The sequence below is a fragment of the Thamnophis sirtalis genome, unplaced genomic scaffold (genome assembly GCF_051295495.1).
Source record: "Thamnophis sirtalis isolate CommonGarterSnake01/CBP01778 unplaced genomic scaffold, rThaSir2_p1.2 scaffold_5, whole genome shotgun sequence".
Taxonomy (NCBI): domain Eukaryota; kingdom Metazoa; phylum Chordata; class Lepidosauria; order Squamata; family Natricidae; genus Thamnophis; species Thamnophis sirtalis.
Genome location: NW_028261385.1, coordinates 138,146,048 through 138,218,136, shown reverse-complemented (window position 1 = coordinate 138,218,136; position 72,089 = coordinate 138,146,048). Strand labels below are relative to the sequence as shown.

At 42.7% G+C, this 72,089-nt stretch overlaps 1 protein-coding gene across 2 annotated transcripts; it reads left to right on the top strand.

Annotated features, from left to right (window-relative positions):
- Window positions 1-14,903: 14,903 nt before the first annotated feature.
- Window positions 14,904-44,788, top strand: KCNS3 (potassium voltage-gated channel modifier subfamily S member 3). 2 transcript variants are annotated; one of them, XM_087715171.1, is made up of 3 exons: window positions 14,904-15,046; window positions 17,807-19,329; window positions 44,381-44,788. In XM_087715171.1, exons 2-3 carry the CDS (start codon window positions 17,856-17,858, stop codon window positions 44,416-44,418), a joined length of 1,512 nt encoding a protein of 503 aa, XP_087571297.1. In that variant the 5' UTR covers window positions 14,904-15,046; window positions 17,807-17,855; the 3' UTR covers window positions 44,419-44,788. The 2 variants fall into 2 exon arrangements, with proteins under 2 accessions (XP_087571297.1, XP_087571298.1); XM_087715172.1 differs by lacking the exon at window positions 44,381-44,788 and having other exon boundaries at window positions 17,807-19,343.
- The last annotated feature ends 27,301 nt before the right edge of the window (window positions 44,789-72,089 follow it).

The window sequence follows — 72,089 nt, the reverse complement described above, 5'->3', positions numbered from 1 at the left end:
ATCGCGTATGTGACGTCATCACAACGCGACGAAAAAGATCGAAAAATTGCAATAAAAATTAAATTACAGCAAGCCGATTCACATAAAGGTAAGGGTTAGGTTAAGGATTAGGGTTAGGGTTAGGTTAAGGGTTAGGGTTAGGGTTAGAGCGTTAGCGTTACGTTTAGCGTTAGGTTAAGGGTTAGCGTTAGGTTTTTCGTTACGTTAAGGGTTAGGTTTAGGGTTAGGTTAAGGGTTAGATTTAGGGTTAGGTTTAGGGTTAGGTTTGGGGGGGGTTAGGGTAAGGTTTTCGCTTTATTTTTACATTTTTCGATCTTTTTCGTCGCGCTGTGATGACGTCACAGACGCGCTTTCGTCGACCGCGATTTTGTCGTCCGCGGTTTTGTGGTAGAACTGAACTTTTAAGTATACACTTACTACTTTAAAAAGAAAAACATACATTGAACATCCACCACCAGGTGTAAGTGATTTAACAACAACCACAAAATGTGTGTAATGCTGGGCTGGAATTATTTCCTAAAATGAAAAGTAATATAATGCTATAGTGCTGCTGTATGTATGGGGAGGAAGCTTCGTTCAACTCCACAGATTTCTTAGTGATAAGAAATAAGAGCTTCATTACAAACTTTGTAAAGAAAAAGAAAATCAACAATAGTGATCTGGTGTCAGGAAGAAATTTTACCGGAAGGAGAAAAAGGAAAAAGGGAAAGGACAGTGAATGAATGAGCTGACAGATGTTTAAAGAATTCCTTTCTGACTCTTTATTTCTTACTGTACTTTTCACTGTATAAGAATTTGAAATTGGTAGTAATAACAAGAATGCTAATGGACTATAAAACCAGGACTTCTCTTATAAATAGAAGATGACCTTTAGAAAAGATGAGAACATCTGATTTGAATAATTCTTTAGAGACAAAAAGTACAGAGGGTAGGTCAGTTTTCACCCTGTTTTGACCCCCTGAGAAACACAATATTGTATCAGGAAACATTCCCACAATTACAGTTCAAAACACAAGCCAGCATGGTCCAGTTGAGGAAGATGAGATGGGGGGAACTGAATGAATAACTGGCATTTGGCCCTCAGGGTAATCCTAATTATTTAATACACTCTCCCAGAGCAGTGAAAAGTCTTAATGGCCAAATCAATGTCACCTGGGAAGTGTAATCATGTGAAAGCTTTTGGCTCCAATTCAGCTTTTGCTGAATCACTTTGCTCAAAGAGAGTCTCACTGCAGCGATCTGGAGGATTAGCTGGGTGACTGATGATATATAGTAATGGCTTTGCAAGTCCTCACAATACTCCAAAGTGAAAGCTGGGCTGGATTAGACATTTTACCTCCCCTCCACCAAGGATCGCCCCTCTTCCCCCAGTCCGTAATGTGTGGGTTCCACTGAGTCAGAAAGGCTGAATGAAGCTGTGTGTATAACATCACCCATCACCCAACATCAAATCGCCGAGTAGCCAGATTAGGAAGGGCTTATTACCAAAGCTACATATATTTTCAATTGCTCTTTGGCTGCAAAGCATCTGTAGAGAGATTGATACCATTCAGGCTTCTACCTAGATGGGTCTGTTTGCTTTTGCTATAGGTTCTTTCAGCAATTTAAAACAGCCTGCAGGAATGCTTTCTCCAGCCCGGCGGGATTGAACCTGTACAAACGACCTCCTTATTGTGTTGCTGCAAATGTGATCTACAAGATGGAAATTCCTTAAGCAATATCATTCCGTCTTCTGTCTTTGATTTTGTAAGGCAGGGCAATAAAACTGGCTGAAGCAAACGTAAAATGTTTTTTTCCCCCTTCCTTTCTGAAAGGGAAAAACAATCATGCTCACATTTGAAAAGGAAATATTTTGCACCGTTTCCTCGCTGGGCTGCATAAACTGTTATTCTTAGGTAAGAATAAGCAATTGCACTTAGACTTATATACCCCTTCACAGTGATTTACAGCCCTCTCTAAGCGGTTTACAGAGTCAGCATATTTTCCCCGACAACCTGAGTCCTCATTTCACCCACCTCGGAAGGATGGAAGGCTGAGTCAACCTTGAGCCTGGTGAGATTCGAACTGCCAAATTGCAGGCAGCTGGCAGGCAGGCAGCAGAAATAGCCTGCAGTTCTATACTCTAACCACTGCGTCACCACAGCAAGAATAAGAAACATTTCTAAATTGGAGAAAAAATACATTTAGGATGGTGATGAACTTAGAGACCAGTTTATTTAAGGTTTCATTATGGCTGGGTGACACTTGTGGGACAATTTCCCAAACCATCTTCCTTTTGCATTGTTTTTTCCCCCCTCTAAAACTGAGTTTATTATTATATTCCTTGTTGATTGAGCTTCGTAAATTCTAATTAGAGTGGTATTCTTCCAACTGTATGTCAGCTCTCACTTGTAGGGATTTTGAAGTCTGGCCTTCTGGAAATTTGGTGGACTGAGAGGAATAAGGATGGGGCCTGCCAGAATTTCTGCAAGGCAAAGACAGTGACCCATCATTTAAATAGCAGAGCAATGCTGATAAAGAAGATTAAAGGAAAAACAAATAACATATCTTCTGGATCACAGCCAATAGGAAAAAAATATTAGCTTCAGCCTGAGGTCCAGAATGGGAGCAAAGAAGATGGGGGTTAAAGGAGGGAATAGGTATTTGCAAAATGATCTGTGTGTAGAACTGCTCATGTACAAACTGGGCAATCAAGCATGGATTGAAGTATACCCTATGGAACAATCTCCCCGTGGAGATTCGTACCCTCACCACTCTCCAGACCTTCCGCACAGCCATCAGAACCTGGCTATCCCGCCAGGCCTGGGGCTAAGATTGTACCCTCCCGAATGGAATGAATGTTGTGTTTTCTTTTAATTATGTGTTGTCGTATATGTAAAAGTCTGTTTCCCCTTTCCCTTTCGGATGTGAGCCGCCCTGAGTCCCCCCAGGGAAAAGGGCGGCATACAAATAAACTCCTGAATCCTGAAACTCCTGACTTGGTTTATGCATGGATTTGGAACACAGGCATCTGGTTCATAGGCAAACCTGGTGTAGAGATATTCTGATGTGTTTCGAGTTTCGAGTTTCGAGTTTCATTTTATTTATATGCCGCCCTATTCCCAGCGGGACTCAGGGCGGCACACAAACCCAAGGAGGGGAAGGGAAACACAAAAACTACACAAAAAGTACAGGGCATGTAAAACAACCAACAGCCACACGATTCGAGAGGGGAAGGGAACTCATGGACCCCAGGCCTGCCGACACAGCCAGGTTTTAACGGCTTTTCAGAAGGCCTGGAGAGAGGTGAGGGTCCGAATCTCTGCGGGGAGCTCGTTCCAAAGAGCCGGAGCCGCCACAGAGAAGGCCCTCCCCCGGGTAGTGGCCAGATGACATTGGCTAGTAGACGGAACCCGGAGGAGGCCTAATCTGTGTGATCTAATGGGTCTTCGGGAGGTAATTGGCAGCAGGTGGTCTCTCAAGTTTCATGTGGAAACAAATGGGGGGGGGGAATGCTTGGCAAATGAGGGGCAGAGAGTTTAGGTGGGGTTAGGGTTAGCTTGTAGGTTGTGGGGATGAGGGCAGAGAAAGGAGAAGGTAAGGAGAGTGTCCCTTGGATTAAGCAAATATATTGTAATCTTTTTATTCTAATTCTCAATTCATTAGAACCTTCTAAGTTATTAAAACATAGTGTTTTAAGAATCTTTAGCCATGGGAGGGAGGATCCACCGTCACGACGATACGGATGTGTGATCTCGATGCTCCGAGACCACAGCCGATACTTTTGCCCCTGGGTGGTCCAATCAGACCTAAACAGTCCTGCAGAGACGGTGAACAGGAAGAATACGTCTTGCTGATCTCAGGGACATCGCAAAGTCCCTGACAGATGCAAGAGAAGTTCTTCAAGCCGGCGACAAAAAATCCAGCCAATGCTGACGAAGTCAGGGCGGCTCCAAAACAGAAGGATATGGAAAGAGAAAGTGTTTCCAGCTGGGGAGGAACTTTTACTGTTTTAAAAAGGGACTGTCTAAAAAAACTTAAAATTAATCTAAATTGGAGAACAGAAGAATCAAGCAGTGGAATTAAATTTGGAATGGTTTTGGACAGTGGTTATTTTACTTTTTAAATGCTATCTTCATGGATGGAATTTATGCAAGCCTTTTGAAACGGATGGATTAAGTTTTCTTCTTCTATTTTTTTCTTTTATTATTCTTTGTAACCTGTGGACTAAAATTCTCCTCTTTCATTACTGTGGGTGTTCTTCTAACTCATTCAAGACTCAGACTTTTTTTAAAACTTGAAATACAAAAAAGATACAAAAAGAAACAAAGAAAATTGCAACAATAACACTGCTACTCGGGGTCTGGAAGGTTTGTGTACTGGAAACGAAACACTCTTGTTTTTCTCACTGATTATCCTGGCTTGGCACTCCAAGGTCTTGCTGCTTGTTTATAGAGAGTGATAAGAAGAAAAGCATACAGATGTCCCTTTGAAGTATATCTTTAACCAGAGAAAAGTGAAAATAAAACGTTATTGTGAATCTATGCTTAATCTTATTAACCTCCCAAGCTAGAGCAGCAGTGTTTGTTACCTGGAGATAATGGCACAATTTCAACAGCAGAAAGAAACTTTAAGCCTGCAAAAGATATTCTCAGAAATACAGAAATTATCAAATCCATATGAGAGGATAGAGAAGAAGCTGGAAGACTTAGAGCATCTAACAGCAAAATATGATGAAGAAGTTGAGGATGTTTATCAAATGGAAAAAGTGGTGGGTAAAACCCTAAAAATCAAAGAGGAAAATGAATTTAAAAAAATTAAATTTGCTGATATTTATGGTGATTGTCTCTGAAAATGGAAAGAGTGGAATACTGAAAGAGGAACTAAATGGAGGGGAAATCTACCCCAGATGGCAAGATTCAGAAGAAGAAAAAACAAAATAATTTATGGAGTTAAATGTTAGTCACCTATGTTGCAGAAATCTTACCAAATTCACTAATTCCCTTAGAAATGTTCAGTTAAGGCTTAAGGATTCTGGGGAGAGATAAGGCCTGCGTCACGTTCTGCAATGCAAGGCCTCTAAGCTTAGTACCTTCTTAACACCTCCCTCTAGTCTAGCTGGATATTCCACCACTGTTGGTAATGGAATATAACTGAGAATTCCTTTAATGATGCTAAATGTATATCAGTTTTTTTTTTTAATATAGCTTAGAAATCAGCTAGTTTTTCTTATGTATTTGTGTGTAGTATTTTGCAGTCTGGAGACTTTTCCTTTGCCATGAGTATAGGTGTGAAACTGTACTGCAAGTCTCCTTGGGTGAAATTGCTGGTTAGGTGATACTATATTTTTAAAATGTCTTTTGACTTCAAGTTGTTGTTACAGTACAGTTATAGTTTAGATGAATATTGGAGGCCTCTGGTGGAAACAACAATTAGAAGCTCGCCTCTTTTGTATTAGAAAACCCACTAGAAGTCTGGCATGGAATATTTTTACCACGTTTGAAATGCTAATCGCAAGCAAAAATGATTTTCAAAAGCCCTTGGTATTGGAGAAGGCAAATTAACTCCAAGAGGTTCAATGAGCTAATTTTCTCCATCCAAAATATTGAATAGAATTAGAAATACTTGGAATGGAATGGACTTTGTGTATTAATTTGATGCCTGTTAATGTATTGGAAATGTGTTAGAATTCACTTAATATTAAATATTTTTATTGCCATGGAAATTTGGGGACGGAGATGCATTGTTACTCATGACTCTGGAATCATTCTTGAGAAAGAGTAGTAACTATTATACATTCATATTGAATAGTGGGGAGAGGTTAAAAGGGACTTTATATGAAAAATTATACAGAAGTTATATTATATTTAAAAGATTTTGATGGCTACCCATTTTGAAACACAACTCTGGCTAGCTCACAACAACAGTAGAATCTCAAACTATAACAATTAAATAAAACCACAAAGCGCCATAAAACATCTGGTGATATTGTGTTCCTCATTAGTTTGTTCCATAATGATAATTTTAGACTTTTTTTATTAAAAAGAAGACAAATTAGTTATCCTACATCTTTGCTGGCATATCACCTGTGCAAGCTACTTGATCATGTTCTACACAGTTGAATTATGAGAGGATTGAGCACCCATGCTGAATGGCGTTTCAAGCCAAATGCAATGCAGTGCCTTTTGCTAGAATTTATTGCGTGTACATTTCCGCACGTGGCTGAGAATAGGGGCAAAACTGATTTTTTGGGACAAGTGGTCCCGGTTAACTGAATCTTTTCTATTATTTAATGGTCCCAGCTTGCACTTTTCTAAAATGCCTGATCTATAACTTGCAGATCTCCCAACCAATCAAAGCATTTGATCATAGTGTCTGTCTTGAAGGCAACGGATGGAGAGGAATCTAGCATTAACCTTCTAATTAGATGCACTATGTTTTATTCAAGTGATATAAACTGTCAGGATTTATCTTTATTTAGATCAGAGTGCCTAAAGCTGTGTTGATTAACTTGGCCCAAATAAAGCCAGGCTGTAGTTGAAGCAATACCTTAGGGGAATGAGCTTCATACAAAGAATCATAGTGAATATTTGTTTATGGTACATTCTAATGTCCCCTTTTTAAATGGACCAATTCATGCCTTGCAAATTCTCACGTTTCATATTTTGTGGAATCAGCGTTCTACTGGTGGAGGTTGAACAAAATGGAGCTAATGATCCATATATAAATATAGTGAACTGTCTTAAACAAGCTATTCCCACTACATTTTTCTTTTACTGCTTAGCAGTCCATTAACCTTAATTAACCTTTTATTTTTTTTAAAAAAAACCCTCTTTTTTTGCTATACCAAAGTCACTGCAATGTGATGTTAATTTTTTTTTGTAGGAGCAGCCCTCTCTTGAGTGCTCACTAATATCTATAGTATAGGTCAATGTTTCTCAACCTTGGCAACTTGAAGATGTCCGGACTTCAACTCCCAGAATTCCCCAGCCAGCATTCGCTGGCTGGGGAATTCTGGGAGTTGAAGTCCAGACATCTTCAAGTTGCCAAGGTTGAGAAACACTGGTATAGGTCAGTGATTGCTAACCTTTTTTGGCTTGTGTTCCAAAAGCGGGGGGAGTGCAGGGGAGTCGTGCGCAGGCGTGCCACACACCCATAATGCTATGTGTGCGACCCAGTGTGCATGGACGTGCGCCCCCCACGCACAAACATCCGCGCGACCAGCGCTCCCTTCCAGAAAATTCCTAGGAGCCTGGGGAGGGTGAAAACAGCCTTTCCCGCCCCCCCTCATAGGCCTTCCTCCAGTTTGTCCGTAGGGCTGTTTTTCGCCCTCTGAAGCCTTCGGGAAAACTTCCTGAAGGCTCCGGAGGGTGAAAAACAGCCCTATGAACAAACCAGAAGTCCGTTCCTGAATTTCCGGTTTGCCCATATGGCCAGTTTTTCGCGCTCCGGAGGCTTCAAGGAAACCTTCGGGGAGCAAAAACCGCCTCAAAAGAAGGCCAAAGTCAGCTGGCCAGCGCGCACATGCGCTGGAGCTGACAGGGCAACGCCTTGCGTGCCGTAACAACAGTGATGGGTTTCAAAAAAATTTCGAACCTACTCTGTGGGTGTGGCCTTCTTTGTGGGAGTGGCTTGCCACCCATGTGACCTAGTGGGAGTGGCTTGCCGGCCATGTGTTTTCTTTCTTCCCCTCCCCCCTCTCTCTCCTTCCTTTTGTCTCTCTGTCCCTTTTTCCTTTTTTCTTTCATCTCTCTCTCACTTTTTTTTCTTTCTTTCTTTTTTTTTTCTTCCTTTCTTTTTCTTTCTCTTTTTCTGTGTGAGTCAGTCTGTCTTTCTCTCTCTGTGTGTGTGTGTGTGTGTGTGTGTCAGTGGTGGGTTTCAAAATTTTTGGAACCTCTTCCGTAGGTGTGGCCTGCTTTCTGGTGGAACCTCTTCTAACTGGTTCGGTAGATTTGACGAACTGTTTCTACCGAACTGGTGCGAACTGGTAGGAACCCATCTCTGCGTAACAAATAGCTCTGCGTGCCACATAGGTTCACCATCACGGGTATAGGTAGTCCTTGTCATATGGCCACAGTTGGAACTTGAATCTTGGGCATTTGATGAGTAGTCATTAAGCGAGACATCCATGTATCGTTTTCAGGATTTTATTATTAACATCAAAATAAAACACTTTGGATCATTTTGGAAATGCCATAATACATTTCTATACGATTATTTGTTTAGTGTATGGCATATCATACATGGACTAGCAATATACGTATATATTAACATTTCATCTAGAGGAGTAGAACACAATGGAATACAAATGTTAAAAAGATCTATGTTCAAATTCCAAGGTCCAGGCCATCTAACCATTGAAGCGAAGCATCGTTTATATTTAAAAAATCAGATACTGGAGTGATATATGCCCTCAGCTTACAGCCGGTCATGATGTGATCTACAGTTTGACGTGGCATGCTGCAGTCACATTAAGAGGAGGCTACCATGTCCCATTTATAGGTGTGAATTCTGTTCAGGATTGTCCACTGCTGATGTGGTAGTTCGGAGCCTGGCACCTTTATAGTGGGGTCATTTATGTTGCTTTTATTGTTTCAGATGATACAGTTTTTGACAAGTCAATGTTCTCTATCACTCCAACATACAGACACAAAATAATAATAATAATAATAATAATAATAATAATAATAATAATAATAATAATAATGGTGACACCAAAAGTGAAAAACCAGAAAAGCAGGCCACAGTTGAATTCTGGAAAGAATTGTGGGAAAATGCAAAGGACTACAACAAGGAAGCAAAGTGGATACATGACTTTGAGAAAAGCATTGGCAACAAACAAATGCAAGTATTAGAAATAACAACTGAGATGATCAAAAATCGAGTTAAAAAGGTAAAGAATTGGACATCACCTGGAAAGGACCAATTACATGGTTTCTGGCTCAAATATCTGACCAGTTTACATGCAATATTGGCCAGGCAACTGAATGAAATTTTACAAAAGGGCCAAATTGATGAATGGTTGACAACTGGAAAAACATACTTGATTCAGAAAGATCCAACTAAAGGAACAACACCTGAAAACTATAGACCAATAACATGCTTACCAACAACCTTCAAATTACTCACAGGCATTATTGCAGATAACATGATGGATTATTTGGAAACAAACAACATCTTGCCAGTAGAGCAAAAAGGCAACAAAAGAAGGAGCAGGGACACAAAAGATCAGCTTCTAATTGATAAAATGATATTAGAAAATTGTAAGAACAGAAAAACGAACTTGAATATGGTCTGGATTGATTACAAAAAGGCATTTGACTCACTGCCACATAGTTGGATCATAAAATGCTTAGAAACAACTGGCATTAGCAAAAATATTACATCCTTTACTGAAAAGGCAATGAAACAATGGAGAACTGAGTTGGCAATAGGGAATGAGAGCTACGGAATGGTTAATATCAAGCGAGGAATTTTCCAGGGTGATTCACTTTCACCTCTTCTCTTCATCATCGCAATGATCCCACTATCAGTAATCTTAAAAAAAATGAAATTAGGCTACCAAACAGCCAAAAAAGCTGAAAAAATTTCGCATTTACTATATATGGATGATTTGAAACTCTATGGAAAGTCAGAAATAGAAATCCAATCATTGACAAATACAGTCCGAGTATTCACCACCGATATTTCAATGCAGTTTGGCATGGAAAAATGCGCCACTGTATCCATAAAAAGGGGCAAAATCACTGCATGTGAGGGAATTGAAATGCCCAATGGCCAACTAATTAAATGCAAAGAAAATGAAGCCTACAAATACTTAGGCATTCTGCAGTTGGATAACATCAAGCATGGAGAAGTAAAAACTATTGTCAGGCGAGAGTACACCAACAGAGTTAGGAAAATTTTGAAATCTAAATTGAATGGTGGAAATACAATCAAGGCCATAAATACCTGGGCAATACCAGTTATAAGATACACAGCTGGCATAGTTAACTGGACACAAGCTGATTTGGACCTTTTGGACCGAAAAACCAGGAAACTAATGACAATGCACTACAGTTTACATCCACGTGGTGATACTGATAGACTATATCTGCCCCGAAAATCAGGTGGCAGAGGATTATTACAAGTGAAGCAAACAGTTGAAGAAGAAAAACATGCACTGGTTGATTATTTAAAAGAAAGTCAAGAACATCTATTAATCGAAGTAAAGAACAAAAATCTACTGAAGGCCCAACAGACAAAACAAGAATACAGAAAAGATGTGATAAAATCAAGAATGGAGAGTTGGCAGAACAAAGCACTGCATGGTCAATTTCTGGAAAAAATAAAAGATAAAGTGGACAGTGAACAAACTTGGTTATGGTTAAAAACAGGTACATTAAAGAAAGAAACAGAGTCACTAATCCTGGCTGCGCAAGAACAAGCTATCCGCACAAATGCCATTAAGGCCAAAATCGAAAAATCCTCTGATGATGCCAAATGCAGACTTTGCAAAGAAGCTGATGAAACTGTTGATCACATACTCAGCTGCTGTAAAAAAATCGCGCAGACTGATTATAAATTGCGGCACAATTCAGTAGCACAAATGATCCATTGGAATTTGTGCAAAAATTATAATATTAAAACAGCAACAAACTGGTGGGAACATCAGCCTGAAAAAGTCACCGAAAATCAGATGGTCAAGATCTTGTGGGATTTCCGTATACAAACCGACAAAATACTGGTGCATAATACACCAGACATCACACTGGTTGAGAAAAATAAGGTCACAATCATAGACATCGCAATACCAGGTGATAGCAGGGTCGCCGAGAAGGAACATGAAAAAATCGCAAGATACCAGGACTTAAAAATCGAAATTCAACGACTATGGCACAAACCAGCAGTGGTAATTCCAGTGGTAATTGGCACACTGGGTGCTATTCCAAAAGCACTGGAATTACATTTAAAACAGTTAAAAATTGACAAAATCACCATCAGTCAAATGCAAAAAGCCGCACTGCTTGGATCTGCATGCATATTACGAAAATACGTTACGACGTCCTAGGCCCCTGGGTGGGGCCCGACTAGTAACCAATGCCAAATCCGGCGAAACAACTGGCCGCTGTGATACAATTGTACAACAACAACAACAATAATAATAATAATAATAATAATAATCCATTGGAATTTGTGCAAAAATTATAATATTAAAACAGCAACAAACTGGTGGGAACATCAGCCTGAAAAAGTCACCAAAAATCAGATGGTCAAGATCTTGTGGGATTTTCAACAGACAAAATACTGGCACATAATACACCAGACATCACATTGGTTGAGAAAAATAAGGTCACAATCATAGACATCGCAATACCAGGTGATAGCAGGGTCGCCGAGAAGGAACATGAAAAAATCGCAAAATACCAGGACTTAAAAATCAAAATTCAACGACTATGGCACAAACCAGCAGTGGTAATTCCAGTGGTAATTGGCACACTGGGTGCTATTCCAAAAGCACTGGAATTACATTTAAAACAGTTAAAAATTGACAAAATCACCATCAGTCAAATGCAAAAAGCCGCACTACTTGGATCTGCACGCATATTACGAAAATACGTTACGACGTCCTAGGCCCCTGGGTGGGGCCCGACTAGTAACCAATGCCAAATCCGGCGAAACAACTGGCCGCTGTGATACAATTGTATAATAATAATAATAATAATAATAATAATAATAATAATAATAATAATAATAATAATAATAATAATAATAATAAGAAGAAGAAGAAGAAGAAGAAGAAGAAGAAGAAGAAGATTCTCTCCTCCTCCCTTATTACTTTTATAAGGAACTCAAGATGGCAAACATATATGATATTCCTTTAAGTCACAGGAAGACAAATTTCACTGAATGGCAAGGCCATTTTCCTAATAGTAACACCATTTGGAAGAGAAAGTCAGTTACTCAAGAGAAATAGTGTTTGCGGAACGTGACCAAGCAAACCTTAAATAGTCATATATCACAAATACTTTAAACTGAATGACTGCATTGAGAAGAAAATTGGATTTAATAACCTCAGTGGCCCCTGCCAACACTCAGAATTTATGATGACTATCAACGTCTTTATTTTTGTGGAGAGTCCTAGGTTGTAGCATCAACTGCTATTGGTATTTTATTTGTGTATCATTTATGTCACAATAAATTAGAATTACAGAGTAATAAAATTAAGAACAAGCTGCTACTGAAATTGAAACTCCCATCATTGTTAAAATTTAGAAAGGAACTTAAAACATATTCACCCAGAACTTTTAATGTTCCACTTTTATTTCAAGTTTCTTTTAAGCTTTCAATGTTATCGTCATCTATGTTTTAGTGATTGTAAGGCTTCCAAAGCCAATGAGAGATTGGACAGAATGTAAATTTTCTAAATAATACTTAATTGCAGTGATTATCCTGATATTTTGTGGCGCCTGTCATTTCGCAGTTCAAATCTCACCAGGCTCAAGGTTGACTCAGCCTTCCATCCTTCCGAGGTGGGTAAAATGAGAACCCAGATTGTTGGGGGAAATAGGCTGACTCTGTAAATCTCTTAGAGAGGGCTGTGAAAGCACTGTAAAGCAGTATATAAGTTTAAGTGCTATTGCTAAGTGCTATTTTGAAGGTACAATAAGTAAGATCCAGATCAGAGGTGAGTTGCAAATCCAGGGGCCACTGGTTTACTCGTGCTCATGTGTGATGCTTCTGCACATGTGCAGAAACGTCTGTGAGTGGGCGGAGCCTTCTGCCGCTGCCACTATCAGTTCGCCTGATCCTGGCCGAATTGGGAGCCACCCATCTCTGATCTATGAGCCGAGATGGCGCAGTGGTTAGAGTGCAGTACTGCAGGCTACATCAGCTGACTGCTAGTTCGGCAGTTCGGCTGTTCAAATGTCACTGGCTCAGGGTTGACTCAGCCTTCCATCCTTCCGAGGTGGGTAAAATGAGGACATGGATTGTTGGGGGCAATATGCTGACTCTGTAAACCGCTTAGAGAGGGCTGAACGCCCTATGAAGCGGTATATAAGTCTAACTGCTATTGCTATTGCTATCTAGATGTGGCTGTAGGAAATGTGACTCCTATATTAGTCAATAGCATATATATGTGTAAATGTATATATGTGGGGGTTGCGTATGTGTGTTTGTGTATGCAAACATACACATATACACACACAATCACCACAGGGGTTACTTGGTGCTTTGTGCCTATGAAAAATCTTTATAATCCTAGCTGTTTATTTAAAAAGAATGTCCAGAGACATCATAATTTCAAGCTTATTAAAATATAGCAATGTACAAAATTTACCTGTAAATGAATAAAATAATTTTAAATTTTTAAACGTGAAGGGTTTTCTAGTCCCTAGGTAGGAATTAGGATTTTTGAGCCTTAAGTAAGGATTATGCTATGCAGAGAAAGAGCATATGGAAGTCTGAGTCAGCTAGTAAAACCACAGATTGCACGAGGAAACCCGGAAGTAGAGAGAAAACGCTTCTCACTCGCTCCATTTGGACCACAAAACCTCAACCATCAAATCACGGCTTCCAGAGGATCTGCACTGCAGATACATAGAAGTGAGAACCTGTGGTTGAACTTGGATTTAGGGATTATTTGGGTTTGTTATGGCTGTACTGCAGAGGTGGGTTGCTACTGGCATTAATGCCAGTTCGGCGCATGCGCATTTACATCTAAAAAGGTCTGTGTATGCGCAGAATGTAAGAAAAAGGGAAAAATACATTTCTGCAAAGGAGATTGTTCTGCGCATGCGCAGAAGCAAAAATAAAGATGGCGCCGCCTAAATAGAATCGGTTCGAGTGCGTGGGCAGCCGAGTTACTACCTACTCGGCCAAACCGGGCCAAACTGATAGGAACCCACCTCTGCTGTACTGGTTTCCCTGCTGTGCTGTGACATTCCTGCCCGATTTGGTGCCGGATCTTGTGATTGATAATCTTAAGTAATTTCGGCTTGGCCCAGGGGTGGGTTCCTGCCAGTTCTAACCTCTTCTATAGAAGAGGTTCCACAAATCTACTGTGCCATTTAGAACCGGTTCCAGCTCCCACTCCCCATCCGTCTGCACCATGCTTGCCCTGCCCGCCGCTCACTGATTGGCTAGCTCACCAATCGCCCCACCCACCTCTAAGAGTCCTATCTAAATCTTAAAATCTTAAAGCTGTCAAGTTTGAACACCCCTGGGGTTTTTTTTCTAAAGGGTTAGGGGTGCAAGGGTCTTGTAACTTGACAGCTTTAAGACTTGCACACTTCAATGCCAGAGTTCCTGAGCCAACATGACTGGAGGAGGAATTCTGGGAGCTGAAGTCCACAAGTCTTAAAGCTGTCAAGTTTGAACACCCCTGGTTTTTTTTCTAAAGGGTTAGGGGTGCAAGGGTCTTCTAACTTGACAGCTTTAAGACTTGCGTGCTTCAAATGCCAGAGTTTCTGAGCCCACAATTTGGTTGCTAAGCAAGAGCATTGTTAAGTGAGCTTCACCACATTTTACAAGTTGGCCGCGCCCACCCAGTCGCATGACTGACAAGCCACTCCTACTCGGTCACATGGCTGGCAAGCCACTCCTACTCGGTCACATGGCCAGCAAGCCACTCCCACAAAGCAGGCCACACCCACAGAAGAGGTTCTAAAAAAAATTGAAACCCACCACTGGCTTGGCCTTATGTGGGAATTGAGTGTTGGAAGCAGCTCAACAGTTTATGGCCCCGATGGCAACCATGGATCAATTCAGAGGTCATGAAAACCTCTAACAAAAATCTTTTGTAACCACATTTCTTATATCTCTCTTTTTTCTGATCAACATTGCTTTCATCACCACTTGTCTTAAAAGCTGCGTGGATAATAAAATAATCATGACCTGTTTGTTTTGTTTTTTTGCCTTTAGGTATCTTTGAATGTTTTGGAACGTGCAGAATTTTGGCAGCTTGAAAGCCATTTCAGTTCTGGTTTAGTTGCAGCACCTGAATGCTTGTAGATACAATCTGCTGCAGTAGGAAATGCTTCTGGAACTGGCAAATGCTTTAAGAAGAGACTTTTTATCTTTCCTGGTAAGTAGCAAAATGAGGATTGTCAGAAAACGGAGGGGAAAAAGGAGAGATAAATGAGAGAGAGATATTAAACTGGACATGATCACATAACCAGTTTCATATCAAAAACAAATAATAGGAGAGATAAATGGATGCTAAAAACAAGCCTTTGCAGATTATAAAATCATATCTATCAATCATATAAGAGCCGAGGTGGCGCATTGGTTAGAGTGCTGTACTGCAGCCACTTCAGCTGACTGTTATCTGCAGTTCAGCTGTTCAAATCTCATCGGCTCAGGGTTGATTCAGCCTTCCATCCTTCTGAGGTGGGTAAAATGAGGACCCGGGTTGTTGTTGGGGGCAGTAGGCTGACTCTGTAAACGGCTTAGAGGGGGCTGAAAGCCCTATGAAGCGGTATATAAGTCTTAACTGCTATTGCTAAGTGCTATTGCTATATCTATTATTCATACACCCACACAAGTCATTGATGACGTTACCTAATTGGGTAATGAAACATCTGTAAGCGAACAACCAATCTCAGAGGACACCGAGGACTCCACAGTTCAACCCCGAACTGCATATTTATATATTCTCTTCTTTGGAACCCAAAGAGCCAAGGTGGCGCAGTGGTTAAATGCAGCACTGCAGGCTACTGCTAGATCAGCAGTTCAGCGGTTCAAATCTCACTGGCTCAGGGTTGACTCAGCCTTCCATCCTTCCGAGGTGGGTAAAATGAGGACCCAGATTGTTGGGGGCAATATGCTGACTCTCTGTAAACCGCTTAGAGAGGGCTGAAAGCCCTATGAAGCGGTATATAAGTCTACTGCTATTGCTATTGCTAAATCCTAAGCATGTTCATATGGGACAAACCAGTTTCATGTGGGGGAGGCAGTCCTGAAGATACCTGAGAGCCAAGCCTTCTAGCTTTTAAAGGTTACCTTTGGCCTTTTGGATTCTCCCTGAAATCCTACATGAAACTCATCCAGTGCCCACAACACAAGCATTATATGGTTCTCACCCACCACATGTGGGTATCTGCACTGGGCAGCAGCAGCAGTTTCCAGATGGATTTCCAAACAACCTCACATTCCAATTTCATTGTATACATGACGTACAATGACAATAAAGGCAACACTATACTTAGAACATGTTGCAGTAATGCGTTCTAGGTGTGGCGAGTGTGAGTTATTAAGGCCTCTTGCTCCAGATATCCTGGCCATGGCATCCACCTGTCAATCTAGCAATAACTGGGAATCGTCCAAATTGCAGATCTGTTCTTTCAAATAAAATGACAAGAGTTAGAACTAGAACAGATCAGGAACCAAAATCCATTCTGGGCTTTTTTTCCTCGTGAGAAAAGGAAAAATAAGTTTGCCTGGAAAAAAAAGGTTTTAATTATCCGAAAGATTAATTCAAGTGAAACAACTGTGAGAGCAATAAAGCTACTATTTTGTATTTTTAGATAGCTGGGTTGATGGAAAAGGAAAGAAAGTGTGAGGCATTCTTTATTGTATACAGATTTGTGAGGCATTCTTTATTGTATACAGATTTGCTACTTCTGATCTAATTAACTGTCTTTTAAGTAATTTAAAGCACTTCATTGAAAACATTTAGTACTGCAAGATCCAATATGGTTCGGTCAACAGAACCAGAAATTGAGTCTTTTGAGTTTTCAAACTCATGATGGAGCCCATTCCTGGGGGAACTTCTCTCTACCGGAATATGTTCTGCTAGAGAGAAGTTCCTTGAGGATGGGTCCAGCACAGTGGTGGGATTCAAATAATTTAACAACCGGTTCTCTGCCCTAATGACCAGAGGGGTAGGTAGGGCTTGGTGGTCATGTTACTGGGTAGGCATGGTCAACTCAACGTCACTCAGGTTGATGGGCGCTTTGCCTTAGCTGTTACAATGTAATAAGGGCTAACCGGAGAGGCAGTTTCTGTAAGCAGGGAAATAAAGATTAAGCTAGAAACAACACCAGAATGTTTCCTTCCTGCCTTCCTTACAGGATTAGACCTGTAAAGTGGGAAAAAAAAGATTTATTCCAACAACCAGTTCTCTGAACTACTTAGAAAGCGTGACCTGACAAAAGGGCGAACGACAAAACCACGCCCGACTAAACCGCGTCACTGATGTCATCAACGCGGTGACAACAGCCAGTGCGGAGAAAGAAGGGCGCTTTAAATAGCTCGTCGAAAGAAAGTCGATTTAACTTAAGGTAAGGGTTAAGTTTAGGGTTAGGTTAAGGGTTAGGGTTAGGTTTAGGTTTAGGATTAGGTTAAGGGTTAGGTTTAGGGTTAGGTTAAGGGTTAGGGTTAGGGTTAGATTAATAGTTAGGTTTAGGATTAGGTTTAGGGTTAGGTTTAGGATTAGGTTTAGGGTTACGTTTAGGGTTAGGGGTTAAGTTTAGGTTTAGGGTTTACAGCGTGCTTCTGTCTCCACGCTGTTGTCGCCCTGTTGATAACGTCAGTGACACGGTTTAGTCGGGCGCGGTTTTGGCGTTCGCCCTTTTGTCGGTGAACCCTTAGAAAGTTACCAACCGGTTCTCCCGAATAGCTGCGAACTGGCTGAATCCCACCACTGGTCCAGCATGAATCCAAAAACTCTGAAGACAAAACTGCTAGTTCCAGTGACTGACCTAGCTTGGAACCTGCAACATCGTTTGCCTTCATTCATGATATTTAGTATTGTTCATAATTTTCCTCCTCCTGTTTTAAACCGTTGTAATGAACACTAGACTAGATTGGGTCACCAGCCTGTGTTTTTGTGTTGCCTTTTTAGGTGCAGTGTAATATTATGTGCCTTGCAAGCAGAGCTCACAGTGATCAAAATGGTGTATGGTGAATTCTTCCACAGACCAGGACAAGATGAGGAGCTGGTCAACTTGAATGTTGGTGGTTTTAAACAGTCCATTGGTCAAAGCACACTGCTCAAATTTCCTCACACAAGGCTCGGGAAGCTACTCAGGTGCCATTCAGAAGAGGCAATTCTGGAACTTTGTGATGACTACAGTGTGGCAGACAAGGAATATTACTTTGATAGGAACCCTTCTTTGTTCAGATACGTGCTGAATTTTTATTACACAGGTAAACTCCATGTTATGGAAGAACTTTGTGTCTTCTCCTTTTGCCAGGAAATAGAGTACTGGGGGATTAACGAACTCTTCATTGATGCGTGTTGCAGCGGTTGGTACCAAGAGAGAAAAGAAGAATGTCCTGATAGAGAATGGGATCAGAGAAGCCCAGGTGGGAGTCTAGATTCTTCTGATGATGAGACCTCTTCCATCTTTGAGAAGGAGCTCGAGAAGTTTGATCAACAGTGGCTTGGAGAGTTGCGCAAGAAAATATGGATCCGAATGGAGAACCCTGCGTCTTGTTTATCAGCCAAACTGATTGCCGTGTCTTCCTTAAGTGTGGTCCTAGCATCTATTGTGACTATGTGCATTCACAGCATGCCAGAGTTCCAGAAGGTGGGTGTCAATGACAAAGAGGTTGAAAACCCAATCCTGGATGTTGTGGAGCTGATATGCATCATCTGGTTCACCTCTGAGCTTATAATCAGGTTAGCTGCTGCTCCAAGTCAGAAGAAGTTCTGGAAGAACCCGCTGAACATCATTGACTTTGTATCGATCATTCCATTTTATGCCACTTTGGCTGTCGACACCAAAGACGAGGAAAGCGAAGATATTGAAAACATGGGGAAGGTGGTTCAAATCCTGCGCTTAATGAGGATATTCCGAATATTGAAACTAGCACGGCATTCTGTTGGATTGAGGTCTTTGGGGGCAACCTTAAGGCACAGCTATCATGAAGTTGGACTCCTGCTTTTGTTCTTGGCCGTTGGGATCTCTATTTTTTCTGTTCTGGTCTACTCAGTGGAAAAAGATAGTGACAGTTCAGAGCTGAGTAATATCCCTATTTGCTGGTGGTGGGCCACAATCAGCATGACTACCGTTGGCTATGGGGATACCTTCCCAGTCACCCTTGGGGGAAAGATCATTGGCACAAGCTGCATTATCTGTGGAATATTGGTGGTCGCTCTTCCCATCACTATCATTTTCAACAAGTTTTCGAAATACTATCAGAAGCAGAAGGATATTGATACAGATCAGTGCGACAACACTCCCAAGGAAAAGACAAACGATCTCCCTTATTTTAACATTAGGGATATTTATGCAAAAAGGATGCACTCCTTTATTTCTAGCCTTTCTTCCATAGGAATTGTAGCCAACGATCAAGATTCAACCGATGCTTCCAGTATCCAAGATCTTGATGATGTTTATAACGCAACATCTTTGCAGAATGGTACAGGAAAATGAGTTGAATCTCTCTCTCTCTCTATTTCTTTTACGGTTTCCTTCTAATATCAGCACAGCTTTTTTATAAAGACCACTTAAATCTCAGGGTGTTTAACTCTCTGCCATATTAGGGCATTCTTTGCTCTGAAGATGTCGCACATTCTTTACTGTTTAGATGAGGCTTAAGGATAGACAGATGGTGGTTTAGCTTTTGACATGACATAGGAAAAAGGGGTTGAATGCTTGTTTCTGGACTTAAAATCAGTGGTGGGTTGCTAACCCGTTTACTACCAGTTCGCTCGTGCACACGAGCGCAATGTTTCTGTGCATGCACAGAAGCGTGGGCAGGTGGGTGGAGCCTCCCGCCGCCCCCACTACCAGTTTGGCCAAACCGGGCCGAACTGGCAGCAACCCACCTCTGACTTACATGTATTAAATTGAGGTCTCCAGAGAAAGGGAGAATTGTGTGCAAGTAGGAATTGTGTGCCCCAGTGAGGTGGAATTCTAAGATGCAGATATTCTTGGGAAAGTAGAGATGAAAACCTGCTAATGTGGGTTACAGTTGCTCTTAACGTCAATCATGGGTGCCTGCTAGCACAGAAACTCCTGTTCCATAGAGAGGCTTCAGCCATACTTCTGTTAGTCCCAAAGGCGCTTTTCCAAGAGGCACCGTCCATTCTGGAAGGATTTCTTCCCTACCATCCAGCCAGAGCTGAAGAAGCTTCTTGGATGAGAAGCCAAAAATCTTTAAAGAAAAACCAGAAAGTCCAGTTGCCTCTTGAAAAATGCACCTTTGGGACAACCATGACCTGGATGGCTGAGAACCTCCATAGGGATACCTTTGTTAGGTTTCCTTAAACTTACAAAAGCGTCAGGTGTTAATCAGCAACCCCAACTGAAGAGATAGGTTTCATCTCTGCTTCCCATTTATCAGTGGTGGGTTTCAAAATTTTCTCAAACCTACTCTGTGGGTGTGGTCTCCTTTGTGGGAGTGGCTTGCCGGCCATGTGACCTTGTGGGAGTGGCTTGCTGGCCATGTGTTTTCTTTCTTTCTTTCTTTCTTTCTTTCTTTCTTTCTTTCTTTCTTTCTTTCTTTCTTTCTTTCTTTCTCTCTCTCTCTCTTTCTCTCTCTCTCTCTCTCTCTCTCTCTCCTTCCTTTTGTCTCCCTGTCCCTTTTTCCTTTTTTCTTTCATCTCTCTCTCACTTTTTCTTTCTTTTTTTCTTTCATTCTTACTTTCTTTCTCTTTCTCTCTCTGTGTGAGTCTGTCTGTCTGTCTCTGTGTGTGTGTGTGTGTCAGTGGTGGGTTTCAAAATGTTTTGGAACCTCTTCTGTAGGTGTGGCCTGCTTTCTGGTGGAACCTTTTCTAACTGGTTCGGTTTTCTAACCGAACTGGTGCAAACTGGCAGGAACCCACCTTTGCCATTTATAAAATGCAGTGTATAGCTTCACATTTATCTTGCGAGATGTGGACATCAAACTTGCATGCCTGACCATGAGAGATTAATACATTATACCTCCTAAGCAGCCCCTTAGGCTTCTGTTATGCTGTTTGAATCTGCTTTCTTGCGCATCAGATTGTGGTAACGATGGGAGCGTCAGGTTGTCATTTCACTGACCTGGAAATTTTTACATAAGGTCGCTATGAGGATCCTCAAAGCCATAGTTTGTTTACCAAAAAGTAGGATCCAAATCAAAGTCTCATGATTACTGAGAATAAACCACATAGTGTCCTTTGAATCAGCAGAGCAGAACTATGTAACTATGTTCTTGACCTCTCCTTAAAACCTCACCTTTCCATCCATTCACGTGAATCTGGTCTTCCATGGCTATTTCTGCCTTGGCTACTGGGGAGAATAGAATAATCCTTGGCAACCAAGAGCCGAGGTGGCGCAGTGGTTAAATGCAGCACTGCAGGCTACTGCTAGATCAGCAGTTCAGCGGTTCAAATCTCACCGGCTCAGGGTTGACTCAGCCTTCCATCCTTCCGAGGTGGGTAAAATGAGGACCCGGATTGTTGGGGGCAATATGCTGACTCTGTAAACCGCTTAGAGAGGGCTGAAAGCCCTATGAAGCGGTATATAAGTCTAACTGCTATTGCTATTGCTATTGTTTGGCTTTGGTTGCTCAGGAAGAATAATGAGCTCATGGAAGAGCTCCCATGAAGTCAATATTTACATTTCTACGCAATAATGACCAATTCCACCATTGGTCCAGGTTCTGGTCTCCATGTTTGCATCCTTCCTACTTCCTCCTAGTAATAGAGCAGCTGCTGTTGTCACTACTGTATGTCACAACGCAGCCCATAAAGGCAGAGTTGCTTGTCAGATTCTAGGTAGCCCATTGCCTACTGTTGACCAGGTATCGCAAGTTGCCAGCTGTGGCTCCAGGACCAGAAAAGAATGGAATGGTAGCAGCGGTATTTGCAGTACAATAGTGCCAATTACATGGGTAGTGGAAAGGCAGTTCATCCAGACAGCCTTACTGAGAGTCCCAGTGGCTACCTAGCAGGGGTGGGTTTCAACCGGTTCGCAGCGGTCCCTGCGAACCGGTTGGTCGGTGAACCCGGAAGTAAGTAACTTCCGGGAACGGCGAAGGGCCCACCCGCGCGCCTGCGCTCCTTACCCAGTTTTGACGAGTTCTGCGCTTCCACGCATGCGCAGGACGCATACAGCGCCTGCGTGATCCTCCTCCAACCGGTTGGAACGGGGCGAGAAACCCACCCCTGCTACCTAGCCACATAGAATAGCTGCCCAACCTGACCTTCTTATGTGATAAGAAGAACCTGGGGAGAGAACAGGAGACTATAGGAGTTTTGAGGCTGACCTCTTTCTTTTATTGATGAAGCTCAGTTGTGCCTCTTTTACTACTCTGGATCCAGAGGTGGTATTCAGCCGGGTCGGACTGGTTCAGGTGAACCGGTAGTGGCGCTCTGCGGGTGGTCCCATTCACCCCTGCCGGCTCTGTGCCATCCTATTTAGCCACATTTTCTAAGCGCACAGCTGGCTGGGGAATTCTGGAAGTTGAAGTCCACAGGACTTAAAGTCGCCAAGGTTGAGAAACACTGATATAGAGCCTAGACACAGAACTCACTTCTCACTTACAAAGGAGTAAGTCTTAGTCAACCCTTAATATTAGAAGCAAGATTGAGAACCAAGGTAGATGGCTTTTGAGGCCCCTTCCAAATTATGCCTTTATCCCTTTTTGTACTTTAGATTGTAATAATCATCTGCTGCAGGGATCTTTCCTGCTATTTTAGAGGCAAGCCTTGCTTTTGAAATGCAGATGAAATACGGGTTTCATTATATTTATTTTGTGGATGCAACTTTTAAGGTTGTTTTGTACAGCACGAACAGATGGAAGTTGTAAATGGTTCACTGGAAGTGGTTCAGTTTATGAAAGCAGTTCGTCGTTTCCCTGCTTTTTGTTCACTCGGCTGGTCTGTCAGTCTGAAAATGCAAAAAACCCTTTCGGTTTTTCTTTTTTTTTTAAAGTGAGTTTGGGAAATTTGATTGAGAAAAGTGGTGCAATAACACTGGCTTCTTGAATGTCGCAATTCATTGGGTGTTTATTCCCAGCATTTATCCATAATGTCCTCGGCTTCCTCCAGCAGATGTTGAAAAAGACTGAAATCTATTAGAAATCTGGAGAAAGTCCTTTCAGAGGAATTGATAGCTTTTATAAAACCATTACCTCTTTTTTGATCCTCTTGTTCCCTGATGCTCTCTTTTTAAAAGGCCTAAGTAACCACATTCTGCAATTTGTGTAATTTAACAGGGTTTATAAAAAATCCCTGTGGCTGATGTGAAAGGATCCGTTGGGTATGCCTCTTAGCATTATCAGTCATTTAATCGCAATGAAGTGAAAATCATTAAAAAAGTCAGCTACATCCTGCATTGTGCTCACTTTTTTAAGATCCCTTTCTCTTTCTGTTGTCTTTGAACTTTTAGGATTAAAAGTCGTTTTATCCAATGGAATTAATAAATCAGAAGTCTCCTGCAGTAATATTCATTGTAGAAGCTTACTGTATACACTTGAGAATACTTTTCAAAAGAGCCTGAGGAAAATGATTAAGTAGAATCATTAATTGTTGTATCTTAGTTCTGTTTAGGGGTGCGGTGGCTCAGTGGCTAAGACACTGAGCTTGTCGATCAGAAATGTCGGCAGTTCGAATCCTTAGCACCGCATAACGGACTGAACTCCTGTTACTTGTCCCAGCTTCTGCCAATCTAGCAGTTCAAAAGCATGTAAAAATGCAAGTAGAAAAACAGGATCCACCTTTGGTGGGAAGGTAATAGTATTCTGTGTGCCTTTCGTGTTTAGTCATGCCGGCCACATGACCACAGAGACGTCTTCGGACAGCGCTGGCTCTTTGGCTTTGAAATGGAGATGAGTACCACCCCGTAGAGTGGGGAATGACTAGCACATATGTGCAAGGAGAACCTTTACCTTTAGTTCTGTTTATATTTTTATTACGTTTTATTAATAGTATTGCTTAAACGAATACATACATACATACATACATACATACATACATACATACATACATACATACATACATACATATATTTGTTTTCTGAGGTTTTCGCGGGTGTTAGTATGTAGGTCTTTGGTTATTCGGGTTTTCTCCCGCGTAAAATTGGAGGGGAAACACAAACCCCCAACCAATCAGAACCCAGCCAAGCTCCCACCCAATCAGCTCAAACCCCCACTGGCAGTTAAAAGGAAGAAACAGCTGAGATCTCACATTGCTCCTGAAAGCACGAAGCCTGAAGATGGCGAATGAGACTTTGTTGAAACGTCGCCAAGACACTTCCAATTTTACGCGGGAGAAAACCCGAATAACCAAAAACATATATACATATATACATATATACATATATACATATATACATATATACATATATACATATATACATATATACATATATACATATATACATATATACATATATACATATATACATATATACATATATACATATATACATATATACATATATACATATATACATATATACATATATACATATACACATATACACATATACACATATACACATATACACATATACACATATACACATATACACATATACACATATACGTATACATACACACACATACATATACATATACGTGCGTGTGTGTGTGTGTGTGTGTTGTATTTGTGCTGATAAATAAATGAAGGGAGACTAGTATAGATCTATTTCAAGCTATTTAGCTCTCATCAGCTAGCCATACCCTTACTGGGATTCGAATACACATACATACATACATACATACATACACACACACACACACATACATACATACATGCATATACATACACATACACATACATACATACATACATGTACATTATTTTGAAAAACTGCTGTCAAGCATCAGGGAAATCAGGAGATCGAGACAGTTCAAATGGGTATAAAGATTTATTGCAAGTGTAAGCTCTCTATAGGGATCTGAACTACTAATGATCCAAGCAAATTGGTGGTAGATAAGGAATTCATGGTGGGCTGGACTTAGATCTCTTGTGGGCACGAAGGGACTCATGACTGATGACGGTTTGATTCCTCCCTCGGGCTCAATCTGGTTGTCATCTACAACTTTATACGGGTCTGTGACTACTGTAAAAAAAGTTTGTTTTTATAGGAAAGGCTTCAGATGTCTTCAATCCTATTAATAAATCAATCCATTGCTAAATAGCGAAACACTTTTGCATTTCCATGGAAAGGATGGGGAATTTGCTGGCAGACGAGGCTCCAGCCTAGGATATTGCTACACTCAGCCCGTACCGTGATATTATTATCAACTATTGTTCACGGTCCCTTGTCTTTTTACGAGGCATTTATGTGTCTTCTTTGAACCTGGAAGCTGGGCTCTCCGGAGAAATCATGCAGCTAAGTTAAGTGGCAACAACAGTGCGTTCCTGCTTGCTCCATAGTGCCCTGTTGCTCTCTGTTGGCTCCTCCTGAACCTAACTGTATATTTTTTCTGTGATTTGTGTGATTCCTGTTGAGTCCAGGGAAAGATTAAAGAGGTGTTGGAAATATGGTCTGAACATCCAAACCTACCCTAAAGCATCTTTTTGGCTTCAAATTCAAAGCCAAAATTCAAAGTACATCCCTATTTCAAGTTTATCTTAAACAAATATTTAATGCTATTTCCCCCCCCCCCCCTTTTCATTAATGTTACTTGTTGAGTACTGCATGAGATTTGAAGTATCTTCATCTCTCTAGAGGTCCGCCACAGTGAGGCTTTATTTATTAAGGGTTTTAAGACTGCAATATAAGGTTTTGAGAGAATGGGAGATGATACCACATTGGAAAGTATCCAAAAATACTGTTTTTCACCATTTTTAGCCAGTGATAAGTAATTGCTTTGGGAATTGGATACGCTAGTAAAAGTTATTTATCTTTTGAGCTCATGCTAACTCACTCATTGAACAGAGCCACATTTATCTCATTAAGCAATAGGAAAAACATACTTAGGAGTAAATTATGATAGAATTGGTGCCTCATCGGCAATTATTTCAGTTCTGCTAGGCTTTCTTTTAAAGACACCGCTATCTCTGTAATTTGAAAGTAGGAAAGACTCCCTTTCCTACTTTCAAATTACAGTCTCTTTGAAACTGAATGTCAAGAAAATAAGGTTTTGTTATGCAATAGCAATAGCAATAGCAGTAGACTTATATACCGCTTCATAGGCCTTCCAGGCCTCTCTAAGCGGTTTACAGAGAGTCAGCATATTGCATACTGCATATGTGCAGTAAATGTTGCTATATTTTTTCTCTTTTATCCTCTGCCCCTTATGCACAGGGACACGCACACACGCACACACACGCACACACACACACACACACACACACTTACATATTACCTTTTTGCTTCAGCGGTTCCAAGTTGTGTACACAACCAAGCGCAATACAAAACATAGTAGATTTTTTTAAAAAAAAATTCTGGAAGCAATAACAAACCATAACAGCACAAATTTGCTCCGGGGATGCGGTGGCTCAGTGGCTAAGACACTGAGCTTGTTGATCAGAAGGTCGGCAGTTCGGCGGTTCAAATCCCTAGCACCGCGTAACGGACTGACATAACGGAGTGAGCGCCTGTTACTTGTCTCAGCTTCTGCCAACCTAGCAGTTCAAAAGCATGTAAAAATGCAAGTAGAAAAATAGGGACCACCTTTGGTGGGAAGATAACAGCGCCTTCGGTGTTTAGTCATGCCGACCACATGACCACAGAGACGTCTTCGGACAGCCCTGGCTCTTCGGCTTTGAAACGGAGATGAGCACCGCCCCCTAGAGTCAGGAATGACTAGCACATATGTGTGAGGGGAACCTTTACCTTTAATCACCAAAGATTGTGTGGAAAAGCCAGGTTGCACCTATTCTCCAGAAGGCTAAAGAGTCAAGGTCATTAACTGGTATACCAAAGTCCCTCTCTGAGCGGGCAAATGTGTAGCAGATATTAGTAGTAGCATACACACCAGAATGTTTTTGCACCCCTGAGAAAAGCATCTTGAGTATATCTGCTTCCCAGTTCAAGAGTTCTCTTTGATCACCATTGGTAAACCCAAATTCCTTTTAAGAAGAGACTAAAATTAGCTGTGTTGACACTCAGGTGGCTTATCGTCGTTTTGAAAAGTAAAGATGCAGATTTTGATGCCAAGAACCCAAGAGAACAGAGCGGGATTGTCAGCTGCAGTCTCCAGTTACGAACATTTCCCCATTTCCGCCATAGAATTTGTCCCGAACTCTTACTTAGTTCCCTATTCTTTGTGGTTGCCTTCTATATATATATTGACTAGGGATAAATTTTCCTTTGTGTGGTGAGGTTGCATATGTACTGTAATTAATGGATCGGGTACTCTGTGGTTATGGAACCCTTTCAGCTCCCGGGCTTGATACATTATGCAGTATCTTCATCTAGCTCTAGATTCTATGAAGAATGCGATGAAACCCGACCCTGGGATGATTGACACCCAGACATTTTGTTCTCACCACCCTCAAATCCCTGCTTAGATTTTAAGGACCTTTCCGCAGGGCTGCTTTCAAATTGTTCCGCTCTGCTCCCGAAGTAGAGATGATAGGCTGCTTATAAGGATTTGAATGGTGTCGTTCCTCATTGTGCAAATAGGGCACGAAGGTTAGCACAATGTCCCCACAGGAGGACACCCTTTACATTAGGGGAGGAAGGTGGAAGTCCAGATGCTATTAAAGTGCCAGTGTTTTCATCCCCATAGCCACAGATTGCAAGTGCTCCACCCAGGGGTGATATTTACTTAACCTTCCCTACTGGTTCGAAAATCTGAGCGCATTCGTGCTCGCTTCACTCGCACATACTGCCTCCATGCATGCACTAAGCAGAGGTGGCATTCAGCAGGTTATCACCAGTTCTGGAGAAGCGGCCCTGCCCCATTTATTCTCTGCTTCTCGAGTCCCAGCTGATCAGGAGGAAATGGGGATTTTGCAGTAACCTTCCCCTGGAGTGTGGAGGGAATGGAGATTTTACAGTATCCTTCCCCTGCCACGCCCACCAAGCCATGCCCACCAAGCCATACCACACCCACCAAGCCATGCCCACAGAACTGGTGGTAAAAAAATTTGAATCTCACCACCTGCGCTAAGCCTTCTGCGCATGCACTTATTGCTTAAAAAATGAGCCTAAATGAGATGCCGTAAATCTGCGGCAAGCGGGCGGGGCTGCCCACGATTTCAGCTACCGGTTCGGTCGAATCGGTCCGAACCAGTAGAATACCACCTCTGGCTCCACCCCATGTGACTTGTGTTATCCTATGTATAAGATTGGAACTTTTAAAAAATCTGCCATCCATGTGTAGCATTGATAGCCTTTTTCATTTTAATGACGACAGCCGTTTATATCACCACTGTCTAAATTCTAAACGCATCTGCTGAACTGGGGTGCAAGCGGATCTAAAATGATCCCAGTGTTTCCTGCAGGGACCAGCCAGGCAAGGAATCTTCCACTAAAAAATATAATCTTTAAGCATCAAAAAGCCTAATTTTTGAGCCCTGTTTATTTTTGGCCATTGCCCAGTAATCTCCGCAGATAACATCCCTTTGAGCTGAAAAAGTTGCACTTTGTACTGTTCTATGAGTTAGTCCTATTCAGAGTCTCCTTGCTATAAAATAATGTCCTTTGTTTGGGCTGTGAGGAGCTCTGAAATTATACTGAGATAAATGCCTATTAAATGGCAGTCAGAAGTGTTTTCAGGAGATAGAAGACAGTCACTTTACTTCTGATAGCTTGAAATGTTGAAAACAAGGGCTAAAAATCACTGCGCACACTGCTGCAGTTTCTAAATTTAGAGGAAAGCAGTGAATACATCTGTGCTTAATTGTGCAAGATTTATCAGTTTTTGTCCTCATTGTGGCTGAAAGAAGATGGCAATTATATATGCACACACAATGTGGGCGTGCATTCTATCTACCTATCATCTATCTTCCATCCATCCATCCATTTTAAAAGCCTTTCCTAATCTATAGAGCTGAAGAAAAGCAAATCTCCTTGTTTTCAACTCTTAGGGATGAAGCACCTGAGGCCTTTTGCGATGTTGCTCAATCACAACTTCAAGGTTAACATTGTTAACATTGTTCATAATGGCCTTGTCTGCATCCAGATTGGAAGTTTTAACGGTTCCACCACAAAACCGCGGAGTACAAAATCGTGCTCGACGAAAGCGCGCATTTGACGTCATCACAGCGCGACGAAAACATCGCGCTGTGATCGAAAAATGTAAAAATAAAGCAAAAACCTTACCCTAACCCCCCCAAACCTAACCCTAAACCTAACCCTAAACCTAACCCTTAACCTAACCCTAAATCTAACCCTTAACCTAACGCTAAACGTAACCCTAACGCTCTAAACCTAACCCTAACCCTTAACCTAACCCTAACCCTAAACCTAACCCTTACCTTTATGTGAATCGGCTTGCTTTAATTTTAATTTTATTTCAATTTTTAATTTTTTTCATCGCGCTGTGATGACGTCACATGCGTGCTTTCGTCGAGCACGATTTTGTCCTCCGCGGTTTTGACGGGTCACGGTTTTAACTATCTGCAGTTGTGGGTGATTTCAGGAGTAGGATTGTACTGCTTTGGGTGAACCAGTAACTCTGACTATCAGCTGGGAGCAAACTGGTTCTCTCCAACTTAAGCTGGGCCCACCCCTGTGCTATACTCACCTATATTCCCTTTGCTGAAGCCCAGTTGATAGGCGCAGCAGAGTGGATTGCCATGCCTCAGATGTTTTCCTCCCTAACAGTAATGCGTAAGGTGATTTCTTTGTAAACTGCAAAGCGTGCGCTCAGTAAACCGGTTGTTAAACCAGTAGGATCCCACCCCTGGTGATTTTTCTCCTGACTCTACTATCTCCAAAATACAAATTTTAAACACTTTGTGAAAACTTTCACAGTTATGCAACGCTAATCTCTAGAAATAACCCACTTATTTTAAAACTTTACTTGGACTTGGTTAACTACTTTGAGTATACTTTGTTTTTAAGCTAAAGAAATAGACATGTTTGGGCAGTAAGGATAAGGAGATGCCTGCACAGAATTATTTTCAACAAAAATAATTACTTTTCCTTTAGATTAGCCCTGTGTGAGACTCCCATTTGAAGTTCCTGATTTACTTTATCCCTGTTGGCGGGTTTCATCTGTTCTGATTGGTAATCATATGAGAATATAGTTGGGGCTGCCTCATCCCAGTTGTCACGTTCCTTTGCCCCCCCAGCAGGTAAGGAGAAACAACATTACAGAGGAAAACCATCTGTGTGCACAAAGGATTTAAAATTCCTGATCATGTAGCGTTTAAATCATAGCAAAAGCCTGTGTGCATAGAATAGTCTTTTCTTAATTAATGTTACTCCCTGCTGTAAGTGTAGAGGTGCTCCAGGAATGCTAATGCCCTCGATCCTTACCAGATTTCAAAATAGGTGCAAAATGTTCAACCCTCCCCATTCCCAAAGGCCCTAAAGGGATCCTTAGGAGTTGCTTAATCTTTTTCCACTTAAATTGAAGGGAGGAAGTCTGGTTCTTGAAGGCACCAGTGTGCTGTCAAGACGTTTTCCTTGATACCCACTGTTTAAACAGGTTTTTTCCCCCTTTTAATTAAAAAGATTATTTTAATTTTAAAAGTAGGTGGCTGTCGTGCTGTAAGGCTAAATGTGAATCTGCAGCATAATATTTATTTGCAACATACAAATATTAACACAGTGGAATAATGGAAATGCCTCTGAGGGTAGGACTAGTTTGACATGTAGTAAATTGGTATGTATGTGTTTTAAAATGCCAGGCATTTTGTAAGCAATTCTCTATGCTAGCCCTTTTCTCCATGAACTAATCAGAAAATTCAAAGTGGGCGCATGGTCTCCCCTAAATGTCTTCCTCAAGGTAAATGTTTGATTCTTCCTGCATATACTAGTTGTTGGATAGAAGTTGGGTAAATAAAGTTAAAGACTCTTGTATATCCAAGAATGGATTGGATATGAGTTAGACTGAATAACAGTCAATTATGTGTGGGAGTAGAATAAGATTTGTGAAAGTGGAGGTGTGATAAGAGATGCAAGGCCATTTGACAGTATACTGTTTCCCTCATAAACTGCACGAAAGAAAAAGTCTGGGTTGAGTTATATCATAATATAGCTATCATCTATCAGCTTTTCCTAACCAGACACTTGTTTGTTATGTATACAGGGCAACCCCTTGTACAGTATTTGTAGCTTGGAATTCTGGAAGCTGAAGATCCTCCTTGTCCCCCTCCCCCCGCCCCCACGGGTGCAGGATCTATTTCCCACCCCCCTAAAATTTGTCCACCCAAAGCAGCCACCATAATGTTGGATTGTTCTACTATTCCAGAGACTGTCTTGGAAGGAATTTGCATGAGTGGAGAGTATATTCTCCAGTTCTGTTTTGCTGTAGGGAAGAGTCTGTTGAGGACAAAGGGAAAGAGTGAATAGCACCATGTACAGTAGGTACATCTTGGAAATTTCCCACTGATGCAGAAACTTCTGATGCAGTCACATTTTCTGCTGATTGTGAGCTGTTGGTAAGAGAAATAATTTTGGAACCGATCTCATTTTAGTTGATGCCAAAATAGCCATTAGTATCGCTTCCTTTTATCGTTTAGGATGCTGATTGCCAACAAAATTCTTCCTTTTTTTGTAAGCTTCAAAATGTTTAAGTCATGTTGCTATGTTTGTTTTTACATCATCATCAAAACAAAGGCATTGTGGGCTGCAGCTCAGCTCCAAAATGAAAAGAGAGAAAAAGAAGGCAATATTTTCATGTAGACAAATTATAAGATTTCAGACCAGCAAATCACATTAATTTAAATAAACTAAAATAAATATATGAAGAATACTTCTGATGGCTTCTTAGAACTATCTTGGTTGGGTGCATGAACAAAAGTATGAATTGAAAATAAATCAATCAGGTACTCTAAATAGTTGGGTTTCACAAGGAAAATAAACAATTGTAAATGATACTTGTAATCCTCACTTAACTACTGTCCTCTTTACCAACCATTCACAATTGTGATGGGGCTGATAACTTTACAACCAGTCGTCACATTTACAACAGTTGCAATGTTCCAGCAGTTGTGTGATCGACACTTGTGGAGTTTCACAGCCAGGTTGTGATAGGCAAAAGCCAATGGAGAAGACTATGAATGGAGAAGTATAAACATATAGTATATATATTTATATACTATACCAGTGTTTCTCAACCTGGCTGGGGAATTCTGGGAGTTGAAGTCCAGACATCTTCAAGTTGCCAAGGTTGAGAAACACTGTACTATACTATAAGTATACAGATAAATTATATTTCCTTACTGCAGGTCGACCACAACTGAGCCCAGAATTTCTGTTGCTAAATGAAACACTTGTTATAGAAAATTTTGCCCCATTCTTGCCACACTTGTTAAGTGAATCACAGCATTGTTAAGTTAGTAACACGGTTGTTAAGTGAGTCTGGCTTCCCCATTCACTTCGCTTGTGTCAGAAACTCACAAAAGGTGATCACATGACCCCAGGATCCTGCAACCATCATAAAATATGAGTCAGTTGCCAAGCACCCAAATTTTGATCACATGACCATGGGGATGATGCATAAGTGTGAAAGATTGCCATGGGTCACTTTTTTTCAGTGCTGTTGTAACTTGGAATGGTTCAGTGGTGGGTTTCAAATATTGTTCGAACCTACTCTGTGGGTGTGGCCTCCTTTGTGGGAGTGGCTTGCTGCCCATGTGACTGGATGGGAGTGGCTTGCCACCCATGTGACCGGATATGAAGATGCCGACGACACTTGTCAGAACCACCTTAAATTACCTCACACACAGCACTGGCATGCATAAGAATATGATGTAAACTTGTTTTTTAAAAGGCATCTTTGGTTTGCGTTAAAACAACTTCAACACACGCAATGTTCTGATTGCACCACAAACGCAGTAGTCATCCTTACCTTTCACAGAGGCACTGAGTTTTATAAATATGAGCATGATAGTGTAGAATAATCATATCCAAGGACCAGTGGTGGGTTTCAAAAATTTTTGGAACCTCTTCTGTAGGTGTGGCCTGCTTTCCGGGTCCACTGGTGGAACCTCTTCTAACTGGTTCGGTAAATTTGACGAACCGGTTCTACCAAATAGGTGCGAACTGGTAGGAACCCACCTCTGGAATGGTTGCTAAGCAACTAATGTCAGGGTTCCAAATAGTATCCTCCATCAAATAAGAATCCAAGGCTAGAAGTTCCTCAAAATTCAAATTTATTAAAGAATTAGTATAAGTTGAGGACTACCTATAGTTTATTTTTTCACCAATTTCTTATGTTTATTCACCGTATAATCTGCAGTTGGTCTTAGAAATGGCAGCCACTATACTACAGCTTGCTATCATGTTTTTGTTAACTTGTGACCCGTGACTAACGAGGTTGATTCTTAATTACCTGAATTGCCTGGATTCAACTAGTAAAGACACTGATCTTTTAATCAAGTGTCCAACCATGATTAGGGCATATTGTAAGTGGACCTCAGTTCTTGTATTTGCATTTCTTAGAAAACAGACCATGTAGCCCTGTATTTATTTAAACCTGCTAAGAGCTAACTTAATGGTATGTAACATTTCTGTATCCAGGCGGCTGGATCACAGTATAACCGCTAATTATCGGTCCCTGTCAGTCTGTATTTATCTGCGCAAAACACTTAGAAAAGTGCTTTGACAAGCGCAGTACAGCTGCAGCTTTGTCCTCGGAGTATTAAAGCAGCCAAGGTTTGCACAGCTGTCTTGAAGGCTGGACACTGGCATTTTTCTCAGCAAAGCAAAATGGTTCTGTATTCCTTTGCAAGTGGAAGCAGTTGTGAGCAGTGAGCCTGGGAAAGGACATATTTGCATCAACAGTTTGAAAACTGATATTTTATACATGCTGTCATGTATTAAAAATTCGCATTGACCCAGAGAGGCTGCCAATAGAAGAGAACGATCGTTGGTACTTACCTGAACGTCGATTCTACTGATCAAAGCGGGAGGTGCTACCAGTGGGCTATCGTCAATCCTGATTGGTCCATAGACTGAGAGAAATTGCTGCAGCCACGCCTCTACTCCTTCTGCCCAGTTCCTTGAGGTCATAGGGAGTAAATTTGAAAGAAATATCACAAGGGAAAAAAACTCCTCCCCCCTAAGCCGCTATCTTACTTAGGGTGGGAAGATAGCACCTCCCACTTTCCTCATTAGAATCGACGTTCAGGTAAGTACCAATGGTCGTTCTCAATGATGAAGAGTGGGAGGTGCTACCAGTGGGACGTACCCAAGCTGCTGTCCAAAGGGAGGGAATAATTCAGGACTCTGTAGCGGCTGAGGAGACCACTACCTGCTGCAATACGCTACGTCTGAATGATGCTTCAGCTGACACATAAGTGTCCAGTCTGTGGTGTCGAATAAATGAAGTAGGAGACGCCCTACAGATATCCTCAAATGGCGCTCTAGTCGTCCATGCCGCTGTGGTGGCCGCACTACAAGTAAAATACGCGGTGATACCCTGAGGTGGGACCTTGCCTTTAGCTTCGTACGCCAAGGAAATAGCCTTAACCACCTACCTATTGTGTTTGATGTCATCCTTGCTCCCTGCGTGGATGGTTGAAATGACACCAGAAGAGCTTCTGACTTACAAAACGCAGCCCTTCGCTTAAGATAAAATCTTAGTGCCCTACGGACATCCAGCCTGTGCCAGAGACGCTCCCTAGTGTGAGACGGAGCTGGGCAAAAATTGGGCAACACTATCTCCTGTCTCCTATGAAACGGAGTATTAATTTTGGGTAGGAAGGCAGGATTTAATCGCAAGGTTACCCTATCCTGGTGGAAAATACATAAATCGTTACAGAAAGATAGCGCCCCAAGCTCGGAAATGCGTCTAGCCGATGTTATAGCAATTGAAAATGTCACTTTCAGAGTTAGAAGCTGAAGGGAGACCGAGCAAATCGGTTCAAAGGGAGTGTCCGTCATAGCCTGTAGAACCAAAGGCAAGTCCCATGTAGGAAACCTGTGTATAACCGGGGGGGGGGGGACACAAGATTGGCCGCCCCTTTCAAAAATCTCCTAACTAAAGGAAGATGAGATAAGGGGACCTGACCTTCACCTGGCAGGATAGTGGACAGCGCCGCCATTTGGCGTCATAAGGTGTTGAATGCTAGACCCTTGTCTAACCTGTCTGGCAAAATACCTAAAACTTGAGGCACCGAAGTGTCCTCTGCAGCAATGGATGCCGCTTCGCACCACTTCACAGACCACGTCACATTATATATTCTAGTGGTCGATGGCCTCCTGGCTGCTTCCAAAGTGGAAATGACCCTATTAGAAACCTTGGCCGTACTCAAAATGTCCCTTTCAAGTGCCAGGCGGTTAGTTTTAGCCATTAAGGCTCTGGGTGAATTAATACCCCCTGGCACAAGCAAATCTCTTCCTTGGGGATCTTCCAAAGTGGAGACACTGACAGTTGGATCAAGTCCACGTATCTATCCCCCCTGGAACCCCAATACCTGTTCTGTTGGAATTCAGACTCAGAGGGACAGAAGAAATGTCATCTGCGATACAGCACAGGGCGGGTCTCTTGGTGTTTAGTCACAGATGGGAGAACTTTCTTTTTCTCCTTGGTCTCAACCAAAATGGGATCCAAGGATTCACCAAAGAGGTTTCCGCCAGCATATGGTGCTGATGTTACGTGAAACTTCGACATTATCAACCTGCCAGATTTTTTAGCCACAGGAGACGTCTTGAGGCTACAGAGGCAGACAAAGCTCGAGAAGCAAATTTAACAGGATCAAGAGTGGCATCCGCAGAATATTGGGACGCCGCAATGATCTTAATGAGATCTTTCATTATGCGGGCGTCCTCCGGGGATGTGCGCTCCTGTAATTGCTGCAACCACAACAAGGTAGTCCTATTGAAAAAGGAAGCTGTGGCTGCTGCCTTAATGGTCCAAGCTGAAGCCTGAAAACCCTTCCTGATGATGAGTTCCGCTTTCTTATTCTCAGGCTTCAGCTTGTCCGCTACATCTCCTGCCACTACCGCTGCTGAGGAAGATAGGGCTGCGACAGGGGTGTCAAACGTAGGAACCTGGAGAGCCTGGGAAAAGGTCTGCTCCATATTATAGAGCTTCCTGTCATTTACCTCAGGATTTGAGAATGTGGCAGGTTGGGCTCACTGACTCTTGACCACCTCCAGAAATAGACGTGGAATTAGTACTTCTTCTTTGTCTAGGGATGTCTTGGCAAAGATAGTTTGCGTTAGATCAGGGGTGGGTTTCAACCGGTTTGCGGAGGTCCCTGCGAACCGGTTGGTCGGCGAACCCGGAAGTAAGTAACTTCCGGGAACGGCGAAGGGCCCGCTCGCCCGCCTGCGGTCCTTACCCGGTTTTGATGAGTTCTGCGCTTCCATGCATGCGCAGGACGCATACAGTGCCTGCGCGATCCTCCAGGGGCAGCTGGAGCGTCAGGCAGACGCTAGTACGCATGTGTGCACTGCGCGCGTACACGAGGACGCCGCCGGCCCCGTTCCAACTGAACCAGTTGGAACGGGGCGAGAAACCCACCCCTGCGTTAGATCCTTACAAGAATCTGGAGCGGGAGTAGAAGAGCCTCCGCCCAGCTTAGCTGTAGATTTTGCCTTGCTTAACAACTGTTTGAATAGAGAAGGCTGAAAGAGACCAGCCAAGGTTGGGGTGTTCTGCGTTCCTGAATCCTCATCGTCTGACATTACCAGCCTGCACATGGGCTCCTCTCCAGTCACTGACCCCTCACTGGCTAAGGAGGGCGATCCCGGAGCATCGCCTTCCTCTGGTGGATGGGCCACCTCAGAAGCCTGGGAATAATGATGTATCTTAAATTAAATCCTCAATTATTCATTCCCTCTTCCAAATGAATTAATATTTTTATTGTAATTTTAAAAACCCATGGGAAATACATGCACAAATTTCAAAAAAGTAGATATACATATACCCCATCCCAACAGTTACAGGATATATACACATTCATTTTAATTAGCTAAGTTACTACAGGCAAAGTCAAAAAACCCAATATGTGAAATGGATATAAATCTGTCTCTCTCTCTCTCTCTCTCTCTCTCTCTCTCTCTCTCTCTCTCTCTCTCTCTCTCTCTCTCTCTCTCTCTCTCTCTCTCTCTCTCTCTCTATCTATCTATCTATCTATCTATCATTCTATCTATCTATCTATCATTCTATCTATCATTCTATCTATCTATCTATCATTCTATCTATCTATCTATCTATCTATCTATCTATCTATCTATCTATCTATCTATCTATCATTCTATCTACCTATCTATCATTCTATCTACCTATCTATCTATCATTCTATCTATCTATCATTCTATCTATCATTCTATCTATCTATCTATCATTCTATCTATCTATCTATCTATCTATCTATCTATCTATCTATCTATCTATCTATCTATCTATCATTCTATCTATCTATCTATCTATCTATCTATCTATCTATCTATCTATCTATCTATCTATCTATCTAAAATCTACCTACCTACCTACCTACCTACCTACCTATATTTAATAATTGATCAATTTATGCATAAAACTATTCTTGTGAAATATAAAATCTATGCCAAGCAATATCTTTTTTAATTAGTAGAAAAAAATAGCATTTTAAAAAGCTATGATTTTTTAAAACCCAGTCTTTGTTATAAAAAGCAGTATTACTTTTGTAGTCTTCAATACGAGTCTCTTGGGGTGCAAAACCCCAGAGAACCGCTAGGTGGCAGGCAGTATATATATATTTTTTGCACCTCTTTGCTGCTATCTGGTGATTCTTTAGAAATTTTATAGCTTGGCTTTGATAATCTTATTGAAAAGGGGGAAATGTGATTAGTGTGCTGTCCATTGCTTTCTTTGTAAATGAAAGTTAATATACTTGGAAAGAAAATGTTAATGTCTCTGATGTATGAGAATCTGAAAAAAACCATTTTAGGTGAGCAGAATGAGCCAAAAATTGTGTGTGATTAAATGTCTAATGTTGTCTTTTCTCAGTATTTTTCTTAACATTTACAGGGCGGGGCATAACCTTTTCCTAGGGGGTCACAGCAACACTTGTAATAACAACACAAATAATTCATACACCATTCGAAAGCCCATCAAAAACTGAGTTTATTGACACGATTTAATAGTCAGTATGACCACCATTAGCCCTTCGAACAGCATTCAAACGAGGTGGATAAGAACACAACAAATCTTCAAACAGTTCCGTTCGATTTTCCAGATTTTTCAACACAGTTTCCAAATTCATTCTCAAAGTTTCAACCGAATATCGATTTTGACCTTGCTCCTGAATCATCAGAGCTTCCACTTCATCCTTAATTATGGCCCCAATGTTCTCTGCCGGATTGAGATCTGGCGAATTTCCCGGCCAGACGTCATTGCCCCAAAATTCGACATTGTTTTCCTTTAACAATTGCTGACATTCTGTCAATGATCCTTTGTTCTTCCGAATCGAATTTTCCAGCCATTCTTAAAGCAAATTTAACATTTAATAGCTCATTCAATTCAGTTTTTTATGGGCTTTAAAATGAGGTGTCGCGGAAGTTGTAAACTGCTGTCGATCTTGCTGTGACCCCCTAGGAAAAGGTTATGCTCCGCCCTGTACTTAGATTAAGTACCTTACATGTCTAAACATTAATAAAGGCCATCATTCGGCATGACAACTAATAGAGACAAAAAGGGAAGAAAAATAAGTGACTGGCATCCCATAAATATTGCTTTTAATAAATATTAAAAGATGAAATTTATTTTTTTAGACGTTTAGAGCAGTGTTTCTCAACCTTGGCAACTTGAAGATGTCTGGACTTCAATTCCCAGAATTCCCCAGCCAGCGAATGCTGGCTGGGGAATTCTGGGTGTTGAAGTCCGGACATCTTCAAGTTGCCAAGGTTGAGAAACACTGGTTTAGAGTTTCCAAAGGATTCCCTAATAAAAAAAAAGGTAGGATGTAGAAATTTAGACACATCACCCTTTCTATGACTTTGAGAACTTAGTTTTAAATAAATGTCACACAGGATGTGCACTTGACTCAGTCTGTGAGGCTTTGACGGATAGCAAAGTTTTGCGCTCGATTGAATCAGCACTTAACAAGAGCCAAAATTGACCATTAGGATGAATTGGAAAATTGCTTTGAAATTCTCATGGCTGACGACAGCTCTAAAATTAGGTCCCAATTTGTTCAGTGGGCTATGCTTGTGGCCTGGATGGCTTTTTAAATTTGAAGTTCAAAAGCAGGGCACTCTGATTCATGTCTGAAACTAAGTAAGAGGACTTTAATCTTTGTCTCCCGCAATGATCTGTGCTGTGCATTGGATATTTTCATTGAAGCGCTAAGTCACACATCATTGGAAGCTTTTCCAATGCGACCAGGAGGTGTAAGGAATGTAAGACAGTGTTAAGAACCACAGCAATAAACAAACAAACTGCATGTCACTGTGGCACATTAGCCTCTTGCATTTGCTGTTGGCTTTAGCAATAGCAATAGCAGTTAGACTTATATACCGCTTCATAGGGCTTTCAGCCCTCTCTAAGCGGTTTACAGAGTCAGCATATCGCCCCCACAGTCTGGGTCCTCATTTCACCCACCTCGGAAGGATGGAAGGCTGAGTCAACCTTGAGCCGGTGAGATTTGAACCGCCGAACTGCAGATAGCAGTCAGCTGAAGTGGCCTGCAGTACTGCACTCTAACCACTGCGCCACCTCGTAAATAGTTTTGCACCAAATTCATTGGGGTATTAGCTCAAGGAATGTTATTAATGGTTTGTCGCAGAGTTAGCCAGATGTTCGGATTTAATATGGCATTTTTGTCTAGCTATTGAGTCCTTCCCAGTGAAAGCGGCTTTTGACGTGCAGTCAGGGGAGGCAGGAGGAGGCAAGAGAACCACGTGCCTCATCTACATAAGGAATTTTTCGGCTTTTAACCCTTGCTTAACTCTGCTCGAGTGATCATAAAGATAGACTAAATGAGGCACGTGGTTCTCTTGCCTCCTCCTGTAGAGGGCACTTTTTTAGAGGCTTTTTTAAACAGTTAAGCACTAAGCAGAGTCATCCACTGTGACTCTGGCAGCAACTAGCTCAGCTTTTTTCCTTTTACATTTTTTTTCTTTTCATGATGACAGCGGTGAGGCTCTGCCTCCCCTGACTGCACGTCACTGGTCCTTCCCAATTATTATCGTCATTATTTTTATACGTCCTTTCCATTTCATTTAACTTGGTTAAATCCTATTTTCAGTCTCTTAAGTACATAAACTTACGTACATAAACATAGGCAGATATTACTTTGTCTATACTTAATGAATAGTTTGGGTTTTTTTTAGCCCAGATCTTTAGTCTGCAAAGAACAACAGCCCAAGGTTAGCATTAAATCCCCGTAGAACAGGGGTGTCAAACTCGATTTCATTGAGTTTGACCTTGGGAGGCAGGGTGGGGGTGGCCGGCTATATGTCACTCATGTCAGGGGTGCCTGTGGCAGGGTGGGGTGGCCGGCTATACGTCATTCATGTCAGGGGTGCCTGTGGCAGGGTGGGGGTGGCCGGCTATACGTCACTCATGTCAGGGGTGCCTGTGGCAGGGTGGGGGTGGCCGGCTATACGTCATTCATGTCAGGGGTGCCTGTGGCAGGGTGGGGGTGGCCGGCTATACGTCACTCATGTCAGGGGTGCCTGTGGCGGCCCGAGAGCTCTGCCACCGAAAATGGACTGTTTCCAGGGTGGCCCTGAAGGTCAAATCTAAGCATCCCGCGGACCGGATCTGGGCCCCGGCCCTTGAGTTTGACACCCCTGCCCTAGAATGTTTAAACCAGCAGTGGGATTCATTTACTTTCCCTCCTGGTTCACAAATGTGATGGTGCGTGTGCGCTTGTTTCATTTGGATGCGCCACGTCTGGGCATGCGAATCGCCTTCTGTGCATGCGCAAAGCTTGCACATAATGTTGGTGTGGGTGGGTGGAGTCTCCAACAGCCACCACTACTGGTTTGCCCGAACAGGGGAGAACCGGCTGAATACCACCTCCGGTTTAAGCTAAAGGCAGATTTACACATCGCCCAGTCCAAGATTTTAAGGCACACACAGTTTTGTTCAATAGTCAAGGACCTGTGGACGAAGCAGTAAAGCATTCTCAGGTTGACGTATCAAGTGTCAGAGCTTCCAGATAGCTTGGTAAGTGTTGTAGATAAGACAAAGAGGCTGGTTATGCCAGCATTTAATTCTCAATGCAAAGGCTCAGATATTGGAAGTTTTAGGTTCTGATCATAGTTGTGAAAGAGTAGCTTACTCAAGAGCAATAATCTACATCCGGGTAGATCACTGCTGCCAAGAGGTTATTCCAAAAAGCTCTCCCTGCAGGTGTTTCTGTGGCAACGACATTGTAGGGATGTTGTGCAGAATCAAACTTGCCCAGGGATCCACCTGGCCATTGCTCATCTAGTTCAGATGTAGCTCGGTCCCCCAAAGTCAATGGCTAACTGGAAAGTCCATTGGTGAATTCACTTTTTAAAAAACCCAGAACACCTGTAAGATTCCTCATATTGTGCTGCAGCTGCAGTCAGTCAAGCAGGATGCTGCAGGTCAGGATAAAACATTGTAAAGTTCCATGAATTTCAGTGGGAACAATTAGGCATCTGTTGAATTCTCATCCTGAAATCAATAGAATTTGAAAGTACTGTATTTTTCAGAGTATAAGACGCAGCCGAGTATAAGATGCACCCAGGTTTTGAAGGCGCAATTTTTAAAAAAAAGGAGGTAGGTAGATAGAGGGAGAGAAAAAGAGAGAAATATAGTAGGTAGGTAGGGAGAGAGAGAGAGAGAGAGAGAGTAATTAGGTAGGTAGATAAAGGGATAGATAGAGAGAAATAGAGAGAGAGAGAAATACAATAGTAGGTAGGTAGGGAGAGAATGTAGATAGGTAGGTATGTATGTAGAGGGATAGAGAGAAAGAAATAGAGAGAGATAGAAATACAGTAGATAGGTAGGGAGAGATAGAGAGTAGGTAGGTTGGTAGCTAGATAAAGGGATAGAGAGAGAAATAGAGAGAGAAATACAGTAGGTATGTAGGTAAGGAGAGAGAATGTAGATAGGTAGGTAGAGGGATAGAGAGAGAAATAGAGAGAGATAGAGAGAAATACAGTAGATAGGTAGGGAGACAGTAGGTAGGTTGGTAGGTAGAGGAATAGAGAGAAAAATAGAGAGAGAGAAATACAGTAGATAGGTAGGGGGAGAAAGAGTAGGTAGGTAGATATATAAGTAGCTAGAGGGAGAGAGAAAGAGAAATACAGTAGATAGGTAGGGAGAGAGAGAGAGTAGGTAGGTTGGTAGCTAGATAAAGGGATAGAGAGAGAGAAATAGAGAGGGAAATACAGTAGGTATGTAGGTAAGGAGAGAGAATGTAGATAGGTAGGTAGAGGGATAGAGAGAGGGAAATAGAGAGATAGAGAGAAATACAGTAGATAGGTAGGGAGACAGTAGGTAGGTTGGTAGGTAGAGGAATAGAGAGAAAAAAAAATAGAGAGAGAAATACAGTAGATAGGTAGGGGGAGAAAGAGAGTAGGTAGGTAGATATATTAGTAGCTAGAGGGAGAGAGAGAAAGAGAAATACAGTAGATAGGTAGGGAGAAAGAGTAGTTAGGTAGGTAGGTAGATAAAGGGATAGAGAGAGAGAAATAGAGAGAGAGATAAATACAGTAGGTAGGTAGGGAGAGAGCGTATGTGTAGGTAAGTAGGTAGATGTTTCCAGGTGTATTTATCCATGTGCTGGAGAAGGAAATAGCTGACAACCTAAAACTCATCAACCACTTTCCGAAAGGGAAAAAAGGGGTTTGCACACTGCAAACCTCCCCCAAACGGCCCTTTTTTTTTCAAATAAAAGGCATGAATAGCCTTGGGAGGGGGGCTTGCAGAGTGCTCCTGGGGGTGGGGGGGGGCAAAAAAGAGCAAAAAATGGTCCGTTTTTTAAAAAAATGCATGCATAACCTTATGGAGGCTTATAGAGTGTTGCTGGGGGCTGGGGAGGCAAAAAACGGTCCATTTTTTGCTCATTTCTGCCTTCCCCAGCCCCCAGGAGCTGTCTGAAAGCCTTCATAAGGCTACGCACAGCCATTTTGGTGAAGGGAGCGGGACTTCAGGAGACAAAAAATGCTGTATTCGGTGTATAAGACGCACCCATATTGTCAGCCTCTTTTTAGAGGACAAATAGAACCAGGAAAGATTCTTTATATACCCAAACAGCATGTGAATTGGAACAAAGGTGGGTTACTCCCAGTTTGGCACGGTTCAATTGAACCGGTACTGGCGATTTGACCTGGGTCACAGAACTGGTAGCGACTCAGGCTGGCCACGCCCCATAACCAGTTCCCTGGTCTTTTTTGCTGTCACTGGCATGGTTCTCTGCAGGCACAGAACAATTTTCAGACAACTGAACATGCGCAAGCAACCCACGGCTGGTGGGTGCGCGAAGCAAACCGGTACAAACCAGTACAGGAGCCCACCCCTGAATTGGAAGATGTCTGATCAGTAGTATTCACAGAGGGGAAAGGTTTTCCTAACAAAATAACAGTATTGTGATAAAAGTCTCTTTTTCTATGTGTGTAGCAAATCTCTCTCTCTCTCTCTGTCTCTCTTTCTCTCTCTCTCTCTCTCTCTCTCACACACACACACACCAAAATTAAAAAACAGAGCTTGCAGTGGAATGCTGCAACATTGTTTTTTGTCAGAATAAGGAAAGGAGCAACCTTCTGCAAATGCCCCTTTATCTGACTTTGAACAGCGTAATCTGATCTAATATTTCATAGTTGAATTTTGGCTGTGTTGCATTATTTTGTGAGGTGAAAGAGAAAGGGAGCAGACCAGGGCTGAGCGGTTTCATTATAATATTATTCTAAAACAGCATTTTAGCTACTGTAGCCTCTCTGAATCATTGCATTGTTAAGGAGGAAAAAAAAACACAACCTTGTGTAACCTCTATAAAGTCCAGGCATTCAATAACTAGAAGGAAGGAAGGAAGGAAGGAAGGAAGGAAGGAAGGAAGGAAGGAAGGAAGGAAGGAAGGAAGGAAGGAAGGAGGACTGAGGAATAGTCATATTCTTTAGGGACACAAAGAACGATTAGAACCCCATTAGAGCCAGGGTGGCACAGTGGTTAGAATGCGGGATTATGGGCTAATTCTGCCGACTGCCAGCAGTTCGATCCTCACCGGCTCAAGGTTGACTCAACCTTCCATCCTTCCATGTTCGGTAAAATGAGGACTTAGATTGTTGGGGGCAAGTCTGTAAACCACTTAGAGAGGGCTATAAAGCACTGTGAAGCTCTATGTAAGTCCTAAGTGCTATTGCTATCAGCAGGCCAGTGTTGTCGTTTCCAAGCACATCCTTGACTTGTGTATAAGAAAGTTGACTTTGAAGAAACCAAGCCTTATCGTTTATATATGTATATAAGCACATGTGTATATATAGATGTGTTGTGTGTGTTTGTCTCCCTCATTTAGAACGTGCATCGCTAGTCTCTTCGAAGACCCATCTGTGAATGAACCTATCTGGTTACCTCGGGCACTAAGCACAGCCAAATGAATCCATGTATTGTTGACGAGATGCTTCAACAACCCAACTAAATCAGGATGGTTAAAGGCTCTCTCTCTCTCTCTCTCTCTCTCACAGCACTAGGGGAGAAGCAGTAAGTGGCAAACATGAGGCACTATTAGCAAATTTCGCTACTGCTTAACTGTGCATTTGCTGCTGCGGCTTCCTGCCAACTCCCATTCCACCCTAAGCAAGCCATATGTACCATTAATAGCCTCATTTTATACTATGGGCCAGGGAAAGAATTTATACGGAACCCAGCTCCCCCACGTGACCTTCTTTTCATGTTCCCTCCTCCCCGTGAATTAACGAAGCACCAGCCCTTCGAGCCCCTCCAAACACTCCCCCCCCCACTTCCATCATGACTTTGGCTGCTGGATGACAATGACGATACTGAGAACTATGTATTTGCTTGCTGCTCTTCTGCTTCTTGTTGTTACCAATGTCAATAAAAACCGAAACTTCAGCAGGGGAACTCTGCAGATATCTCACCCAACCTCTTCGCAAGAAGGAAAGGCTACCTCAACACTAATAAAAGTTTTGAAATGAACAATTTCCCTCGGCGAGTGTGAGTGGTTCTTGCTTGCATTTTTCTCATTTAACGGTTTTATTTCTTTTAAAAAACACAAATATTTCATCATTCGTCAATCATTAAAACATTGAAGTACAATTTTTTTTGTATGCCCCTCCCTCCCTCCACCCCCCCAACCCCCCTCCTCCTTCCCCCCCCCCGACTTCCCAGAACCCGTACACGGTATGAATTTTTAACTAACACAGTCTAAAATCTATTGAGAAAAAAAGAAATAAAGAAATTAATGACATTCTACATTGACCTTAGCTTCTTCTTACTGAACTAACTTTAAACAGTTTAAATCCTTTCTTATCTTAAGCATAGGCTAACTGGAATTTCTTAGTCCCGTATTTATTTTGTATATAGTCAATCCATTTTTTCCAGTCTCGTTTATATCTCTCATTTGAGTGATCTTTAAGATATGCCGATATTTTAGCCATCTCGACTAAGTTTGTGACTTTCAATGTCCATTCTTGGATTGTAGGCAAGTCTTCCTTCTTCCAGTGTTGCGCCACCAACAATCTTGCTTGCATTTTTGCACTGAGCGACGGGAATTTCTGCAGAGGTTTTGAAATGTACAATCCAGGACTATGCAAATGGCTGAATTCAGGGCTCAGCAGGCAGCCTGCAAAATGCAGAGAAATCTGGATTAATTGCTTTGTGGTGCATTTGTTTTTTTGTCTAGCCGAGGTATTCTCTGGTGTCTTCTCTAACCCCAACCTTCAAAAGCGTCGATAGTCTTTCTATTCTTAAAGGCCACTAATAAAAATGAACATTGTATTTGTGTGATGATGTCAAGAACATTTCACCAGCCGCCTTCGCTGTAGATATGCAAGCTAAGTACAGGTCGTGCTTGACTTAAAAATCACAATTGAGCCTTAATTTTTCTGCTGCTAAGTGAGACATTTGTTAAGTGATTTTTGCCCCATTTACTGTATTTTTCGGAATATAAGACGCACCTTTCCCCCGCCAAAAAGAGGGTGAAAATCTGGGTGCGTTTAATACACTGAATACAGCATTTGGGCCTACCAAAACCCCACCCCCTTTGCAAAAGTAGGCGTACAGAAGGTTTGGGAGGCTTGCAAAGTTCTCCCGGAGGCTAGGGAGGCAAAAATGAGCATAAAACGGGTCATTTTTGCACACACACACCCACAGCACTCTACAAGCCTCCCACAGCTCTGCATGTCCCCTCTTTTTTTGCATAAAAGAGGCATGCAGAAGGGTTGGGAGGCCTGCAGAGTGCAAAAACTTTTTAAAATTTACCTCTTCAAAATCATGGTGCATCTTATACTCCGGTGCGTCTTATAGCCCGAAAAATAAGGTAACCACCTTTCTTGCCACAGTTGTGAAGCAAGTTGGTAAATAAGTAACATGGTTCTTAAGTGAAACTGGCTTTCCCCATTGACTTCGCTTGTCAGAGAGTTGTGATCACATAACCCTGGGGCGCTGTGACCGTCATAAAAATGAGTCAGTTGCCAAGCGCCTGAATTTTGATCACATGATCACACCGTCACTTTTTTTCCAGTGCCGTTGTAACTTCGAATGATGCTGTAAATTGAGAATTCACCTGTACATCTTACATGGCTGATTCTTCCTAGGGATGCTGGGAATTAAAGTTCAGCAATATCCAGAGTGCCATTCTAGGAGGAGCTCAGATTTCAGCTGCGGAGAAATAGGTTCAAATCTTAACTGGAGAAGCTCATTTTGTAACTTGAGTAAGCCAGCCTACATAACAGGCATGTTTGTCTTGAGAGGCACAAAGTTAACAGGTTTGCATCCTCCTCTGCCTCTGTCTACCTTGGGAAGACAAGCAAACAAAATACTGTTGGGCTTCTCTGAAATAAGACAGCCAGGAGATATGGCAGTGCAACATAGTTTTCTGTTAAGGTAGGAAGAACAAAAATCTCCTAATGCCGTGATGACGAACCTATGGCACGCGTGCCACAGGTGCAGTGGTGGGTTTCAAAAATTTTTGGAACCTACTCTGTGGGTGTGGCCTCCTTTGTGGGAGTGGCTTGCCGGCCATGTGACCTGGTGGGAGTGGCTTGCCGGCCATGTGTTCTCTCTCTCTCTCTCCTTCCTTTTGTCTCTCTGTCCCTTTTTCCTTTTTTTCTTTCATCTCTCACACTTTTTCTTTTTTCCTTTCTTTCTCTTTCTCTCTCTCTCTGTGTCAGTCTGTGTGTGTGTGTGTGTGTGTCAGTGGTGGGTTTCAAAAATTTTTGGAACCGCTTCTGTAGGTGTGGCCTGCTTTCCGGGTCCACTGGTGGAACCTCTTCTAACCGGTAGATTTGACGAACCGGTTCTACCGAATAGGTACGAACTGGTAGGAAGTCACCTCTGACTAGAACTCATGGTCTCCAGGTTTGCATTAAAACAACTTCAACACACGCAATGTTCTGATTGCACCACAAACGCAGTAGTCATCCTTACCTTTCACAGAGGCACTGAGTTTTATAAATAGGAGCATGATACTGTAGAACAATCATATCCAAGGACCAGTGGTGGGTTTCAAAAAATTTTGGACCCTCTTCTGTAGGTGTGGCCTGCTTTCCGGGTCCACTGGTGGAACCTCTTCTAACCGGTTCGGTAGATTTGACGAACCGGTTCTACCGAATAGGTGCGAACTGGTAGGAACCCACCTCTGCACAGGTGGCACACAGAGCCTTCCACCGGCCAGCTGATTTTTGGGTTTCTGTTGTGCATGCGAGAGACTCCTGAGAATGCACGGGGGCGGAGGGGTCACACGTGCATGAGTGGGGGGAAGCACAGGAGGGTGTGGTGCGCCCCACTGTGCCCTGTTTTTGGTCCCAAGAGGCTTTAGGGAGGCCTGCTAGACCCAAAACGGGGTAGGGGGTCGCACACACATGCCCAGGGAAGGGAGAAGCAAGGGTGGTTGCACATGAGTGCATGTGGGTACACAGGGGGATGTCACACATGCATTGCATTATGGGTGTGGGCACATGTGCGCGCTGTCATATGCGTGCACATGCTTTTGGCACGCAATAACAAAAAGGTTAGCCGCTACTGTCCTAATGTGTCCACAATATCCAGAAGATTCCAATCCAGAGCCGAGGTGGCGCAGTGGTTAGGGTGCAGCACTGCAGGCTACTTCAGCTGACTGCTATCTGCAGTTCGGCGGTTCAAATCTCACCGGCTCAGGGTTGACTCAGCCTTCCATCCTTCCGAGGTGGGTGAAATGAGGACCCAGACTGTGGGGGCGATATGCTGACTCTGCAAACCGCTTAGAGAGGGCTGAAAGCCCTATGAAGCGGTATATAAGTCTAACTGCTATTGCTATTGCTATTTGGTAGTATCCAATTGGAGGGGAACAGCTGCCCCTCCCTAGTCAATATATTTCTACGGGGCAGGGAGGAAGAAACTTGGGAGAGGAGTTGCTCTCCCTCCCATTCCACCAAGCAATCTCAATTCCGAAATGTTGTTTTCTGCACCGATGGATTGAGCTCATTGTATGTCACAATGGGAAGCTCCTATTGTCTCTTATTAGAATTTTATTTTCCTATTAGTTATCAAGTCACATACATCATAAAGAGCAGGCAAACAACATTTCAGTCTGATTAAAAAACATGGCTGTAGGCAGATGGTGCATGACCACTTAATTGAAAATTGCCTTCTGTTTTTTTAAATTTGCATAATACTAGTGGATACAGCAGCTGGCTCACTTTGTGTTATATGCTGTTGCTTTTTTAAAAAAAAATCAGCTCCCTTTTCTTTCTTTAATAGTTTTAATTCAGTGATGTGTTCATTTCAAGATTATTTTGTCTGTGCGTTGAAAAACCAAGATTATGTGCTATCAAGGTTTGCTTACGGTACTTAGTTAAACCAATGTTTTTCAATGTTGGCAACTTTAAGGTGCATGGACTTCAACTCTCATAATTTCTTGGCCAACGTGTTGGATAAGGAATTTGGGGAGCTGAAGTATGCCCCTGAAGACAAACAGCTCCAAATGTTCACACATTAAGCTGTAATCCAAAAGAGTCATTGCCATAAATAAAGCTACCATAAGTCATAGGACATAATAGCCTTTCATAGAAGCATTTGATAAGGGTCATTACACGCTTCATAGTCATTTTACATTTATTGATTTGAAAACTAGTAGCTGCATTTGTGTGTGATTCCAATCAAAAGTTTTAGATCTGTGGTGATAGCAATAGCAATAGCAGTTAGACTTATATACCACTTCATAGGGCTTTCAGCCCTCTCTAAGCGGTTTACAGAGTCAGCATATCGCCCCCACAGTCTGGGTCCTCATTTCACCCACCTCGGAAGGATGGAAGGCTGAGTCAACCTTGAGCCGGTGAGATTAGAACCGCCGAACTGCAGATAACAGTCAGCTGAAGTGGCCTGCAGTACTGCACCCTAATCACTGCGCCACCTTGGCTCAAAAGGTAATGAATAACCTTAAGAAATTCATGGATTGAAATGTGGCTTATGCTACATTTAGCAATAGCAATAGCAGTTAGACTTATATTCCACTTCATAGGGCTTTCAGCCCTCTCTAAACGGTTTACAGAGTCAGCATATCGCCCCCACAGTCTGGGTCCTCATTTCACCCACCTCGGAAGGATGGAAGGCTGAGTCAACCCTGAGCCGGTGAGATTTGAACCGCCAAACTGCAGCTTAGCAGTCAGCTGAAGTGGCTGCAGTATTGTACTCTAACCACTGCGCCACCTCGGCTCTATAATGATGAAACTCATAATTAGTTCCTACAGTTTAGGAACATCACCTATTTATGAGGACGCTCCAAATTATTGGCATCTGAATATATAAACTAGCTCTATTGCAAAATCCGAATTTGTACGTCAGCAAATAATCTTCTGGTCAGGAAAACCTGTTTGTAGTGTACATGACAGGTTAAACTCAGAAATTCAGTTAATCCACATACCACCATTTTCTCTCACAAACTGCATTTAATCAAGGTTGGAGACATGTACCATCTGAAATAGTTCCAGTTTGGGATTTGTGTAGGCGTGGCTACAATTTCCACTGTGTGTAAATCCCTAACGCGATCGAAGTTTGGACAATAGGGTAAGCCTCAAACTGTTATTAAAACAGTGTGAAATAGGGAATAAAATTATGATGCATTCTCTACAGCAGCATGGGGGTCAAATTTGATTGCATCATGTGACTTACTGCGACTTTTTTTGCCTTTGCTGAGCCACCAGTTTGACACCTGGGGTGGGCGTGGCCTGTGTGTGATGTATCCGGCCTGCAGGCTGCCAGTTTAACACACCTGTGCCTACAGGGTTCTTTATTTTGTAAATAAAGGGCAAATGATCCCAAATGACATATTGTCAGAGTTTGTTGCGGCAATCACATCCAGAAAGCACACACAGGTAGCTGATTCAGCAGGATTCATTAACTTCTCTTTATATATAGCAATAGCAATAGCGGTTAGACATATATCGCTTCACAGGGCTTTCAGCCCTCTCTAAGCGGTTTACAGAGTCAGCATATCGCCCCCACAGTCTGGGTCCTCATTTTACCCACCTCGGAAGGATGGAAGGCTGAGTCAACCTTGAGCCGGTGAGATTAGAACCATCGAACTGCAGTTAGCAGTCAGCTGAAGTGGCCTGCAGTACTACACTCTAACCACTGCGCCACCTCGGCTCTATATGTGTTATAATATAACACATGAAGTAAATATACAATACCAAAAGCAGGTGATAGTAAATACAAGCAAACACAGGCAGAGAACAGTTTCAGTCAGTTCAGAGCTGCAGATTAGATTTTGAACTCAGCAAAGACTCAGCGCTTTAGCACAGAGCTAAGCCACACCCAGGCTCCTTGCTGTCTCTTTGCTGCTCACACAGCAAATACTCTTTCAGTTTCCAAACAGTCCCGATTGGCTGACCTGTTGCCATGTGTATCCAAACAGTCCCCATTGGCTGATCTGCGGCCTATTCCAGTCTATGAATATTCATACTCTGTCACATATACAGTCACTCACATGCATGGCACTCACAATTACCCTTATTGCTGTTGCTAGGCAGAGAATTGCGGAGGTTGACGGGGAGGAGAAGGCCCAACTAATGGTTTTCAGAATCCTTCCTTTCACTTATTTTGTGCATGAGGAGTTAAAAGTCATTTAAATTTCATTGGCAAATCTACCAATATCATGGGATAAAAAAGCTAGTCATGAATACCTTCAGATATATTTTCCTTGTTTCTGCAAACTCAACATGACTTTATGTGCTTATCTCTTCTTCTCTTGCTTTCTGCTTTCCTCTCGCAAAAGAAATGCTTTACATTCCTCGTGGGAGGGATTTATCATCTTCTGTCTCCATTTGAATGTACATTGGTAGTAATATTTCATAGCCCAGAGCACCTCAGAATTCAGAAGCTTTAAACTTTTTAAGTTCCTTCAAAGAAAACAAAAATATTTTTCTATCTGCAAAATAAAGAGGTAGAAATGTTAGAGAAAACTGGGTCTGGGTAGGTATGGGACCTGGAATCCTTCAAATAAAATCTGGAACCTGTCCTTGAACTAATACCATGCACATCAATGGTGGGTTGCAGGTGTATGCCCCAGTACGGGCGTACCGGAGCCTGCCCGGAGCACCGGGTACCATTCCGGTACAGTGCTCCAGGGCGCCCTCCAGGGGTGGGTTTCTCGCCCCGTTCCAACCGGTTTGGTTGGAACAGGGCCGGCGGCGTCCTCGTGCATGTGTGTGATGTGCGCGTGCACGCGTGCGGCACACGCATGCATACTAGCGTCTGTGCAATGCTCCAGCTGCTCCTGGAGGATCATGCAGGCGCTGTATGCTTCCTGCGCATGCGTGGAAGCGCAGAACTCATCAAAACCAGGTAAGGAGTGCGGGCGGGCGGGTGCGCCCTTCACCGTTCCCGGAAGTTACTTACTTCCGGGTTCGCCGACCAACCGGTTCGCAGGGACGGCCGCGAACCAGTTGAAACCCACCCCTGGGGCCCTCCGACCTGAGCTCCTTACCTGTCCTTTAAAGCCTTCGCTGCTACTGCGCACGTTCATATAGCGCCTGCACGACGCTCTGCCAAGCAGCTGGAGCATCGAGGAGGCTTGGGGAAGCGCCGCCAGCAGGTACGATTAAGAACCCACCACTGATGCACCTGCAGGTTGTCCTTGACTTACAACCACTTCGTTAGGCAGCCATTCAAAGTTATAATGTCACTAAAAAAATGACATACAACAAACGCTTCGACCGACGACTGCCACAGCATCAACACAGTCAAGCAATCAAAATTTGGGTACTTGGAAATCGGCATGTATTTACAACAATCTCAATGCTCCGGGGTCAAGTGATCACCATTTGTGATCTTCCCAGCTGGTTTCTGACCGGCAAAGTCAGTGGGGGAAGCTAGATTCACATAACAACCATATGATTCACTTAGCAACTACAGCAGTTTCAGTGGTGGGTTTCAAATTTTTTTAGAACCTCTTCTGTAGGTGTGGCCTGCTTTGTGGGAGTGGCTTGCTGGCCATGTGACCGGGTGGGAGTGGCTTGCCAGCCATGTGACCGGGTGGGAGTGGCTTGCCAGTCATGTGACTGGGTGGGCGTGGCCAACTTCTAAAATGTGGTGAAACTCACTTAACAACGCTCTTGCTTAGCAACCAAAATGTTGGCTCAGGAACTCTGGCATTGAAGTGTGCAAGTCTTAAAGCTGTCAAGTTACAAGACCCTTGCACCCCAACCTGTTAGAAAAAAAACCCCGGGGGTGTTCAAACTTGACAGCTTTAAGACTTGTGGACTTCAACTCCCAGAATTCCTCCTCTCGCTCTTTATCTTGATGATGTATGGACTGGCGGGGGGGAGGGATCTGGAACCGGATCTAAATGGCACTGTAGATTTGTGGAACCTCTTCTATAGAAGAGGTTAGAACTGGCAGGAACCCACCCCTGATGCATAGCCAACTCAATGTCACTCACGTTGATAGGTGCTTTGCCTTAGCTGTCAAAATGTAATAAGGGTTAATCAGAGAGACAGTTTCTGTAAGTAGGGCAATAAAGAGGAGGCTAGAAATAACACCAGACTGTTTCCTTCCTGCCTTCCTTGTAAAGTGGGAAAAAACAAAAGGAAATCTCTTCCAACAACCTATTCTCCGAACTGCTTAGAAAGTTAACAACCGGTTCTCCCGAATAGGTGCGAACTGGCTGAATCCGACCACTGAGCAGTTTGTTTTAACAACAATGACGAAAAAGACCATAAAATTGAATAGAACCTGACAGCTACCTTGCATAGCAAGTGAAATTCTGGTCCCAGTTGTGGTTGCGACTCAAGGACTCTCAGTTACGGTACTATCCTGAAGGAAAAGCACTCTATGAAAACCTATTTTAGTAAACGAAAGAGTAAAGTCAGAAGAAAGTGGGAGAAAACACTACATTTCCTCTTAAGGTCAAGGGATTGTCCTACAGCTCAGTAATCCAATGAAACTGCCGCGATAATGCAAATCAGTTTCATCCACCCACATTGGGCTAAAACTCCAGTTCTCCTTCCCACAAATATTCATGGTCCTAATGACTTAAGATGAGAGTTATACATTTATTTATTTTTTATTTATTCAATTTCTACTCATCTCAGGCAATGTCTCTGGGCAGCTTACACTTCAGAAAATACATTACGGTTAAAACACTAAGAACATTTTAAAACAATAAAAAACACAATATACTCGTTTTAAAACAAAAGAGCTGACACCATTTAGCTGCTTTTGTGCTTCGAAAAAGCTGGCCACTTTTAGTGATTTGCAGCACTTGCCCCAAGACATCCACATCTGCATTGACATTTTATTTATTGGCTGGCATCTTTTACCTCAGAGGTTTTTATTCCCATTAATTCGTATTTCCACACTCATTTTGTTGACAGAGGAGACGCACGTGAGTTTTGTTGAGGACATAGTCATGTTCCATCTGAAGTTATTGTGTCATAGCTGTGGTGCAGTGGTGGGATTCAAATAATTTAACAACCGGTTCTCTGCCCTAATGACCAGCTGTGTAGACGTGGACCAGTGGTCATGTGACCGTGTGGGCGTAGCCAACTCAAAGTCACTCACATCAATGGGCTCTTTGCTTTAGCTGTTACAGTGTCATAAGGGTTAACCAGAGAGGCAGTTTCTGTAAGCAGGTCGATAAAGATTAGGCTAGAAACAACACCAGGATGTTTCCTTCCTGCCTTCCTTACAGGATTAGCCCTGTAAAAATGGAAAACACCAAAAGGAGATTTCTTCCAACAATCCGTTTTCTGAACTGCTTAGAAAGTTAACAACTGGTTCTCCCGAACAGGTGCGAACTGACTGAATCCCACCACTGCAATAGTGGGATTCATTTTTTTTACTACCGGTTCTGTGGGCGTGGCTTGGTGGGTGTGGCTTGGTGGGCATGACAGGGAAAGGATACTGTAAAATCTCCATTCCCTCCCCACTCCAGCGGAAGGTTACTGCAAAATCCCCATTTCCTCCCGATCAGCTGGGACTCAGGAGGCAGAGAATAGATGAGGGCTGGGCCAGTCAGAGGTGGTATTTACCAGTTCTCCGAACTACTTAAAATTTCCACTACCGGTTCTCCAGAACTGGTCAGAACTGGCTGAATACCACCTTTGTGTCATAGACTGGAAGTTTCATAAAGAAACAGCTTGTCATAGTTGGTCAGCGTACAAAAAATGGTAGTGTGAGCAAAGGATATAGGGGAGGTGAACCATAAAGGACAGGCATGGGGAAAGAATGCAAATTTTTGATGAGTTGCTTTATTTTTAACATTACTTCATTTGCGGTATTTGAATTTGGAAAAAAATATTTTCAGTGTGAATGAAGGGGTAAGGGTGGGGAGGATGCAAATTGGCCCTTTTTCATATGGAGTCGGAAAAATCAATAAGTTTTAAATTAGTCGTGGCTGACTGAAATCCCATTGATTTCAGTGAAACTCCTAAATTACTCGCATGAAATTTGGAACCAACCTACTGACATGAGATAATATTTTAAATTTAAGGGATAAAATGGTTTCTTAAACTTTACTGAAATACAATAAACAGACAAGGGGACTGGAGGCTAAAACATAGGATGAACGGTTGCAGGAACTGGGTATGTCTAGTCTGACGAAAAGAAAGACTAGGGGAGACATGATAGCGGTGTTTCAATATCTCAGGGGCTGCCCCAAAGAAGAGGGAGTCAAACTATTCTCCAAGGCACCTGAGGGTAGGACAAGAAGCAATGGGTGGAAACTAATCAAGGAGAGAAGTAACTTAGAACTGAGGAGAAATTTCCTGACAGTTGGAACAATTAATCAGTGGAACAGCTTGCCTCCAGAAGTTGTGAATGCTCCAACCCTGGAAGCTTTTAAGAAGAGATTGAACAACCATTTTTCTGTAGTGGTGTAGGGTTTTCTGCCTAAGCAGGGGGTTGGACTAGAAGACCTCCAAGGTCCCTTCCAACTCTGTTATTCTATTCTATTCTATTTACTCCTAGATTGCACATATAAACCCCCAAGTGGACTCAACGGCTCTCAGAGAGAGTGCTAACAACCAGATGATTGCAAAGAAATATAATCTTTCCATTCCTCCCAACATCCTGTCAGAAATAATTCTTCCCCACCACCACCTCCAGTCAGCCAGAACTGATGAAGCTTCTTGGATGAGAAGTGAAACGTCATCCTCAAGGGGAAAAAAACCCATAATCCAGTTGGCTTTTGGAAAAGCACCTTTGAGACAACCATGGGCTGGATGACTGAGAATCTCCATAGACATGTAATACTTTTAACACTTTTTTTTTTCAAAAGAAAGGAAGGAAGAAGGGAGGGAAAAGGGAGAAAGAGATGAGGGATCAGAAGAAATTGTGACGTTTTGAATTACAATTGTTTCAGTGCTTCAACTTGGGAATACATGGGAAATTTGAAGCTGGGGTCTCGACAGCTACATGCAGTTTTGATGGAATATATATAGCTGAGGGCTGAACTGGAGTCTTTCGTGCTCTCTAAGTTTGGTTATTTGCTTGCAGTTTTTTCAAAATGCATCCTGTCCAGATAAGCAGGGTTTAACAGCAGACAATCAAGCAAAAAACAGTAACTTAATCAAGAAACTAGTTAGAGAAAATCACAACCCACCAGCACTGGAAAGGCAAGGAAACTACATTCCCTAACACTCATGATGTTACTTAGTCAGCTAATAAAAGATAGGAAGGTGTTGTGACCCAGCAGGAGCCGTTGGAGTTGCCACCAGACTCCGACAGCGAGGGGCCCTATGAGTCGGCTCTGGAGGATGTGGAGGACCCTGGACAGGGTTCCGACTCCGAGCAGGGCGCAGAGAGGATGGTTGGCCACCAGGAGGCACCTGAGCCTTGGACTAGTGGGGAGGAGACAAGGGAGAATGAGCCGGATGCCAGCAGTGCGTTGTTCCTGGATGCCCGGCACTGAAGAGCTAATAGGCATCAGGAACAGTTGCGCAAGTACAAGAGGTAATTGCACTCAGCTGGTGGTAATTAGGCTCCTCTCCAGACTATAAAAGGACTGCTTGTGCACACACCCCTCTTGCAGAAGTCAATGCAGGAACTAATGCTGGAGAACATTATTGTGAGCTTGGCAGGCTGGATTGCTGCCACGGCTTAATTCCCTAATGCCCTGAACTATACTAATCCTAAATGAAAGATATTAAATATAAATATAATAGATAAATAAATAAATAAATTAGAATGAGTAAAGATAAATTAATATAATAAATAAATAACAAATAAATGTGTTTAGATGAATCTAAATAAATAAGTAGATTAAATAAGATAAATAAGCAAACAAACACTGGAAAGTTAAATAAAGCGAAAATCTGATCTAAGCTACCACTAGTCAACATACACACAGAGCAGAGGTGGGTTCCTACCAGTTCGCACCTATTTGGCAGAACCGGTTCGTCAAGTCTACCGAACCGGTTAGAAGAGGTTCCACCAGTGGACCCGGAAAGCAGGCCACACCTACAGAAGAGGTTCCAAATTTTTTTGAAATCCACCACTGGTCCTTGGATATGATTATTCTACACTATCATGCTGATATTTATAAAACTCAGTGCCTCTGTGAAAGGTAAGGATGACTACTGCGTTTGTGGTGCAATCAGAACAATCCGTGTGTTGAAGTTGTTTTAACGCAAACCAAAGATGCCTTTTAAAAAACAAGTTTCCATCATATTCTTATGCATGCCAGTGCTGTGTGTGAGGTAATTTAAGGTGGTTCTGACAAGTGTCGTCGGCATCTTCATATCCGGTCACATGGACGGCAAGCCACTCCCACAAAGGAGGCCACACCCACAGAGTAGGTTCGGACAATTTTTGAAACCCACCACTGTCACAGAGTAAAGCTCATGATCTCAAGTTTCACTAGCCCACCCAAAGATTTTATTTACTTCTCCTTTGTGAGTTCATCTACCTCTCAGCACCATTATGCAGCATCACCTCAAAGGAAAAGCCAAGCAAAGTGATGGGCTGAATGAAGACTAATCAAGAGTTTTATTCATTTTTCAATATTGGTAAAAGTGTCAGTATAAAAACCCATTGATGGGTTTGGTGGAATCAGAGGATTAGCTAACAAGAAAAATGCAGTAGAAAAATGAGTGCCACTGAAGAAAGCAGGGAGATCTCTGGAGAAATATGCACAATTTAGAAGGAAAAACGGTGCAGAGGAGAGAACTGGAGAGATTTCTGTGCTTGGCGGAGTAAACTACAGTAAGACTCTTGCTCCACCATACTGTACTTGCCTTTTACTCTTGGGGGGGGGGGAAACCCCTCAAGACAAACACAATATTCAAACTGAATTCAGTAACAGTCCTTTATTTTCTAAACTGCAATATGTTGCATGGCCACTATTACCGTGATACAGTTCATTTTTCTTCCTGTCTTTCTGTCCACAGCAGAGCCTTTGGGATGATCAGAATAAGTGAGAGAAAATCTCTTACATTTAGGGAGCATCTGTATTGAACATTGATAAAATGATTCATTTTTGATATAATTAATAAATAAAATAATGTGATAAATTATGATTACAAGTAGATAAGATTATTGTTTTCAAAAACACAATATAGTATTATTGGTTACATGTACTATTTATTTATCAAAATTCTACACCACCCATCTTACCTAAGTGACTAGGCAGTTTATAAAGTGGACCAGAGAAAGCATTCCTATGATAAGATGGCTCATGATGATGTCATTATTTAATCCATACAAGACACTGAATCTTAATTACAGAGGGTGGGTTTAATCAACAATCTAGACTTGTGTTTGTGGGACAAATGTAATACATTGTGCTGAGACCTCACAATAAAAACACTGTCCAACCCACACCAAATTAGGGAAGTCTGGATGACTAACAATAGCCTGAACTGGTTTTGTTAAAAAAATATTATTAACTGAATGCGAAAAACAAATGAAAACACACAATATTTAAACATTTAAAAAGGTAAAATCGAAGCAACAAACATACCAGATGTATATTTACAGACGATAAATTGATGCCATAATTCATTGCAATTCTTTTGGAGTCATGTTTGCATTTCTGGTGCTGAACTTAGTAAGTCTTTTGATTCTATTTTCTTTGTCCAAAAGTAAACGGTAAAGTGTTAATTTCTGGTTTAACATACATTTTTTTTCACAGGTCTCCTGATGTGGATGAAGTATGTACATTTATCTCTTAGCTTTAAAATCGGGCTTAACGTCAAGGGATTGAACAAAAAGTTGATGTAGTACAGGAAGACATCAGGCATAAATACTTATGCTTCAGTTCTGCGATGCATAGCTGGTTAAATTATATTTAACCCAGGGCTGGGTTGCTGCTGGTTTTACTACCGGTTCGCAACGTGCACGCAATGTGTTCATGCGAACCAGACACACACTGCACGCACGTGTGCTGTTCAAAGTAAATTGTTCTTTGTGCATGCACAGAACAATTTAGAGTGAATTGCTCACGCACTGTCACTAAAAACCAAAATGGTGCAGCCCCAGCAGTGGCAAGGGAAGCAGTTTGGGGGCATGGCAGGCGTGGGTCACTGCCAGTTCTGCGACCCCGGCCTGAATTCCGCTACCAGTTTGGTCAAACCATCCCTAACCAGGAGCAACACACTTCTCATTTAACCTAGCTTTTTACTTTTATGAAAGAACATACATCTTGTTACTTGTACTTAGCATATCTTTTACTTCTATAGTGTGTTGTTGTTGCTGTTATTATTATTGTTATTGTGTGTGTGTGTGTGTGTATGTGTGGAGAGGGATGCGGTGGCTCAGTGGCTAAGATGCTGAGCTTGTCGATGAGAAAGTTCGGCAGTTTGGCAGTTTGAATCCCTAGCTTAACAGAATGACATAACGGAGTGAGCTCCTGTTACTTGTCCCAGCTTCTGCCAACCTAGCAGTTCGAAAGCATGTAAAAGATGCAAGTAGAAAAATAGGAAGCACCCTTGGTGGGAAGGTAACAGTGTTCTGTGCCCCTTCAGCATTGAGTCATGCTGGCTACATGATCACAGAGATGTCTTTGGACAGCGCTGGCTCTTCGGCTTTGAAAAGGAGATGAGCACCACCCTCTAGAGTCGGCAATGACTAACACATATGTGCAAGGGGGAACCTTTACATTTATCTTTATGTGTGGTGTTCTAAATGGTAAAATTAAGAGAATAATCAGGTTATGAGAATGACAGCCACACCTGAAGATTTTGAATCCAGCTCTTTGCAAGTCATTTGCAGAGAAAAGTTATGCATTTTTTATTCTAGTGACCTAATAGTGACCCAGAGGGCACTCTTGCGTGCCCCCATATACCCTTCCCAACCCACACCACTTACCCATGTGAGCTTCCCAACATATGCATTTCTTGCACACTGTTCCCAACCATCCCCTCTGTGTAATCTCTGATTTCCTGAACCATCAGGAAGCAGCCATTTTTCTGCTTGCCTCGACCTTGCTCTTGCTGTTGCAACCTATCCTCCATGAGCTGCACTGGCTACCTATTGGTCTCCGGATGCAATTCAAGGTGTTGGTTATTACCTTTAAAGCCCTGCATGGCTTAGGACCAACATACCTGCGAGACCGCCTACTGCCACACTCCTCCCAGCGGCCGGTAAGTTCCCACAGGGTGGGCCTCCTTCAGATGCTGTCAGCTAGACAATGTCGGCTGGCAGCTCCCCAGAGGAGAGCCTTCTCTGTGGCTGCCCCGACCAGTTTTGAAGATCGAGGGTTGGAGAGAAGACGCGAGAGCCAGGACTTCCAAACAACAAGGTTTATTGTAAAACAGAGCAGTGACAGCGATTCAAAGAGGCGAAATCCGCGCCAAGGTATTTATATAACATTTGTATAGCGAGGAACCAATGGGAGGCCGGGTAATGTCCAGCAACTGCTGACGCAGTACCTCAGCCAATCAGAATGAGTTGGCTGGTTAGCAACAGGCTATGCTGCGGCTCAGCCAATCAGGGCTTAGCATAGGCTGTTGCTGGCCTCCTAGAGGATTTATTAATACTTAACACTTTGGAACGAACTACCCCCAGAAATCCGGACCTCACCCACCCTCATGGCCTTCAGAAAAGCTGTCAAGACCTGACTATTCCGACAGGCCTGGGGCTGTTGACCTCATGGTTGAGGTCCAGCCCCGACTGAAATGAATGTATCTGTGTTGTTTTTTTAACTTGTCTATTTTCTTTTTATTTTCTTTTGTTTTCTTTTCTTCCCCTCTCTGTAAGCCGCCCGGAGTCCTCCGGGATTGGGCATCCTATAAATAAAATTAAACTTGAAACTTCCCGTTGGCTTCCCCACTGATTTTCTTCCTGTAAGCTTCCCACAAGCAAAGTCAATGGGGAAACCAACGGGAATTTGAGGAAGGGAAAAAAGGAAGGAACAGAGACAGATGGAGGAATACTGAGGAAATAAGAGAGGGAGGGATGGAGGGAAGGAAGATTTCTAATTATTTCTGCCAGTTCCCCACAAGACAGCAGGAAGCCAATGGGAAAACGAGCAGGAAGCGAAAAGTCACTCTTGCTCCATGGTGATTCTGCTTCTGTTCAGGTAAGGAAATATCCCAACAGGACACTGGTTGTCTGGTATGGACTATAACTTTTCCTCTATAGTTAAAGATTCTGGGACCCGAGAAAAATATGCCTTCAGTAATTAACATTTTGGAAGTGATTGGCTTGGAAAACTTTAACTGCTGATACAAACACAACATATACAACACACCAGGGGTGGGTTTCTCACCCCATTCCAACCGGTTCGGTTGGAACGGGGCCGCCGGCGTCCTCGTGAACGCGCGCGGCGCACGCATGCGTACTAGCGTCTGTGCGATGCTCCAGCTGCTCCTGGAGGACCGTGCAGGCGCTGTATGCGTCTTGCACATGCATGGAAGCGCAGAACTCGTCAAAACCGGGTAAGGAACGCGGGCAGGCGGGTGCGCCCGTCGCCGTTCCCGGAAGTTACTTACTTCCGGGTTCGCCGACCAACCGGTTTGCAGGGACCGCCGCGAACCGGTTGAAACCCACCCCTGCAACACACCTACCCCGAGGTAAGGAAAAGAAACGCAACTGCTTACATACTCCGTTTTCTTGACAGTACATTTCCTACATGTTTCATTTGAGCCTGTAGCCTAATGTATTATAAGTTTTTAAAACTATCTGCTGCACACATTTTTCTTCATTCCATTTCGGCTTTTCCTACTTTTAGTAAAAAAAATAATTACCTTGGTGCTTTTGCACTTAATAACCAGGGGTTGTTTCTTGAAGTAGATCACCAATTATCTAAACAAGCTTCTTAAACCAAGTAATATGAAGCAAGAGTTATCACCTCATTAGCATATTGCAATAATGGTACAGCTTTATCTGGTACCCTTGACTAGCCTCAGGTTTATACGAGCAACAAAGCTGTGCAGCTTTTAATTTCTCCCTTGCCCCAAACTCCTGAAACATAAAATAGCAAGTGCTCTAATGTTCAAAAAACATTTTAAAAAGTTTAAACGTAAAAAATAATTTATCACCTCCTTTCCTGACCACCTAGCTATTGTGGGAAGTTATCAATCAGCCCTCTCCCAGAAAAATGAAATATCCTAGGAAATATTGAAAAGGCAGAATATTTCTCTGGATGTGAAAAGAAAGAAACATGTTTTAAAAGACAGAATAGCTGCCTGTAGCTATCTGAACAAGCTTCTTAAACCAACTAATATGAAGCAAGAGTTATCACCTCATTAGCATATTGCAATAATGGTCCCTACTTTATCAATGGGCCATATAGAAGGCCAAGCTAGCCCCTTTTACATAATAAAGACTTCTCCACTGCAGCTCCAGGGGGATGGGAGTAAAGTCATGATAATATTGGCCCTTTACTCAACTGACCACATGGTATCTGAGAACTCAACCAAACCTGGATTCAAACACAGCCCAGAGAGTTGCCCCTGCATGGCCCCATGGGAGTCTGACAACCAATTAGAATACATTTCTTACACAGGAACAGGAAACAGAGAGGCGGGACTGAACAGGTTATAAAAAGCCTAGCAAGCCCCTCCTTCAGCCCTTCTCTTCTTCTCCACCAACATTGAAGCATGTGATCACCTTTTCTGTTCAGGCCTCAAGCCATGTGGTCTTGTCCACCAATAAACCATCTTTCCAAACAGCCTCCATGTCTCCAGTGTCTTTTTCCTCACTTGGAGCCGAACCCAAAAGGACATTTCTTTCATCACTATCCTCCGGGAGAATGGAGAGGAGCAGGTCACATTGAGTTACCCAACAGTTGGATTCTGAGTCTGAATCAACCTTCTTATACCATATTTTTATACCTTGTTTGATAATGATCCTTGATGGCTTCCCACATTTGTAATCTGTACCTGGGGATGAGATTGGTAGTGGGGTGGAAAAACAGGAGTATACCAGGGGTCAAATCCAGCAGGTTCTGACAGGTTCTGGAGAACCAGTAGCAGAAATTTTGAGTAGTTTGGAGAACTGGCAAATGCCACCTCTGACTGGCCCCAGAATGGGGTGGGAATGGAGATTTTGCAGTATCCTTCCCCTGCCACGCCCACCGAACCGGTACTAAATATTTTTTAATTTCACCACTGGATTATACCAATCTAAGGGGATCAAGGAGTCTTGGTGGCCCAGTGGTTAGAATGCAGTATTGCAGACGAACTCGGCCCACAGCCAGGAGTTCGATCCTGATGGGCTTAAAATCGACTCAGCCTTCCATCCTTCCGAGGTCAATAAAATGAGGATTCAGATTGCTGGGGACAATATGCTGATTCTGTAAACCACTTAGAGAGTGCTATAAAACACTATGGGGCAACATATAAGTCTACTGTGTTTCCCTGAAAATAAGACAGACCCTGTCTTATTTTCTTTTGACCCCCCCCCAAAAAAATAAGCACTTGGGCTTATTTTCAGGGAGGTATTATTATTTTTGAGGTGCAGGAGGTGGCGAGCATAGTCACCTCATGGCTGCTGCTGTGTTGCAATATTTTTGTGGAGGGCTTATTTTTTGGAAGGGCTTATTTTAGTGCATGCGATTGGGCTTATTATCTGGGGAGGTCTTATTTTCAGGGAAACAAGGTATTTCTATTGCTATAAACAGGTATCCTCATTGTTGTGGCCCAGCAGGATCCGTTGGAGCTGCCACCAGACTCCGACAGCGAGGGGCCCTATGAGTCAGCTCTGGAGGATGTGGAGGACCCTGGACAGGGTTCCGACTCCGAGCAGGGCACAGAGAGACTGGTTGGCCACCAGGAAGCACCTGAGCCTTGGACCAGTGGGGAGGAGACAAGGGAGAGTGAGCCGGATGCCAGCAGTGAGTTGTTCCTGGATGCACGCCATCGAAGAGCTACTAGGCATCAGGAACAATTACGCAATTACAGGAGGTGATTGTACTCAGCTGGTGGTCATTAGGCTCCTCTCCAGACTATAAAAGCTACTTGTGCACACGGCCCTCTATAGAAGTCAACGCAGGAATTGAATGTCGGAGGACAGTTCTGTGAGCTTGGCAGGTTGGATTGCTGCCAAGCCTTATCTGTGTTTATTGCTGCCTGAGTTTGTCTGAGTTGCTGCCAAGGTCCTTATCTGTTTGTTTGCTTGACTTTCAACCACCGAGGTTTTGGTGTTTTGCTAATTAAAGGACATTCCAGTTAAGTTTGTCTCGGCATTCATTACGGGACGGAGGAGGGGGTCAGAACACCTCATTATAGATTTTTTGTGTTTTAGTTATAAAATTTCAGGATCTAAAGGGATATGAGATATGATATTGCTTGTATCTGCTACGTTTTCCTAAATAGCCACATCTTGATTAATAGAAAACACTCTGTATGATGCAGCCATACTTTCAGCTATATACCTTAATCATGTAGAGAAATTGTTAGTACAGGCAGTCCTTGACTTACAAAAGTTCATGTAGTGACTGTTCAAGGTTACAACGGCACTGAAAAATTTGACTTATGACCATTTTTCACACACACAACCGTTGCAGCACCTCCATGGTCACGTGATCAAAATTCAGATGCTTGGCAAGTGGCTCATATTTATGATAGTTTCAGTGTCCTGTCCTGGGATTATGTGATCCCCTTGGGCGACCATCTGGCAAGCAAAATCAACGGGGAATCCAGATTGACTTATCAATCATGTGACCAACTAAACAAATGCAATGATTCACTTCAGAACTGGCAAGAAAAGTGATAAAATGGGGCAAAGTCACGTAACATATATTTCCCTTAGCGACATAAATGTTGGGCTCAGTTATAGTCATAACTTGAGCACTACTGTACTGAACATTTTCTGGAGATTCAGTGAGATACAACGGCATCTTCCTTCAACCTTTGATCTCAAGAGGAATCTCAACACCTATATTATTTCCTTGTGTATCATCAACCTTCATTTTCTTATCCAGGTATACCAAAGAGGACTGAAACTTGCATTTTGCACAATTCACAATGTTCAGTTGCCCATTCCTCATCTTGCAAAAAACAAAACAAAAACAAAAAAGGATTTTCTTCCTGGTATTACATTACTCCTCAGCATAATGAAAATGTTATAGCTAGGATGGTCAAATTGTGACAGATCTCCTTATCCATTTCAGGAGAACTCTAAAGTTCCAAAATGATTTTCAAGCACCTGGAATCGGAATCCGAAATGCAATATTTCACTGAAGGATTTAATTATTAATCTGAAGAATTCCATTCTGGAAGCTACTCCTCTCGTAAAGGAAAGATTGCGAACAACAGAGGACTGCTGCAGAATCAGACTTCATATATTTCTTTTCCCAGGGAGAAAGATTGAGTTGACAAATATCTATCTTATTCCTTATAATGCCTTGTAATCTTAAACAGCTCCCGTAGTGCTTTATCTTACAGTACCTTTTTTTTCTTATCACAGTTCTAACAATTTGTTCAAACAATTCCACTTTTTCCTCCAAGCAAACCGATTTGCAAAAATGATCCTATCAGCTGTGGGATCAATGACAGAACATGAATCTTCCATCAGTATTTGTATTTGTATCTCCAAGTCGCCTTCTGCCAATTACCTCCCTGCGTCCCATCAGATCGCATAGAGTTGGCCTCCTCCGTATTCCATCCGCCAGTCAGTGCCGACTGGCGACTACTCGGAGGAGAGCCTTCTCTGTTGCGGCTCCGACACTATGGAACAATCTCCCCGTGGAGATTCGTACCCTCACCACCGTCCAGGCCTTCCGCACAGCCCTCAAGAACTGGCTAACCCGTCAGGCCTGGGGATAATTTTATTTCGCCCCTCCCGAATGTTGAGTGAATGTTGAGTTTTATTGTCTAATTTATTTTGTGCACATTTCTTTTTTCGTATTGTCCCACACTCCCCTTCCTTTTTTTTGATTGTAAGCCGCCCTGAGTCCCCTCAGGGAAAAGGGCGGCCTATAAATAAACAAATCTAAAAAAAAAAAAAATCTAAAATCTAATCACCTGATAACCCCCTTTTCACCCTCCATAGTTAATAGGGACAGTGGTGGGCAGTGGTGGGATTCAAATAATTTAAGAACCGGTTCTCTGCCCTAATGATTTCTTCCAACGACCAGTTCACCAAACTGCTCAGAAAGTTAACAACCGGTTCTCCCGAAGTGGTGCGAATTGCCTGAATCCCACCACTGGTAGTGGGATTCAGCTAGTTTGCACCGGTTCGAGTGAACCAGTTGTTAAATTACTTCCCCCACCCACCCCCCGCTATCAAAGTGAATCCTGGGCACTGCACTGCAATAGAGAAACGGGCAACAAAACAGCTGCGCGAGGGAAGGAGAACGCTGCTTTCACTCCTCCTTCCCTCGTGCCAGCTGCTCCGTTGCCCGTTTCTCCATTGCAGCTCCGTTTAGCACCCAGGATCCACTTTGATGGTGGCAGCTGGTGGTGGTAATTTAACAATCAGTTCACTCGGGGTCAGGTTGGCTGTGCAGGGGGCTCATCCCGCATGTGCGGCGGAGCTGGAGAATAGGGATGGACCACACCTCCTAAGACTTTGTTAAATTATTTGCATCCCATCATTGGTTCAGGGGTGGGTTTCTCGCCCAGTTCCAACCGGTGCACGCATGCGTACTAGCGTCTGCGCGACGCTCCAGCTGCTCCTGGAGGATCGCACAGGCGCTGTATGCGTCCTGCGCATGCGTGGAAGTGCAGAACTCGTCAAAACCGGGTAAGGAGCGCGGGCGGGCGGGCGGGCGGGCTGTTCGCCGTTCCCGGAAGTTACTTACTTCTGGGTTCGCCGACCAACCGGTTCGCAGGGACCGCCGCGAACTGGTTGAAACCCACCCCTGCATTGGTTGTATACCAAGCCAGGAAAACTCTTTTCTTCCAGGTTTGACAATTTCCAGGTGACAAATACATGGAAATAAGAGGGAAAGAAAAGATTTTATTGCACCTCAAATATTCTTTGTCTCCTGTTAGGCAAAGGAGCACTGGATTACTTGTATAGGGGCCTGCATGGAAATGGCACTTTCTCCCTGAAGTTCATGAATTTTAATGCCTCATAAATTTATTTTGGATTTCATAGGTTAAAGCAGTGTTTCTTAAAAATTGGCATCTTTAAGGTGAACTTCAACTCCTAGAATTCCCCAGCCAGTATGACCCAACATCAAGCTCATCTCTTACAAACACTACTTATAAGATATGAATAGCAGTAGCAGTTAGACTTATATGCCGCTTCATAGGGCTTTCAGCCCTCTCTAAGCGGTTTACAGAGTCAGCATTATTTAGAAAAAATATATATATTGGTGTGTGTGGGGGTATGATATGGCATGCAGGACGTAGGCACCACCCTTTTTGATACTCAGTGGACATCAGCAATCTATCTCAGCTATTCTTATTCATCATTCAGGATCTATCTTAAAGATTGGGCATCAGTGGTACTTAATTCCTGTGAATTTACATCCAGCTATTGACATTATTATTTTCTTTGTTTTGAACAAATATTAGAGGCGTAGGAATCCTAACACATAATTCAACCACTAGGAACTTTTTTCCTGGGCTATCATTATTTAATCATTATTAAATGATTAATTTATGTATTCACTATTGCTCAGTCTGAGAAACTCACATACAATATTAAAAAGGTTAAGAGAATGGAATTGGAGCATCTATTGGCTAAAATCCTGTTTCCTTTTATTGTGTTTATTATGAACCAAAGATGTCTCCCTGTTTTCCCCAAGGACTCAGCTAATCTTTTAAAGCTATATAGTTTAGGACTGAAGGGCGGTAAGAGAAATATATCATAGTTTTCATGGAGAAATTCCCTGCATTGTACAAGCACAGACTATAATGAACAAAAACAGTAATTAGATAAGAGAGAACTTCTCCGCTGTAGTTTTTATTGCCTGAAGATAACTACTTATGCTCTGGGATACTGTTGATATGTTCTATATATTTCAAAAATTCTCCAAAATAAAATACTTTTTAAAAGAACTCTCTGCAAATGGACCTCTACTTACTTTAGATCATGAGTGTCAAACTCAAATTCATTGATGGCGCATCAGGGCTGTGGTTGACCTCGGGGGGGGGACGACTGGTTGGGCGTGGCCAGCTTGATGCCACTCACTGGGCATTGCCAGCTAGGTGGGCATGGCAGCTGGTGGGCATGGCCAGCTTGAAGCTACTTTCCAAACCGCTGGCATGTTTCCTCTTTGCATTAGGTAGATCAGGCCAAAGTGATGCAGGCAACCCCCTGCATTTTCCAGGACAGCCCCACAGGCCAGATCTGACCACATCCGTAGGTCTTCAGTTTGACACTCCTGCATCAGAGGCTTCACCTTGGTTTATTTATTCATTCATTCAGTTTGTCCTCCTTCCAAGGTGCTACTCACCATTCATAAAGCCCTCCATGGTAGTGGATCTGACTATTTGAGAGACCGCCTTCTGCCGATTACCTCCCTTCGTCCCATCAGATCGCATAGAGTAGGCCTCCTTCGAATTCCATCCGCCAGTCAGTGCCGACTGGCGACTACGCGGAGGAGAGCCTTCTCGGTAGTAGCTCCGATGCTTTGGAACGATCTCCCCGTGGAGATTCGTACCCTCACCACCGTCCAGACCTTCCGCACAGCCCTCAAGATCTGGCTATCCCATCAGGCCTGGGGATAAGACCCTAATCTCGCCCCACCCGAATGCTGAATGAATGTTGTGTTTTATTGTTTTATTTTATTATATTTCACATTTTCTTTTTGTGTTTTGTCTTGCACTCCCTTCCTACAAATTGTAAGCCGCCCTGAGTCCCCTCAGGGAAAAGGGCGGCCTATAAATGTCAAATAAATGATTAAAAAAAAAAGATAAATGCCTGACTCCAAAATCTCCCTATATCCCATTTCTCCCTCTCCCCGCAATAGATTTGGCTGAGTGGTCTCAGAAGAAGAGAATGAATGGAAATTATTTTTATAGATTGATACTATCTTGTTAGGAACCAGGCAATAATCATGACCATTCCCTGCTATTGACAATCCTCTTATCCCCCTTTTCCTTGCTCCATTAACTGTAAATGATGTTTTTCTTTTGATGTGAAATAGTCAGCGGCAACTAAAATCTCATCCTTGGTCTTCTTTCCATGGCTTCTGTTCAGCCTGGGGTACAGTCAGGCCAAAGTTACAAGAGCATGTAGCAGACCCAATGCGCCAATTGGATATAGGCAGGTCCCCAAACTTTATTGCCAGTGAATCCAGCTCTGCCTCCACTATGGTATACATTAATTCAAAGTACCTAGACATGGAGGGCTTTTACTTTGGCACAATATCATGGCCCTCCCTTCAGCTGCCCTACAAGGCCAATATAGGACGATTCCTTTTGCCAGAGAGATAATGCCCCAGTGATTCTGGTCGCACAGAAACAACAGAGCACATGCTCCTTCAGTACCTCTATTACAGACATATTTGCACTAGCCTCCTCTTAACCATCACTGCAAAAATGTGCAGAGAGCACAGGGGAATTTTACACCTCCTTGTTGCTTCAAGATACCAACCCTTCACAACACACAATGTTGCCAGGCCCGGTTAAGCAGTACTCAAAATTCATCCGATGACGTGTTATAAATCAGAAGTGTTATACATTAGACTTCACCATAATAGGATGATCTGTAATTTGCTAGATATTGTGTTCCACAAGCAGCCTTTACGGTTCCATAGACCAATCTAATGCCCCTGCCCCTCCTTTTAGATTCTTTTAGACCTCGTTTTTTATATTCTTTCTTGTTTAAAGTATATATACATTTATGTATCTTCTAGCTTTTATTAAAAAGATTCTGATGTAGGTTCTATGTTTCTGTTATGGCCCAGCAGGAGCCGTTGGAGCTTCCACCAGACTCCGACAGCGAGGGGCCCTATGAGTCGGCTCTGGAGGATGTGGAGGACCCTGGACAGGGTTCCGACTCTGAGCAGGGTGCAGAGAGGCTGGTTGGCCACCAGGAAGCGCCTGAGCCTTGGACCAGTGGGGAGGAGACAAGGGACTGTGATCCGTACGTCATGCATTGGAGCAGTGGGGAGGAGCCAAGGGAGTTGTTCCTGGATGCCCGGCAATGGAGAGCTAATAGGCGGAAGGAACAGTTGCGCGGTTACAGGAGATAATTGCACTCAGCTGGTGGTAATTAGGCTTCTCTCAAGACTATAAAAGGAATGAGTGTGCACACGCCCTTTTGCAGGAGTCAACGTATTCACTAAAGTTGGAGAACTTTTGTGGCTAGCTTGGCAGGCTGGATTGCTGCCAAGGTTAATCTGTGCTGGATAGATAGATAGATAGATAGATAGGTAGATAGATAGGGCAGAGGGAGGAAGGAGGGAGGGAGGGAGGGAGGGAGGGAGGGAGGGAGGGAGGGAGAGAGAGAGAGAGAGAGAGAGAGAGAGAGAGAGAGAGAGAGAGAGAGAGAGTTGTACCTGTATCAACATTTATCAGTTTTGCATAGTTTCATTCGTTGTAGTTTTAACAGATTACCCCCAAGAACAGAATAAAAAAAATGCTATTCTGAAGCAGCAACAACTGTCATCTATTTTCTCTTATGAGCACATCTTTAAACCAGGGATGAGTTGGCACAGATGACAAGAACATCTGGCCAGGACTAGATTGCCGCTCTTGCTTAAAACATTCCCAAGATATATGACTGCATTATTTCATAGCAACTATCGTATGTTGCTCTCATTAAAGCATAGGTTTTATGCAGCAAAACTTTCTGGAGGAGGTTGAACAGTGGATACTTTATTTTCTAGCAAAATGTTTGCTCAGAAGCAAGCCCAATTTACTTCACTGGGACCTACTACTATACTGCTATATACTGGGGAAAATTTATAGGAAACTCAGTGGGGTTGAAATCTTTCTTACACATGCAGGATTGCAGTACAAGGCATGCACGTGTGCTAAAGTTTGACCTCTGGAACCTAGAGAGGGTGGGATAACCCCACCAGCTGGGTGTGTGTGCACATGCAGGGGGGATGGTCATACACTCATGCACAGGTATGTGTGTGGGGGTCAGGTGTGCATGCGCAGGTGGGTGAGCACCCGTGCAAGCGATAGCGGTTGTGTAATTTTGGCACCCCTTTAGAAAAAGGTTAGCCATCACTGTTCTAGTATGTCAACTTATTTATCATTCTAATACCGACATTCCAATACATCCATGTCCACCTAACCTGATTTTTTTGCATTCCAACTTCTATCTTGAATTTTTAACCATTGGTAGAATCTATTCCATGTAGCATAGTATTCTGTATCTCCTTTATCTTTCATTTTTAGCGTTAGTCTGTCCATTTCCTCACAGACTAGTATCTTCCTTATCGTCCAAAATGTTTAGCAATATGTCCCCAAACTGTTGGAAGGCTAGGTAGGCAATAGTGTAGGGTACTGCTTGTAGAACATGGGGGAACCACTGTAGATATTGGCACATTGCTTCCAAACTGCCACAAAAGAGCAAAACAATGTCCAAGGGGAAGAGAGATAGAAAGAGATAGAAAGAGATAGAGAGATAAGAGAGATAGAGATGATAGATAGATAGATAGATAGATAGATAGATAGATAGATAGATAGATAGATAGATAGATAGATAGATAGATGATAGATAGATAGGGAGGGCGGAGGGAGGAGGGAGGGAGGGAGGAGGGAGGGAGGGAGGGAGAGAGAGAGAGAGAGAGAGAGAGAGAGAGAGAGAGAGAGAGAGAGAGTGTGAGTGAGAGGGAGTTGTACCTGTATCAACATTTATCAGTTTTACATAGTTTCATTCGTTGTAGTTTTAACAGATTACCCCCAAGAACAGAATCAAAGAAATGCCATTATGAAGCAGCAACAACTGTCATCTATTTTCTCTTATGAGCACATCTTTAAACCAGGGATGAGTTGGCACAGATGACAAGAACATCTGGCCAGGACTAGATTGCCGCTCTTGCTTAAAACATTCCCAAGATATATGACAGCATTATTTCATAGCAACTATCGTATGTTGCTCTCATTAAAACATAAGTTTTATGCAGCAAAACTTTATTTGGAAAAGGAGGTTGAACAGTGGGTACTTTATTTTCTAGCAAGATGTTTGCTCAGAAGCAAGCCCAATTTACTTCAGTGGGACCTACTACTATACTGCTATATACTGGGGAAAATTTATAGGAAACTCAGTGG

Excerpts from the sequence above, each read along its gene's own strand:
- KCNS3 (XM_087715171.1), top strand. The coding sequence starts at position 17,856 with ATGGTGTATGGTGAATTCTTCCACAGACCAGGACAAGATGAGGAGCTG. Across the intron at positions 19,330-44,380 it reads CGCAACATCTTTGCAGAATG|AACGTGCATCGCTAGTCTCT; the intron begins GTACAGGAAAAT and ends TCCCTCATTTAG.